The sequence below is a fragment of the Equus caballus genome, chromosome 1 (assembly GCF_041296265.1).
Source record: "Equus caballus isolate H_3958 breed thoroughbred chromosome 1, TB-T2T, whole genome shotgun sequence".
Lineage (NCBI taxonomy): Eukaryota > Metazoa > Chordata > Mammalia > Perissodactyla > Equidae > Equus > Equus caballus.
In genome coordinates, this window is record NC_091684.1 from 177548813 (window position 1) to 177620901 (window position 72089).

Below are 72089 nucleotides of genomic sequence, written 5' to 3' on the forward strand. Positions count from 1 at the left end.
TCTTTCCACCTTTGAATAAATTGGCGTTTCCCTCATGAAATATTCTTCCTGCTGGTTGGTGATTAAACAGACCAGTCTTAGTCTTGACTCATGAAGAAGATAGAAAAAACAATCTATTCCTGCTTAGAGAGAGCACTTCTAAGTATTCCATCAAAAGGGCCCACTGCGTTCCCCAGTTCCGAGCAGGAATGGAACTTTTAGGAGCATCTCTAAAGATACAATATTTATCTTTCATCCAGTCTGCGCTCGGACACATGCTGGCATTCACCTGACAGATGTATCACTGATTTAAATATTTCAGAATCACTCTATATCTGTTAGCTAAACTCTTCATGAAAATCCTTCTCAGAAAACATCCTGTAAAACAAAGCCATTTTCAGGAAGAGTTGGTCTAAAGTAAAGATATGTCTATTTCTCCTGCCATTCTGCTCATCCCTGAACATGGCCAACATCCTGATTATCTTCAATCACCCCCCCAAACTTAACACAAAAGCTAGTCCAGCAAATGAACCCCTTGAGCGCTGAGTACATGTGACCCTCATTTATAAATGACATTGATCATTTATACGCGAAGCAAGTCCTATTTGTCAGACCACTGTCGCAAGATTATTTCCTTAGTTTCACATCAGCTATTTCATTTTCTTACAGAAATTCCATATGAGAGAGTTCCATAGTAGACTTGACGGAGCTTAAACCAGGAGGGTCTGGGGGGATGAAGTGCTGGGGTGAGGGGCCAGAGGACAACTTGAAGATGCTGGGTCCCAGGTGTGGGGGCTGGTCTTCTTACTGAGCGCCTATTTGCCCCAACTGATTGTGGTGAAGTCTTGCTTTTTATCTTCCTCAGAGTTGAGACTTGATTTTTTTTTTTTTTTGTATTTTGTGATTTCGGACTTCTCACTTGCAGTGTATTGTGAGCATCAGAGGAGATACTACGAAACAGGCAAATCCTACATATGTGTGATAAATTCTGCTAGCTATGGGCACTCTCAAGATGTTGTCTCAGGAAGGCCTGGGCCAGTCCCTTTTCCTAAATCTAGGAAACCCATGCCTGTTGACAGAGTTAATTTGATTGGACTAACTTTTTGAGTCCCCTGCCATCCTGATGAGGCATGTTCAGACGCTTCTGTAACGTGTCTTGGACACGTCCATCATAGAAATGTTAGGTCATTGAGAGTGAATAAAAGTTAGTAGATATAGAAAAAGTATGGCCTTTGGAATCTTGGTGATAAATGGACATCTTTTCATTTTCTTAAGGTTACCTATATTGCCTGAGAAGTAAGAGATACTTTTGTATGGAAGATTAAGGATTTGGCCGAATGCCTCGATTTTTCACTGTACTAGGTCTTGAACAGCCATTTAATTCAGTTTCTGTCAGCATTGGTTAAAACACACACACACACACCCCTAAAAATATAAAGCCTGCAGAGCATTGTTTCTAAGTAAAATGATCTCTTTAAAAACTGAGCTAAAGGCTCAATAACGAATCAGTTTTCAAACAACTGCATTAATCCGAGAAAGAAGTCGTTTCATCCCTGACGTCCCCAAAGGACAAGAGATGTTCAACATTCTGCCACCATCTTGCAGACCTTTGCCTTGGAAGTCACTTTCACAGTATTGCTCAATGTGTTTGGAGAAAATTCAGAAAGAGGCTTAGACATCAAAGTGCAGGAAAGCCAACTTAAGCTTTAGAATAAATACCCAAATCTCTTATCTTTTTATATGAGTTATTTGCTCTAATCCTTGCAAAGCAACCTCTAATAGCGAGAGGAGGGGCTGGGAAATGAGGAGGAAGGGAAATTACTGGGTTTGAATAACTGATTAAAAACAAACAAATATGAAAATTCCAACATTCTTAAACTGTGGATTCGAGAGTGATAGGAGGTAGAAGGAGAAGGAAAGAGAGTCCAAAATCTGTATACTCTTCTTATAATAAAAACACATCCCTCAGTGAGAATAATTTTTCACAAAGATGTACTGTAACCTAACTGATGCATTCTGATTACCATCCGGGAGAAATGGAGACTGAATCCTTGTCATCACACCCGCATGTTTGTGAGGGAGAGATACAAATAGTATCTACCACATAGTTGGGGATTTTTTTGGTATGGATTAAATTTGGTTAATACATGCAAAGTGATTAGAATAGTACCTGGTACATTGTAAGTATTGTAGAAGAGTTTGCTATTATGATTGTTATTTCCAGCAATAATTGTAGCTAACATTTAATGATCCCTTAATACAGTGTTTCTCAACCTCAGCACTACTGACATTTTGGGATGGATAATTCTTCACTGTGTGGGGCTGCCATGTGCATCGCAGGATATTTAACAGCATCCCTGAATTCTACCCACTGTATGTCAGTAGCCTCCCCCTGCCATCCTGTTGTGACAACCAAGGATGTCTCCCGTCATTACCAAATGTCCCCTTGAGGGGCAAAGTCACACTCAGTTGAGAAACACTGCATTAGTATATCCCTGACACTATTCCCAGGGACTTACATATGATATTCAGTTACTAGGTACTATTTCAATCCCCATTTTCTAGATGAAGTAACTGAGTAGAGAAAGGTTAGGCATTTGCCAGAGTCACACAGCTAAATATGGTAGCACCAGGATTCAGATTTCATAGTGTGACCTTATCCGCTACATTATAATGTGTGTGAAGCTCTTAGCAGAGCACACAAAGATAATTATTTATTGTTATGTCCAATGTAGTTTCTCATTTTTATTTGGGATGTTGATGAGGCAGCTAATTGAGTTCTAGAAACAGAGAATCCTTTTCATGCCCTGCCACTTGGTACTAAGAGGCCCAACCAAAATACTTCACTAGTAAAATAACACTATGAATATGTTAGAGTTCCTTGAGTTTTCTGTTTACTTCAGCTGTCAAATAACATCTTTTTGTCACAATTAAACAAACACTTATTAAGCATCTAAAGATATGAGACACTGTGATATAAAGATTAAAGAAAACTAAGACTGGTTCCTGCAGTGTATACCTGTGAGTTTTCTAGCACTTGTCTTTCAAAACCCCTCCCTTCCCCCACCTTTGTCTTTAACACGGGAGCCTGCATGTTAGTATAGCGTGCCCCTGCCTCCCGGGAGCACCTGTCCCAGGCCAGGGCAGTGAGTCAGTCACCTGGGAATTTAAATCTTAGGATACAGGAGAGCCTGTGCTCTCCTTCTTCTGGGTATGAAGGTATGAGACAGAAGCGTTGGGAGTTAGTGGTGGTAAGGTTTCCACCATGTGGAGAGAGGCTGTCTGCAGTGACAGAACTAACTCTGATAGCCAGAGAGGAGCAAAAATGAGAGACAGAGTCTTGGAAGTTTTTAAATACCTGGCTTCTGTTGTATCTGAGGCTGGGCTGCGCTTCTAGCCTCACATAGCTGGATTGTGCATCCTATCCTTAGATACCCTGCGCCAATGAAGTCCCTTTGGGCTGCCAGCCAAAAGTAGCCTGGCCTTTGCAACTGAAAGAGTCTTAATTAATACTGCACCAATTATCAAGAAGCTTATGGGGCTCGAGAGGTATTTGGGGGTGCAGTTCATGGAGACCTTTGCAGGCATACCATAGACAAGACCTGCAGAATCCTTTCACGGAGATTTGATAACTCTTGGAGTATTAGGAAGGCTGGATTGGTGAGGCAATAGACTGGATAGTGGGAGACCTCTTGGGAGCTACTGCGGAAGTTCAGGAAGAAAGAAATGAAGTCTCGAAGTACAGGGAAGATCAAGAAGACTGAGATAAACTGGAGAAGAGCAAGAGATGTTGAATAAGATTTACTAAGTACATAATGTGATACAGGAATCAGAGAGTCAATGTTAATAGCTGTGTTCTTTTGGGAACTTGGAGGTAACTCAGAAGCCAGCAAATCTTAGCCTGGCTGTAAGTAACTCGGGAGATTTTATTATCCTTGGGCAGCCAGAGAACCGCATTAGAGATGAGCAATGTGTTTGTTCATTCAACAAATGTTTATTAAGAACTTACCCCATGTAGACAATTTCTAAGTGCTTGGATAGATCAAAGGACCCCAAAGACAAAAATCTACATCTCCCGGACCTAAGATTCTAACAGGAGGAGAGATGGACCACATGTGCAAACTTGAAAGTGTCAAGGGACGAGGTCAGGGGAAATTTGCAATTTAAAATCAGATAAGTCTCTTTGAAAAGCTAACTTTTGTCTGTCTCAAAGTTGCATTTTAAACCAAGACTTGGGTAGACATCAAAAAACCTATCCTCAGCATAGTACTTACAGTTTTCTCACAATTTCATCCCTCTTTAAACATAGCATAAGCACTTATGTTTATGGTTAAAAGAGACGGAGACGCAGGATGGGTACAGATGGGATGTATGAGCTCACTGCTGCACTCTTTGCCCTTTGTCCTGGAAGTTATCTCGATCTTTTTGGTGTGACTTCCTGCCATCTGTCATAAGCACTGAAGATAGCTGTCTTTATCACCTATCCTAGAACATGAGATTGCTCCCAGATTTAGCGTCAGTAGGTACAAATAACCAGAACTACATAGATCTCATGTAACTAGCAGGGGAAAGGGAAAAGATATTAAAAGACAATGCTGGAACTCAGGCTGTTACCCAGTACCTTGGTTGAATACGTATCAAATGCAAGCAGGAGCTCAGATGTTGCTGTAGACCAGTACTGTCCAACAGAACCTTCTGCCATGATGGAAATGTTTTCAATCTGTGCTTTCCAATCCAGTAGCTACCATTTACAGGTGGCCTGTTGAGCACTTGAAACGTGCATAGACCAGGGAACTACACTTTAATTTAATTTTAATGAATTAAAATTTAAATAGCCACATGTGGCCAGTGGCTGCTGGATTGGCCCGTGCAGCCTACCTAGGCCCTTGATTTTTACCTGCAGAGTCCAGAAGAGTCTCCTAATCCTAACTGAATCTGTGAAAATTAATACACAGAAACCTCATTTAAAATGGCATTGGGGGCCAGAAGAGAACTCCCACACACGTGCCACTCAATGAAGGCTACAGACCCCAAAGGAAAGAGACCCGGCTGGCTTCACCGACAGGAAGCGAGCTACAGCACTTGCTGCCCCAGCAGAAGGAAGAAATTCCTCCTCGCCCAGCAACAGCTCAGCCAATGAGAGACTGCTGTAACTCAGCCAATGAAAAGGCACTATACTTAGAACTCCCAGTTTCCTCCAATGGACTCTTCTTTAGTAACAGCCCCTCCCACCTTCATAAAAGAACGTACCTCTGCTTTATGTCTTCGAACTTGCCTGTCGTGCCATAGGCTGCGTGTCCCTAATGGTAATTTCTTGTTCTTCCCACATAAACCCATTTTGGTGGTAAAGTAGCTGGTGGTTCTTTTGTTTTATTATAAAAACTCCACTGTAGCATCATTTGCCATGCATTTTAAGATGAAAACTTCTGGAAGCTGAATTATACTTTTAGGCAACCAGAAGCATCTTTCAGCAGAAAGAAGCTGTACAGTTAGCCTGCTGGATTGAGTGCCAAAAGAATAGGCTCAATTGTGTCCCCCAGGTTATGCAGCTGCTAGAAAAGGAGCCGTGTTTAGCAGTTTTACTAACAGCAAAAGCGCACTCTCCAGAATCCACTCCAAAAAGCAAGTAGGTTCTTGGTTCTGCTTCTGGTGAGGCCAATCTATGCTCCTTCTGAGGGTTTCCACCTGGGAGTCACCAAGCGTGAGGGATTTGCGTGGATGGCTGAAAAGCGGGGTCTGTTTTTTCTTCTCTTGTTAAGTTGCCAAAGGCATCTCCTTGTGCTTACAATAGATTCCCCTACCTCCTCTCTCCTCTCTCCTCTTCCCCTAGGAGAGATAATTGGGCTGTGTGATTTCCATTAAATGTAATGTACCACATGCAGATGAAACACAATAGCAAAATGCATTAAGATAGAATCCCTTGGAAAAAAATGGGCTGGGTGTTTTTCCATTTGTTAAAATTAGCTCCCAAATTATTTTTGTTTTTGCACAATTAAATGCAAAGCTTTCATTTACTCTTTTTAAAGGTTATTTGCATTTCATACTCTTGTGAACAAATGATCTTGTTTTTATAAGAGAAATGTTGCAATTATTTTTTGTTGTTATTTTATCTCATATATGTATGTATACGTATATATATATATGTATATATATATATATATATTTGAAAAATATACACAGGTTTTTACATACTCACCAACAGACCACAAAGTGGTGCTCTAAACCTGCCAAAATCACACCGTGGAGCTCTGCAATTGTTAGATGAAAATGCAGTGAGGCTGATTGCAGTTAGAATTCTCTCTGAAATAGACTACTGATAAGTTTCCTTTAAAAATATGTCTTCCAGCGTTCATCATTTTGTGAGATAGGTCCTTTGTACACCCTCCAAAATGATGAGTTGAACAAACAGCACTAAAAGAGAAGAAGCTATTTGAGAAAGCCCTGCCTCATCCATAAACCTGAAATCACCATTTCTTTTCCCTTCCATAATTATCATATTATTAGGTTTTAATTAAGTTCATGCCACAGCTCAGTGGTCAGGTTTAGGAATCACATGCTCTGGACAAAAGGCAAAATGAGTTCAACGGTGTCTATTTCAGGCTCCTTATTTAATCAGTCTCCTTGTCCCAGCCTCAAACTGTTTCGGTTGATAGTTGTACTTGCTAGGCTATGAAATGGTTCAGAATGTCAGGGTCAGAGTATGCTAGTACCAACATGTGATATCAGGAGCTAAGCAATCTGCTTTATTCTTTGAAGGTGCTTGGGTTTTACCAGTTAAAGAGAGGAAGCTTGAACAGTGAAATCTGTAACAGCACACATGTCAAAGTGGAGTGTGATTAAAAACAACACAGCTTTTTCAGCCAATCTGAATTGTCTGGGGACTACCGTATGTTCAAAGCCAACTGTCGTGTTTTTTTTTTTTTTTTTTTTTTTCATGACTGGCTTTAGCTATTCCTGCTACATCCCTATAGGGCACTATCATTCACATGTAATTTAATTTTGTTTATAATTGTGGGAGTGTATGATTGGGAATGACTGGAGTTAACACTCTCTTTGCTTTCTTCCAGTGACTCTGGAAAGGTGTGGAAATTGTATTTCAGTAGGCATTTGGAAAAGATTTTGTCTTATGCTTTGGATATTCAAATTGGAAGGTCTATATATCAGTTGTCTGTTGTCATGTTAATGCCGAGTAACAAATAACAAGACCCAGTGGCTTAAACAATAAGCATTTATTTATCTCATAAATGTGCAGCCCTGCTGGGTAGGTCTTCTGGTCTCAGCTAGGTTTGACTATTCTCAGCTGGGCTCCTTCATTGTCTGCAGTTAGATGCAGATCTGGAGGCTGGCTGTTCTAGAATGGGACAGCTGAGTTCTCCACGTGGTCTTACATCCTCCACAGATCTGGTCCAGGCTTCTTCTCAAGGCAGGAACTGAATTACTAGAGAAGGAGAGAGAAGAAGTATGCTAGGCCCTTTAAGGCATAGACATAGGCACACTGTCACTTGTGCCACATTCTGTTCATCAGAGCAAGTCAGAGGCCAGCCCAGATTCAAGGGTTGTGGAAATAGACTCCACCTCTTGATGGAAGGAGAATCAGGGCGATTTTTGTGATGTATCTACCATAACTTGTATGCCCTTACAAGGGTAATAGAAAGAACTGAACTCTAAAAATATATTGGTTCCATGCTTGTGAGAGGTATAACTTAGTTTGAGATTTAAACTCTGCCCATTGCTAAATGAAAACAGTAGTGAAATTTGACTTGCTTGTGGCATTGATCATCTCAATTACTGAACTAGAGTAATGTTTGTCCAAATCTATATTGTATTTCATAACATCCACAGGGTAGCTCAGAACTCCAGTGAAACTAATCAGAGTATTATTCATTGAAGGTAAGAATCTTCATGATCAATTAAACCTGTATGGGTTGTAATAATGGCTATTTATTGTGACTTGGACAAACCAAAACCAGAAAATCATTGAGCTGGAAAATTTACAATGAGGTCCTTCCTGGAGACATTTTTAGAATCCTGTAGCATCAAGCTTTATATGACACAGAGATTCCCATCATAACCCTAGTATACTAATTATGATAAATAGAGTTACCCTAGTAAAGAACAGGGTTAGCCTCTGTGGCAGGTGGTAGTCCTGTCAGCCAATGAATAGGATTCATTATTATATTCATTTTCCTTCTGTTCTCAACATAAAACTATCCAAATGCCAACACAGAAGCAAAAAACAAAGCAGGCAATCATGACTTCTCTAGCAAACCTTGGTTATTGTTATTGGACCATAGTTCTTCACATGCAGGTTTCTGGAGGCTGGTAGGTACATGTGTGAACTTCCATTTTCTTTGCTATAAGTTTGTGCTGTTTAAAATGAAGACAAACTCTACGATCATCTCCTTGGTCATTGTTTTTCAAAATTGGAAGCACATTAGAATCACTCAGGAATCTTTTAAAATGCTCATATCTTTTGCCTTACCCAAGATGAATTAAATCTGAATTTTTGGTGAGGAGGGGCCAGATATCAGTATTTCAAAAACTTTCCCTGACAATTCTAGTGTTTAGCTAAAGTTGAGAACCGCACTTCAAATAAGTGATAAAAAAAAATCATATTAATTTGATTCAAGATTCATGCCTACTCATGTACCCATGCCTGATTCTTATTTTCTATTTTAGTCAGTAAATGCACAGTGTTGCTTCAACATCTAGATTAAAGTTAAAAACCAAATCAGTTGTCTTTCTGCAGAGACAATTGATCATTTTACTTTTTATCTGGATGCTTAGGTCCTTAGGTCCTTGGCTTTGCTTTCTGAAAGCACCCTTTCAAGGCATAAGTAAAATCGTAAGTTATGATTTTAGGCTAGGTGAACCTTGTCTGACAGGCCTGAAGGTAGAGCAAGTTCTCCCTTATTACTACCCAATGCTCCTAAAGAAACACGAAGAGGAAGAAACTCGCAACAACAAAATCTTCTTTCTCAGCAACCAAAGACAAAAGATGAACAAAGACCAGAAAGTTGGAGGAAGTTTTCCCTTCTTTGTTTTATTTTGAAAAGCTTGCTTTAAAAGATACTCCTTTCCGTCTCAATCTACATGGGAAGGAAAGAAGGAAAAATGGATGAGTAGGGACTTTATTGTCGTTGTACAAAGTGATGAGAGAGAAAACTGTGCTTAACCACATAGCAGCTCCCTGAGGCTGGGACCAATGGCTGGACTGGCGAGATGCGTGGCCTTCCGCCTTCCAAGCAAATGGGGATAGACTAGCGTCTGTTGCTCAGGTTTGGTATTGAATGAACCAGACCGTGTCTTCTTGCAGCCTTGCTGTCTAACAGATTTATTCTTCAGACCCTTCAGTCTCATAACCAGATACAGTCCCAGGATTGCTGCTCCTTCCCAACTACTGGTCATTTCTGACTAGTTCAGGGTATTGATGCATATCAATGGAAATAGAAACTGGAGAGATTATTGTGAGCCCTGGACTAGGACTGCATAGGTACTTTTTCATGCATTATCTTATTTCATTCTTACAGCAGCCCTACAAAATAGGTTACTGTCATTATCCACCTTTTTGAGATATAGAAATCAATAATTAGGGAGATCAAATAACTTTTCCAAGGTTATTTAACAACTTATCTAGCTGGTGAATATATTGGGTGCCTGAACGTCTATTATTTTAAATCATTATACAGTGTATCAGTTATGCAAATAGAAATTCAACTCTAGAGCCAGCCATGATGGCATCGTGTTTTAAGTTCACTGCTCACTGCTTTGTTGCCCTGGGATCATTTCCGGGTTGCCGAACCACACCACTTGTCTGTCAGTTGCCACGCTGTGGCAGCAGCTCACATGGAAGAACTCACATGACTTACAGCTAGGATATACAACCATGTACTGGGGCTTTGGGGAAGGGAAAAAGAAAAAAAAAAAAGAAATTCGACTCTATTTAAAATCCAAGAAAACTTTGGCTGGTGGTGTGACTTTTTAAATGTGTTCTTTGGTGGTGAATGTGGTATAGATCTATAACACACAAATGCACACACACACACACACACACACACACAATTACACCACTTCTGTCTTTCAGTTTATTACGTCCCTCCCGAGGACCAGAAAAGTTAAGTGAAACTCATTTTTACACATTTTCAACCTCTCCATTATCTTTGTTCTCTCCAACAACAAGATGTATTTTTCTTCAGGTAGATTCTGTCCCTTTTACTGTCTCTGCTTTTTGGAACTCAGAAGTTTGAGAAAAGTTGCTTTCGATATATACTATAAAACTTCAAAGTCTATTTCTAGACTTAAGAGCACTACAGAAGTTTGGGTTGTTAATTTGGTTTGGTATCCTCTTTGTCTCTGTAAGCAAAACTAGTCTCCAGTGGAATGACCTTGCTCTGTTTTCCCTGTAGTTCTAATACACTGAGGAATTCCTTTCAGTGATCATACTTTTTCTTAATTCCAAGGAAGCCTCTCGTTTTTGGATCTCCCTTGTGGTTTCACTTAGGCCAGATTGGATGGGCCACCATGCTAAGTTGAACCTCATGGAACAGAATTGGCTCACTGAGCTCTCATCTCTCTGAAAATTTGGATGTGTTTTCAAAATAGCAAATGTGTGTTTTGGGGAGCCAATTTTTGAAAGGTCAAAACATTGCATTTTCAAAATTTGGATTCGATTTTTGTTTCTACACACTTGTGCTGGCACATTTAGTTATCTATAAGGGTGGGCAAAGAGTTTAGCCTTCTCTCTTGTTAAATTTTTTTTTATATATGAAGACATATATATACATACACACACACATGCATATATATGCCAAGATATGTATAAAGTGCAGTACATATACTCTTTAGAAGGAAAAATATCAAACCAAATTGTGCAATAGCCAATCTTTATTTACAGTTGGAATACAACTAGCCTCTGCTAGTGAGAAATCAGTGATACATATAGCTTGGCGGAGCAGGAATTAAGCTTGTTATCTATGAACAGCTGTTGGAATGGCTGCATGTCTTGCCAAGTTCGGTTCTCTTCAATCAGAATGTAGTTGCTCTGTTGTACTGTAAGCTACTTTAACTTGACTACACTAAGATCTATTAAAGAAAATGATTACATCAACATGCATCATTTGGTCCAACAGAAATGAAGCTACTGTATTAGAACATTTTCTTACAATCAATGTTTCTCAATTTTCCTTGACATTTACTTCAATAAATGTCTAACTTTACCTTGGCATTTATGTAGCAACAGGGAACTATTATCTTGTGACAGTGTTCCAGTCCAATGACATTCTCCCTCATATGTATATTTTGAAAAGTATGTGCAGTAATGAGGAGCATATTAGGAAGAGCAAAAAAAATAAATAAATAAATAAATAGCCAAGTAAATGACAGTATTATTAAGGTTAATTATTCAGTAGGATAAAAACAAAGTAAAAACGTGAAATATACTTTGATATTTACATTGATAAATTTGCTCAAATGGCCCCCAATATCTCTTGTTGAGATCAAGTATTTTCTTATATTTCTCCTTCCTTTTGCCTTTCTCTTGGCCACCAACAATGAGAGCTGTGCAAATTTTGATGAAAATTCTTAAACATTTTATGATGAGATCATGAGAACTTATGCTTCATCTCGTACTAAATATGTCTGAGAGGAGTGTATATACATGTAACTATTTATTTATTCTTGAGGAAAAGGCCAAAAGTTGGCTTGTTTCAAAAGGGCACATCTGTAATAGCTTTGGGGGTCAGTTAACTGGAAAGGGGATTCCAGGCTCTGCTCATGGACGGAGAAGCTCAGAGGCTGTGGATTGTAGGATTGCTGTTACTTATTTCATTCCTCTGGCCAATTTTGTCTTTTTTTTCTTATTCTAGTTGCTTCTGTCACTTTGTTTGAGGGTGAGAGTTTTAATTTCACATAAACATAGTATATGCACAGTGGATGTGTGATGTTTGTGTTTCCAAATCAGCAACCCAACTTAGAGGAATAGTCAATAGATTCTAAGGAGCTTGGGTTCTCATCCACACTCTACTACTGCTGATTAACTGTGAAATTTTGGACAAGACACTGAAACTCTTTGGTCTTATTTTCCTCATCTATAAAATGGAGCTCCATAGTCTACTTGATATCTTAAGTCTTTCCAGTGTTATCACTCTGTGAGTGCATGGTATGCTTCTATCAGGCGTTTTTAAAACATGGAAGTCATAATGAGTCAACAACACTGACATTCTGATAAACTAAATTGTTATTTTAGTGACTTTTCTTGCATCCTTATCATCTTTCAAAATATAAATCTGTGCATTTACTTATCCAATGCTGCTACTGGAGTCGGACCAAAGTATTGTTGCTATCCCAAGCTTTCATTTTCCAGCAGTATATGTACAGCTTTGTTTTGCTCTGAGGGTCATATCCTATGTCTTAGTGGTTAGGTTGCTGTATTCTCTATCTTGTGAATTGATAGCTAAGTGTGTCTCCTCCTGAGCAGTAGTAACACATTTTCATAGATAAGTGGCACTCCATATTTAAGGAATAGAATGAAGCCCAGGATTTTTGAAACTTTCTCATTTTTCATGTAGATGCTCCATCATTGCTGTGGGATGAGATAATCTGCCAAGTTGAAATAACAGCGCAGGTAATATTGATGGAGCTATGATATGATTAATATCACCCAAGATATCAGGACATCATAAAATAAAGAGAAGGAAGCATGCTGACTTAGGTAACACTTCTCATATGTATTCCTTTTAGGGAGTAACACTTTGAACCTTGAGCTGCTTTTATTGGAGGGGAGTTTTTTACAGGATAACTTGATCATGACTCATTAACACACAACTTTGGAGGAAATGTTACTGGAGCCAGTGAAATTAATATGAGTAGAAGTTTTGTTTTCTTAAATGGAGGTCGTTTGTTACATGAGAAGCATTTCTGGAGGGTTCTACTGTTTTAGAATTAAAAAAGAAAAGATTCTTAAGTAATGAAGATAACTTACACTGGGTAAATAGAATCAATTAATTCTCATTTTATTAAGACAAAATAATGCATCACTTCTGTACTCCTGTCTCTAGCACATATAATTCCATTGTATTTATGTTTTCAAACACATTTATGGAATTGCATACCTTTATAGTTTCACAACTTATTATCCCAGAGATAAAAACAATTAGAGTATATTAAATACAGGTAGAGACGAAGGTAGGGTTTAATTTTGAAAGAAAATTGAATTACGCTGATTTCAAATCTCCGATTTCTTTATCATCACCAACAGAACAATTCTGGAAAATAATTCTGTGGCTAATGACTTTGGGGGAAATTTCAGGTGAATCATCTAATAGACTCATTAGCTCAAATCACTGGCTAAAGGTGTCCCCCATCAGATCCTAAGGCTTTCAGTGCCTTACACACTGATCTGAAAAGCAGTCAGTTTCCCATAAATATGAATCCAGTCTTAAATATGATTTGGTTCATTACTTTAGGTAACTTGTTAACCATAGACATCAAGAATTATGTCTTTTGATTGAGCAGTGTTGTTAAAATCAAAGAAAGAAACTAACCCGTTGCCTTGACCCACTAACTGGTCCATGATGATCATCCAGGATCTCAGGCTATTGAGAGAAGAGCATAGGAAACCTGCTGGAAAACAGTTCAGTTCTATTTGACTCAATTTTGCAAATATTTATGATAAGTTTCTACTTGTTTCCAGGCCTGTAAGAGATAGAAATATATATAAATTCTAGAACCTATTCTCTAAGACTCCATACACAGTTTGAGGGGATATGATGAGTGTGCGTATGTGTGTATATATATTATTATATATATTATATATTTAGGGATATATATATATACACACACACACAACACGCATATGTATTATAGAATGATAATTCAAAGTAAAATTATAAATGCTATAAGAGTGATAAAAAATGGAACTAGAATTCAAAGGAAGAAATTATGTCTTTTAGTTGGACAGGTCAAAAAATTTCCAGGACTGATAGGATAGGACAGGCAAAAATGGGGGAATAGCATCAACAATGACAAAAGTGGTGTGGATCATATGTGGGGAGCAGATTGTGTATGATCTCTGTCATAACTATTCAACTCTGCCTGTGTCGCATGAAAGCAGCCGTAGACAATACATAGACATAAGACCATACGTGTTAGTAGTAGATGTAAACAATAGTATACAAGGGTGAGTTTGGAGCTAACAATACATAAATGAATGAGTTTGGCTGTGTTCCAATAGAACTTTATTTACAAAAATGGTGGCATTCTGGATTTGGCCTGTGGGGTGGGCTGTAGTTGGCCCATGCCTAGTTTAGAGGCTCAAAGTATGTGTCAGTGGGAAATACAATAGTTTGGGCCATATTGCTAAGTGTCTTGAATATCCTGGTGAGGATTTTGTGCTTAACTCTGGTAAATAGAGTGCCGTTGTTAGTTATTGAGTAAGCAGAATTTAAAAAAAAACAAAACATGCTAACATTTTATTTCATGCTTATTATGTACTAGGTACTATGGTATGTGCTTTCTTAAGATAGAATTTGAGGCAAAATTGACTGGCTATTCGGGGGATTTTCCTTGAGTTGGCATCTTTCTAAGTACCCCTGATATCATAGAGCATGAGCAAAAACCTTATATGTTGGTACTAAACACTATTTTTAAATCTGCCCAGAAAACCTTATAGTTCATTAGCACAAAAAAAAATCGATTAAATGAGCATTTGTGATACTCTTATTATGTGCCAGAGAATGTGCTGAATTCTATGAATGCAGAGATGAATAAGGCATTATGCCATGCTTCCGTGGAGCTCAAAGTCTAGTACAGCATAAAGATATGTAAATTAATAATGATAGTGTTAACTGGCGTGTAGCAGGATGTACAAACTGAAATTGTATTAATCATAGGGAGTGATTCCGTTTAAGGAGGTTAAGAAAAGAATCAGAGGAGAAGTAAAGTTTAACATGGGCATTGAAGAACGTTTAAGCATACGTCTCCAGAGAAAAAATGAGAGTATTCCAGGAGAGTGTACGAAAACACCAAGGCATCAAAGCAGATTAAATGTGGCTACTAATTCAGTGTATCAGTCTGCATTTAATGTAGAATTTTAACTAGGCATAAAGTTGTTAACCAGGTAACGAAAAGGCAAAACAATGACAAAAACAACAGTAACTAATTACTGAGGCAGTAATTGCAGGAATCAAGGCTAGCGGAACAATGGGAAGAAATTGGAACCATTAAAACCTAGAAGTCTGGAGAAGAGGCCGTGTGGGGCTGGGGCTCAGACATCTGGGGAGCGGGAGCTAGGTGGCTGGTACTGGTCTTTGAGGGGCCCACTGTGAGGCTGGTTCTGCCAATGACAGAAAAATGGCAAACAGAATTCAGCTACTATTATGGGGAGAAACTGTCATTTCTGGGGCAAAGAAGCAGTGCTAGGGTGATGCTCACAGCAACAGGAAGCAAACAGGAAACAAAGAGGAAGGAGTAATTCCTTTCTTCCTTCTCTAGTCTTGCAGCCTCCATCTATCAACCCCTATTGGCAGGACTTCACAGGGAGACTCTCGCCATACAGCCATACAGAAATGCTGTTTGCAAAGTCCCAGCCTTAGCATCGCAAAGCTGAGTATATAGAAGGGTGGGTTTGGAGCTGAGAGACAAAAGTGTATAATTGGCACCTTCGGTATATCTAGCAATCTAGCATATGAAGTATGTATTTGAAAATTAGGCAGGATGTGTAGATTCATACCAGGTGAGGGGTCTAGACTTTGTCCTATAGGCAATGGGAAACCATCCAACAATGGATGGAAGAATGAATATACAGCATCGTTCCTGGTTTCTCAGTACACTGTATTCTCCATCCTGGCAGAAGCTTGTGTAGTGTTCTGTCTTCAAAATGATTTGATAATAGTAACAAGTGTTCTGTATTTTCTTAAATAGTTACCACTAATAAGTGATGCCAAAGCCTTGCAAAACAATGGCCTACTCATACAGTTTGGGGCTGTTAGTGACTATAGTATTAAATTTGTTTTTACTGAGCGGAGATGCACTGCTGACTCACTGATATATATACAGAAAGTTTCTTCCCAATTCAGCACTTGTCCTTCTGTTTGTAAATTGAAGCTATTTTTAGTTTAACCGTTTGGAAAATTGAGCTGCGCATTGTCCGCGCAGGGTGCTAAATGCTCAGGTTAGGCTGTGCATTTTCTATCCCAGGCAGATGACTTACGAGAATGAAGGAAAGAAGAGGCGAGAAACTCGTGGCGGGAGAGCTGGGCAGAACAGAGATGTGTGGTCAGTGTGTCCAAAAGGATTAACACCTTTGTTTGTCTTCTCCAGAAATGTTATGCTGGGTGGAGAAAGACTAAGAAACATTTAAAAGAAGCAGGAATTGAGCAAGGCTGAAAGAAAGACTAAAAAAGACTTAAAAGAGTTAAGAATGGGGAAGGGGAACTTGAAGGAGAACTACATAATTCAGTGGGTGGGGCTAAATCCTGTTCTTGCTCATTAACTTGATTGTTTAATACCTTTAGGTCTTCATATAATTTTAATAGGGACATTTAGAATGTGATGGGCTTAGAGGAAGATTGAAACTAATAAGTAAATTCAGAATTGTTAACATAGACATATTGATGGTCTTTGTTAGACTCAAATGTTTGCCCTATTCTTTTCTGTGACAAATCTTCTAAAATAATTATTAATGCTCCCAAATAGTTTTAAAAGAACTAAAAAACTCTGAACCAAAATTAGTTCTTCAGTAGAGAATATTTTTCTATGCCTACTGTGTCATCATTTAATGGACTTGATATTAATAAATTATTGCAATAGAATCTAATAACAGTGGATTCCTATGTGACAAGAACAAATTTTCATTGAAAGCAAGAACATATATTATGGTCAGAGACGGGAGGCTTGAATTGAAGATCACCACTCTATTAAAATAAAAAATAATGAAATGATATTTGAAAAGAAAAACATGTCAAGTAGAAGCATGCTATAAAGTATAGATTAATTAAATTTTCTTTTAAATTAACTCTTCATGCTACTGGGGATTTAATATGTCAACATTTACCCCTAAAATATGTGTCCTAGCTTGTTAGGTGACCTGTCTTGGAATTACAAGTAATTTGGCTTCCTTTGATTTAAAGCCTTTGATAAGAAGCTTATTGATTTCTTATAAACAAATAAATACCCCAAACTACAAACCCTAATTAAAATGCACAGGTAATAACCACAATATTAAGCTACAGAGGTGGGTGGATGAGATACCACTGCTTTCGGGAATTGAGTGAACAAATAAAAAGGAGTGCAGCCTGAACCCAGGAGGCATTTGTCCATACTGTTTGGGAACTCCAGGAGGCACTGGGTGACAAGACTGGAACATCTGTGACTTAGTGGGCCTGCGTCTCCATGGGGCTTCTCAGCTGTTTTCAGCGCAAGCATTCTCATTCCTGATGCGGCTTTCTTGGTGCTCTGGTCTGAATGTTTGTGTTCCCCCAAAATTCTTATGCTGAAATCTTAATGCCCAATGTGATAGAATCCTCATGAATGGGATTAATAACCTTATAAAAGAGACCCCACAGAGATCCCTCACTCCTTCTACCATGTGAGGATACGTCTGTGATCTGGTAGAGGGCCTTCACCCTATCATTCTGGCTTACTGATCTCAGACTTCCAGCCTCCAGAACTGTGAGAAATATATTTCCATTGTCTCTAAGCTGTGCAGTCTGTGGTATTTGTTATAGCAGTCTGAATGGAATGAGAGACTTGGGTTTACTGCTGTATAGAGTGTGAGGCTGATGGTCACCCGGTATTATTCACTTACCCTGAGAAGCAAGACTGGCTAAATAATTGATAGACCCAGTACAAAATGAAAATGTGGGCCCCTTGTTCAGAAATGATGAAGAATTTCAAGATGATGACCACAGAGCATTAAACCAAGCATGAGGTCCTTGTAAGTGTGGAGCTCTGAGCAACTACAGGGGTCACACGCCCATGAAGCTGGCTCTACTAGTGATGACATCATGGTTTGTTCATTTATTTCATTAATTCACTCATTTTGCTAGCATGTATTTAGCACCTACTATGTTATGGCTTTGTGATCAGTGCTAGAGTTATGGCAGGGAGCAAAACAGACAAGTGCTCTGTTCTAAGGAGATCTGTGTTTTGTGTATGTGGTTGTAGATACTGGGAGAGTTTGATGATGGAGTTATGGTCTTTCTCTAAACACTTCCAAATCATGTTTCAGAAGTCTTGAGATCACCAGCTTCAACAGAGGGTCAAATACTTATAGCATTGTTATGTATGCAAATAATACTGTCTGCTCCAGCATTTATTCCTCTACAGTCATTCTAGAAATCTGTCATCCTAGGAGCAAAAGAAAAATCCCAACCCATTTCTAGTCTCTTGGGCCCATCCGCCTTTACTTACTTACCCATTGGATGTATGAGCATAGGTTCTTCTCTTTCATTCAAGAATCCGTTCTGCAGCAGAGAATAAGAAATAGAACTCATTCGTTTGAGTTTTAGTTCTCAGGTCCCTAAGAGTTTTAACATAATTGATCAATCAACAGGGATTTTCTGAGTACCTGCTCTGTGTCAGGCAATGTACGGGCTACTGTAGGGGCCACTGAGCTGGTGTAAAGTCCTTTAGGAGATCAGGCACAGAGGAAAAAATCAGAACCTCAAAAGGAGCAACATTCAGTAATGTAAGTGAAGGCAATAATGCCCTTATTGAGCATTTACCCTGTGCCAAGCTCAGTCACAAATAGTGTCACCTATATTCACATATTCAATCTTCAATTTAGTGAGGTAGTTCGTATTACTAAAAATTAGGAAAAATAACTTTCTTCAGGTCATACAGCTAACGTGTCAAAGTAAGTGGCGTATATTTAAGTGCTGAGTGAAACATCTTTGTGAACTAGTTTAATTGGGAAAGTCATCATGAACGAGGTGCCACTGGCAGTGAGCGATGTTTCCTTCCCCTCGTCTGAGAACTGCCTCTGCCCCTCCCACCCGACGTCTGGGACCATGTTTGTAGAAGGAGACTCCCTGGACCCTCTCTAAGCTCAGTTGTTTGAACTAAATGTTACACCTGATCCGACCTGGACCCATTAGATTCTCTCTCTGAGGAGCCCAAAATCTGAAGTCAGTTTAATTATCCTGTGTTCTCTGGGAAGTAATGTAAATAAGGCCTATGGCTTTCTTGTTTGCTTTTGTGCATTTGGAAGCAGAAAAGTCAGTCTGAAGTAGGGTCAGATAAGAAGGGGAGAGATAGAACCTTGCTAAGACAGAAAGAAAGAGAGAAGGAAAGAAAGAGCAAGAGACAGACAAACAGACACACACACACACAGAAAGGCAGAAAAGAACAGAAAGAGACATGTGCAGACTCACATGCACACAGGCACAGAGAGAGAGACAAAGAAAAAGGCACAGAGAAAGAAAAAAGAGAGAGAGGGAGAGAGCTAAGTGCAAGTGGGCTTTTCGCTGATACAGACCCCATGTGACTCTATTTGTCAACCATCTGTGTGATGAGCAGGACAAGATTCCAGTATGGAACTGAGGGGTCATTTGTTTCTATCTCCTCTTAACTCCACAACCCGCCTCCCTACTTTATAATCTTTTAGATTTATTTTACACTAATGATGTAGCAGGGCGTTCTTTTCTTTCTTTCCATGTTTTTTCTGTTATAGATAAACCTGCACAGCTGGTATTTATTTAGGTTTCCTTTTATAGCTTGAAAAATATTTAGGCATGTTTACCACAAGTGGGAATCTGGAGGCAGTTTATGTATACATACATATTGGCACATTTCTTTTTTAACTTGGTTTATAATAAGCACATTAATTTAATTTTTAAAATATCAGTTGATTAATATACTATAGTGGTTTACAGCAGCTCATTTCTTTCCATGGGGCTCTTCCTGTTTCCAGTTCCCAGTCTTTGAAAACCAGTGCTGTTTTCTGAAAGTGACATTTAGGAAGATTTGATTAAGAAATCAAATGCTGAATATCTCTGCAAACTCTTTAGTTTCGATGGAAATAACTATGTAAAATTTAATTCCCTTATCAGGCACTAAAAGCTTAAAATGATTTATATTAAATTGACAAATGCAGTAGTGGGTGCCTCTTATCAGAGGAGAGCATCGTCTTGCTTGTCGTTTCATTGTCATAATGGCTCTGCTTTGCTTTATGAGTGCATTCCCTGTAATATGGGATGGAGCTCTTTACCAGTTGGAGTGGCACAGTCTTCACAGCCCGGAGTATGGGGAAGCATTTGCACGGCTCTTTCTCTAGTAGAATGTTGCCGGTACAGCTTCCTTTAAGACTGAGAGATGGAGCAACGCATGTCTCAGACCAGTGGTGTGCAAGTTCAGACTGTACTTTTGCATCATCGTGTGTCATTTGTGGGGACATCATCTTCCCCATTGCTTGGTAAATATCTTGTTTGTCATGTTAGGGTTGGAAATGCTCTGCTCTGGTCTATGGGTCTACTTTAAACTAAAAGTACCATCAAAACTTTTCGGAGGGATCCGTTTAAAGGACCAAGTGTTTATGGAACAGCAGACAGGTTCCCAGCTCTACAGGGAACCAAACAATACTGTTGTGGCTGAGAGAAAACCCTCATGGTGTCACATCTTGAAACAGACGGAAATTGCTGACTGTTGGTAGTAACTCCAAAGTCTGCTGAACTGTCTCTAAGTAGGTAATCAAAGGATGAATCCAAATGTCTCCAAAGAGACATGGAGAACAGAGATGGTATATATGGCTTCGTTCTGAAGTTTCAAGAGTCTCTGAAGAGTTCTTCACACATCATCCCAAACAGCCCTTCTATCTTCGTTACTGTCTGTTGTGCTGTCGTCTGTGTATTTCAAGAGTGAGTAATGCTCTTTGGGTAACCTTGAACACGCTGTGTGTTTGGGATCTGTTGTACTTCTGCCTAGTGTCATGTTTCTAGAATTTATCTTTCCCTCTTTTTAATAATTAGAACCAGTATATTTTAGAATAAAAGCCAGTTTGCCAAATTATTTCTCCCTTCCCAAATGATATAAAATATTTGCTTAAAATATTCAGAATCTACCTGTTCCTGGTGATTTTTTCTTCTTTTTGACATCATGGTCTCTCTTCCCTAACCAGATAACATGGTCACACTCGAAGGAACGAGAAGCATAAATGAAACCTCTGTTTATCAAATCAGATGTGGTGAAGAAAGGAAGCGGGGCTCTGATCAGAGAAAGACTGGTCATACCACTTTTGCAGGTGTCTGTAATTAGTATTACAATTAATAATTTCTTTTTTTTAAGATTGGCACATCTTTAAGAACTAACATCTGTTGCCAATCTTCTTGTTTTTTTTCCTCTTCTCCCTAAAGCCCCGTGGTACATAGTTGTATATTCTAATTGTGAGTGCCTCTGTCTGTGCTATGTAGGATGCCGCCTCAGCATGGCCTGATGAGTGGCGCCATGTCCACTCCCAGGATCCGAACTGGTGAAACCCTGGCTGCCGAAGTGGAGCGCACAAACTTAACCACTTGGCCACGGGGCCGGCCTCTATAATTAATAATTTTTTAAAATTGAAGAGCACTTATATCTCATGTGGCGACACCATCATTACTTCCTGTCTCCATACCTTTATATGTGCCCTTCCCTCTGCCTAAAATTCTCATTCCCATTTGGTTGCCCTGTCAAATTCTATTCATTCTACAAAACCCATATCCATCATTATTTCCTCTGTGAAGCCTTTCCTGAACTCACTAGAAAGTGGTAGTCACTCTCCTCTGGGACCAGCAACCAACTGCATACAGTGTGATACAAATTATTAAGGTATCATAGTGATCACTTTACTCCTTGAGGTCAGGAATATTCCTTAATCATCTTCGCCACATTAGCACCTATAATATGTCACGTGGTGGTTGCTCAAGATATATTTGTTGAATGAATACACAAGGGATTCACTGAATAAATTATGGTTTGGCCATTAATAGAAAACTTCACAGGTATTAGGAATCATGTGGGGAAATATTTCTAATATAATATGAAGTGATGACTGCAGGTTGTAAAGTAGTATTTGCAGTGGGTCCCAAATTTGGTCATATATACACTTATATGGACAGAAAAGGACTCTAGAAACATATAATTACAGTAAAATATTGATTTATTTTTTTGATAGTAGTGTTACAGATGATTTCTTTATTTTCTGAATTTCTACACTGATCATGCCTTTTGTAATCTAGGAAAAAATTAATCATAGAAATGTGAGCCATTTAATAGCTTCTCCTGTCTTGTCAGAAAGTTCCTTCCATGCTCTTTCTTGGTGGTCAGCTTTAATCCCTGTAGGCTTTTTCTTTTCTCGATGAGCTAGTATTTGGTATGGTGAGCGCCACTACTGGCCTAAAAATCAGTTGTACAAATGGATATCCACTCTGCGTTCTCTCTAGTTTACAGATGATTCTGGAAGTAAACATAAATTAGAATACAACTTACGGATTTCCCACCTAAGGGGGCAGTTTAAACTGGGAGATAAAACAAGTGAGGTCACAGAAGAGATGGGGATGGGGGCTCGTAGCATCACTCAAGTATTTAATGCTCCTTTGATGTTTCAATTTTCAATTTTCCAATGGAAAAGATCCTAAAATAAATAGCAACAGTCTCCACCTTTCTATTGTGTGCTATTGTTTTGACTGTGATTGTTGTTATAAAAATTGCATTCTCGCCATTTCAGGGAAGGATTAATACCCCCAAATCTCATTATTGTGCAATTGTTCCCTGGTGGTTTCTTTGTTTGCACATTGTAATTATGGATAGCATTAATTGTTCACGAAACTACCATTTCTCCTCTTTATTTTTGCATATATTTCAAATACCCATTATAACTTTTCCATCTTCTGTATAGTGAATCTGTTTCATTGCGGTATGACAGTGCATTTGTCTTTTGCACTGCCCTGCACAGGGTTAGAACAATTTGTAAAGAACCCACATTATTATTTTGGAGCAAACCTGAGTGTCGGTTTCAATGTAAATCTCCTCAAAGTACTTCTTGCCATAATAGCAACGGCTTTTTTTTCAGAGACGCCATAATTCTGGGTTGCATTTGTTGTTTCCTTTCGCAACCAAATGTCCCATCATTGCAAATTGATGGCAGTAAAATTGACCTTTATTATGGCCTTTTTATTCGCTTAACTCAGAAGGATTTACAGCATTATATTTTGTTGCCACATTGACTGTTAATGGGAACTATAAAAGAAGGACTGAGTTCTACATACTTTTTATTTTCTAATGGCCTTGGCATTATTTACCAACTAGACTTTTAGATTTTAAGATTTCTCTCTTGGACAATTCAGGAAGGGTTTTGTAAGACCCATGTGTCTTCCGTATGTGAGATGTACATTTCGCAATATACTGTCAAAATAATTAAATGCGTGTTATAAATTTGGGCACTTAAAATGACAAAACCATCGCATGTAGAATAATGGAAGAAACAAAAAATTCTCAAAAAAAAACCCTACAAGGTAATTCAAACTGCTTCATGTGTAAATAATGAGAATTTAATGAGGCTCAGATTCCAAAATCTCTCTTTTCTAAGTGCATAATGCGTTTATTTTCATATTAATTGTCTTTCTTGTTGCATTCTTCGGATGGTGTTCACAGAGGAAAGGTTACGTTCTTCAGGCTGGCAGTGATGGCCTGTGGAGGCCCAGCCTGGAGCTGCTCAGAACTACTTTGAAAATGGAAGAAGGACACTCTGGATTTGAAAACCTGGGCTGTAGGTCTGCGTGTGTGGTTGTCAGAGAAAGCAGAATAATGGTGCTTGGAAGCATGGGAGCATGTAAACTGGAGGGTGGCGCGGTGAGGGACTGGCTAGGTTTTGGTGTCTCAGCTCCTTGCAGCTGCTTAGAGATGGCTAGAGAGTACTGACTGTGAGACGCCCATGACCATAGGGGAGAAAAACACTGCAGATTTAGTCCACAGGCTCTGTCTTTGCTAATAAATCTGAGTTTCTCTGTCAACTTTCTGCCATTTTAACCAGTAGCATTGCACTAACTATGGCAAATGTCTCCAGTTTCTACAGAGGCAGGATTTTTAAAACTGTGTACTTTCTCTCTCCACAATGGCATTTCATTTTCTAAATCTCTTAGCTTTTAAATAGAATCTGAAATACCACTAGATTAATACCTCTTTATAATTTTGAATTGGTCTTTAGATATTTCATGTTGTACACTTGACTTTTTAATTTAATTTTTTAGTTTTGAAAAAGTAACACATTTGCATAGTGAAAAAATGAAACAACAAACTGGCCTGAACCCTTCAAAAAGTCATGTTATGAAAAAAATCTGCAAAAGTCTCAAAACTCTCAGACAAAAACAAAAATAAAAATCGAAGTACACAATACTAAAAGAATTATCAAAACAATGCCACGAGATGTACTGAGAGGTGTCCCTCTCATCTCTACACCTTCTGTCTCATTTTCCAGCCCCACATACCCTAGAAGTGGCTTGGATTTGTTTGTGTGTATGCACCATAGTTAATTTAAGTAGCTTCCTACTGAAAACCACTTGGGTAATTTCCAAATGTTTATGATTACAACCAATTTGCATCAAATAGGGTTGTGTATACATTATTTGTCATGTGTGCTGTTATACCCGTAGGATAAATTCCCAGGATTAGAATTGCCGGGTCAAATGCTAAATACATCTATTATTTTGTTAAATATACCAAAAAATTGCCCTCCTAGAGCCCTCCCACCAGCAATGCATGAAAGTACCCTCTTCCCTACAGCCTTGCCAATGGAGCATCTTGTCAAAATGTTGGTTTTGCAAAGTCAGTAGGTAAAAAGGACATGTCAGGATAGTGTAAACTTGTATCTTCTTATTATGAATGAAGTTGGGCATCTTTTCATATATATAAGTTTCACTTATATTGTCGTTTTTTTGTTAACTGTCTGTTCATGGCCTTTGCCTATATTTCTCTTGAGTGGATGGTCTTTTTGTTATTGATTTCTAGAATCTCTTTAAATACTGAGAATATTACCCGTTTTGCTGTGATACGAGTTGTTAGCATTTTTCCACATTTATCATTTGACGCCTGTCTTTGCTTATAGTGTTTTTTGTGTGCTTGTAGTTTTTAATTTCTATGTGTTCGAATTTACCAATCTTTTCTTTTATGGTTTCTGGATTTTTAGATACATTTAACAAATTTTGCTTGTGGTCCTTGTAATTTATTCTTAATTTCTTAGTTGGTCTTTTTTTTTTCTTTCTATTTTTGTCGTTAGGCCTGTTTGTTTATTTCATATCCTCCTGTTAGCAGGAGGTTTATTTCCTGATCTCTTCACACTTCCAATGACTTCCTGAAGAGTTGTCTTAATTCATGTTAACAGCTTTCATCTTCTCTTTGGCAACGTTTTTCTAGTGGGTTTTCATCTGTAGGACTATTGCTTGCTCTTTTCCATATTTTTATTTATATGGAATATATTCCTTCCTTAATACTCATTGTTTTCCTGCATTACCAAGAGAAGGATTCTGTGGTGTGGGACTGTCCAGGTGCTTTGAGGGTTTACACCTCAAAGACTCCACTCTGTTGCTCCAGAAGGAAGGACAGAGCTCTCCTTAATGTATGCACAGGCACTCACCGCCTTCTCCCCGCTTCTGGAGGCTGTACGGGATGGGAGGTCAGAGCACAGACGCAGGACCCAGACTTCCTGGGTTGAATACTGGCCCTGTCCATTATGAGTGGATGATCTTGGGCAAATGTATGCCTCAGTCTCCTCTTCAGTAAAATGAGGATAAGAAGAGAACCTCTGTCTTAGGCTTGTTGAGATTAAATGAGCCAATATGTGTAAGTACTTAGAACAGTGGCCGGCACATAGAGAGACTTTGCTCTTGCTCTGCAATGGTGAGCAAATGCGAATGAGCCCAGCAGTTTCCATCCGCCCCGCGTTTGCTCTCATGAACTGCAGCACCTCTGCCCAATTTGGGAGAACGCTGAGCTTCCTTCTTGACACTGCCACAGGAGACGGTGCTTGCTCACCAAAGAAAGCACACGCTTCTAGGTTTTTCTGAAGATTCTGTCAGAGATTTGGCCCTAGTGGGTCCCCCTGGACATTTTCTGGATCTTCTCTCTCTGGTTCCCTCAGTGACAGTGCTCTGCGCAACTTCAGTTCTGCTCACAGCAGCCCCTTCTCAAGGGAGACCCGTTCCTTCTGGCAGCTGTCATTTGCTGGAACTTTCTGAATTCTACCATCACCAGACCTCCTCCAAACTCCCTGTTTTTTTATGGAGCACTCATGACTTCTGACATAGGCTTGCTGGTCAGATAAAACTTGAGAAATGCCACCTCACAGCCTGGAGCTTGTGGGTGTTATCTGAACCCCAGCTTCACTGAAAATTTGTGGTTTTCTCCATTATCTTTGTTTCTCCGGATGCTTTCCAAAGAGAAGAAGTGAGAGATTCCAAACTAGCGATTCCAAACTACTGGAACTGGTGTCAGTTATTGTTTTTTTTCCCCAAGGTATTTCTTTTAAGGGCTTGGATTGGAGTTTTGATTTTTTGCATTTCCCACAGCATCCAACACGCTGTAAAACAAATGGATGGTTGAGTGAAAGAATTTCCATGAAGATTTCTGATTGGAGGCACGTCCTCTCCTGAGTTCACATCTTGTGCAGCACAGGATTCCGAGGGGCCCTGAGGGGCTTGGGCACTCTGACGCTTTGCCAGTGTTCTCTTTATGCTTCATGTTGCCGAAAGTGCTTTCCCCGTGTGGCTTCACAGAGTCCCATGACCACCACAGAGCAAGAGTTCATGACCTGGAAGTGACAAGAAATTTTCTGTCTCTGGGGTTTATTCCAATTTGGGGAAAGAGGGACTCCCAGGGCATTGACTAGTCTGGGAATTCACTGGGTTTCACACCAGTATTTGCATTTTCATTTGCCTTTTTTCCCCATCTAAGATTTTTGACCATTTACATTGTGCCAGGCACGGGGCTGCAAGGCTAAATGCTTTACGTATCTAACCCACGTGTTTTTCACAGCGCTTTACATATCTAACCCATGTGTTTTTCACAGCAATCCTCTGAGAGGCAGCTGTGATGATACCCATTTTATAGATAAGGAAACTGAGATGCAGAAAACTCATACACTGTTCACAAAGACATATGGTTAACGCATAGCAAAACTGGGATTCGAACGCAGGCAGTCTGACTCTAGAGCTCTGTGACCAACAAACGCTTTAGTCTTCTGTATCATTGTTTTGACACTTAAGGGAACCCAGGACTGCAGGAAGAGCCTCAAAATTGCACTTTAAATTAGGAAGGTGGACAGGAGGGCAAGTAGGATTCTAGAAATCTCAGGAAAGCTCTGTTTGGGTTAGGAGGAGCTGAGGCAAATGTCTCTTGGTGTGTAGTCAGGAAAGCTGGGTTGGCAGTGGATCCAGCCTCAGTGATAATTATGGCTCATAGGTTGTAAGAGCTTGCTCCATGCCTAGTACTTTTCTGAGTACTTCACGCATTTGCTAATCTGACCCTGACAGTACCTGTATGGGATGGGCAGTATTATTTTGGGCTTGTCAGATGGGAAATCTGAGGTGAGAAGGTGCAAGTATCTTGCCCAAGGGCACATGGTAGTAAATGACAGAGCTCAGAATATTTCCCAGGGCATAGGGCTCCAGAGTGCTCTTCCTTACCCACCATGCTTCAGCCTTGTCCCGTGATGGCCAGCAAACATGAATGAACCTGTGAGCCCAGTGGTTTGCATCCACTCATGGTGGATTGTCACTGGTCAAGAGATTTGATTCATAGCCTTGATTGGAATAAAACCACTCTCCTTGTCTCAAAAGAGAATAATAAATGCTTAGAAATTCACAACCCAGAAACGTTTATTTTTATAGAACATGAAGTAATTTTCAGTAAGACTGTAATTTCAACTGGAGTTGTTTAGGAACTGCTTTCATTAAAGAGCATCTTCACCTTTTAAAAAGAGTTACGTATAAAGTGGTAGGGATGCAGCCACTTATGGTACACTACATTATACAGATATTTCTGTGAGTCCCAAATGTCTGTAACCTTTACCTCTAAAGCATATTCTCAGGCTTTCAACCAGTAGTGATTTTCTGTTTCCACAGTGATCATTTCAAAAAACAATATGCTTCTAGTAGGTGAGGTCAAGGAAGATTAGTTTATTTTCACTTCAGTCTTTTATTCTTTATTGGTTCAGATTCTAGAGATTTGTCCACAATAACAACACATGTGACTTGTAGCATATCTGAGAAAAAAAGAACCAGAAGATGGTTCATTACTAAAACAACCTGTTTCGTTCTATACTGAAGAAAGAATTGTTACCTAGCGCCGGATGGCAAAGATAAAAAAAAGTGTGTGAAGGCTGAACACATCTGTTTCTTTGTTTGCTTTAAGAATGGAAGCCCCCTGCTTTTTCCTGTTGATTTCACAAGGTAAGGCAGTGAAGTGGACCCAGAGAGGCTTCAGAAAGTAATTCGGAATAACACACATCTCCTCACCATCCATTATCATCCTGCTCTCTATTTAGCTGCAACAGTTAGAGCGTTTTCAGTGATGAGCGCCCAACTTGGCCTTTATAGATTCACACAGGAAATATGGACTCTGCCCCAGAAGGTTTATAGTCCAGAGCCCATTGAAATGTAAAAAGTTCAGAATATCTCCTAGAATGTTTGTTTGCAAAGCAACCATCTTGACATGAAATCGAATTGGCTGATTTAAGTACGGCGGGCATGCATATGTAGGTATGTTTGTATGTGTACATGTTGTTATGTATTACTGAGTTTCTCATTATATGGGCATTATGTCAACGGTGGATACGGAACAAATCAGTTTTGGGAAAAATATAACAATTGCAGTCACCAAGTTCAATTTTTTAAACTATACATTAATCTAATAGTTGCAAAATTGTTGTTCTCTTTGAACTTTGGCTGACATATGGCGTGTAAGTAAGGGGATTTGTAACTGACAGTAGTTCAGATAAACTGAGGATGAAGCTAAATACTGAATTTTTTATGTATTTCATTTTCATCTCAGAAAGTTTTTTTTATAAATTATGCCTTTTTATCTACAACCCTGTTGTGATGTTTAGGTAGGCATTAATAAGCTTTCCCAATTTGTTTTAAGTGTGTAGCACATTTAGAAAATTGCTGGGTGATCCCATTTGGCTATCAACTAGAGGAGCCATCTATTTATTCACACCTCTTACTTTCAACCACATTGTTTATACGTGGACACATATAGTCCTCCCCCTCTTTCTCTTCAGTACCTTTATCATGGTCTCCATGCCGATCCAAAGCGCCCATCCAAAGACAACAACAAACAGAAAGATTTGAGAAAAATCTAACCAACAAACCAATCTTAGCTTTATTCAAATAGTAGGGTATTAGGTACAATACATAATACAGAGAAATATTATGTGTGGTCTTTTCCCCCTAAAACGTACCAAAACAGACAAATGTAGCTGGAGAAATAGCGCTCTTAGCAGATGAACAGGAACCAGCCTTTCAAGGCAATGTGTGATATAGATAAGGTGTGGGGGAGCTGCTCAGAGGAGGGCCACTGCCCTGGGACTGTGGGACGGTAAGACTAGGGGGAGCCTCTCAGAGGAAGAGGGGCTTATTTGGGTCCTGAAGGAGGAGTAGGATTTAAATGAGAATTATTTTCATTTACTGTAGGCAAAAGATTAATTTATGATTTATGCATGTAGACTATTCCATCTAAATGCAATTTCTAGTTCTCTAAAAGTTCATATTCATTCTCTGTCCAGCCACACCAGCCTCCAAACAATATTGAATCAAAAGAAAGTTTCAATCTCTCTGCTCTTGCATTATTGAACACTCTGAATATTCCCCAGGCCTACTCTTTCTGAAAACACTTTCCTACCATATGCAACTGTCTGAGAAATCTACTTGTATGCAGTAGCTTGCTGTTATTCATTATTCATTACAACATTATTTAGTTGAACAACCTACCAAAGAAAACTTGGTTCTGTAGGGGGAAATGTACAAACCCAGAGAACTAAATTATTTTACTATAAATGCTTTAAAAAGAGCAAGCTTTATAGTCCTCATTATTTGGTCTGTGCTGAGGAAAACAAGTTTTCTCCAATGGAAAATAAGCCATAAAGGACAGAAGCTCTGTGATCCAGTGTATTCAATAAAAGTTGGAGATGTAAATTCTGCCAGCAACATACTAAAGGAATAAAGAAAGATCATTAAAGGGTTTACAATCATCAATCAAACAATCACCATTTATTGAGTAGCCACTATGAACCTAGGACTTTTAATTTCAAGAAACACACATTTTATCAGCCTAGTTGCCATACTGCGATGATGCTGACATTCCCTAGCATGATGGGGTGAAGACTTCTTTGTCGTGACCATCCCTGCAAACTTGCTGTGGCTTGTTTTCCTTACTTCGGGAGGGAACCTTGGGCATGTCCTTTAGCTTCTCCAGTCACTCTCAGGTAATAACATGTCCAATTCAGTCTAACACTCAAATTCTAAGCCATCACCCAATATAGAACGTCTTCCCTCCCTCAGCTCTCTTCACTAATTTCCCGACCTCACCTCCTCTTCCATTTCCGATGGTCCCTCTGAGTTGGGTACCTTGGGACTTCACTGTTCTCTCAAGAAGACCCTGTCTGACCTTTGGGAAATTCATCATCCTTGCCTTGACAACTGAGGATGAGCAGGTCATCCCAAAGCAGCCACCTTTCTTTCTTCTAAGATCAGAGCGTCTTGAATGTGTCAGTACTAATTCCTGTGTTCCTCCAAGCCCAGAGGACTCGACTCACGTAAGTGATCTGAGTAGTTCTCTTGCCTTTGGAGCATCCCCTTTACCTTGTCCGATGGTGGGGGAGGGGGCCTCATGAAATACTGATGCTCCTTCTAAGACATCTCTCCTACCAGGCTTGTAGCCTTCCTCTAGAACTTTTTGTCGTCTATTGTATAGTCCACTTGTAGGTAATTAACTAATGGTTGTAGAGTTAGTTTCAAATCTCTGAGCATGTGAGCTAGTGAGGGTATTTGGAACAAGCTTTCTTGTTCTTGGTCTTCGAGACAGAAAAACCACAATACGAATTGCATTTTCCCTCTTAGATAAATAGATACCATCTTAACAAGTTAACTCTTTATAATTCTTTGTTAATGAGATGGGGCATGAAATATTTTGCACCAAAGTTCACTGTTTATCTTATAACAAATACTTAAGTGTAATCTGACTTAAATGTTAGGCAGTTTTCTACTACAAAGAGACAAATATACCATATTGGCAATTGTCTCTGAAAATTATCTGTCAGTAATTTATTACCTAGCAGATATTTTTGAAACAATAAGCAAACAGTGTGTCATTTCATGTTAAAAGTGAGCTGTTAACAATTATTTAGAAATTAACACTTTTGAAAGAAATTGATGCTGTGGAAAGAACACTAAATATGAATGTTTTCAGTTATATTTTATATTCCTCTTATACAATATTTTATCAAAAGCAGGATGTGCCATATATAACAATGTGCCTATCTGTTCACTTAAATATTTTAGAAATGGAGTTTTCTAACTGGTTCTGAAAAATTTCCAAAGAAATATATTTTTGGGTGTGTCTGAATACCTTTGTTTAAAATATACAAATCCTGTATCTTCCAATTAGTTTTCCAGTACAACTGAGTGACCTCAGGGAAGATGAAAATTTATAGGCTGAATTTCACAAATATGAAATTGGTGGTTAGGTTCGAAAAGTGAGCGTCATGATTCAGTACGAAAGCCAAAAGTGGCTTCTGCCTGGGCTCCGTGTCACTCTGTGTGGAGTCTTTTTCAGCTAAGAGAGCCACTGTAAAAATGTCCAAGTAGCGTGTATTCCGAATCAGACCTTTGAATCACTATCTCCCAAAACGTTAAACTAATATTTTCAAACTAATAAAATATTGAATCACATAATTTTCACTAAAAATATTATTATTAATATCATTTTTAAGTGACTGGAAAAACATTTTTGAACTGCTAGGGAAATAACTTATTTAAAATTATGATTAATTTGACTGTATATCATTATTTTATTTTGAGGAAGATTAGCCCTGAGCTAACATCTGCTGCCAATCCTCCTCTTTTTGCTGAGGAAGACTGGCCCTGAGCAAACCTTTGTGCCCTTTGTGTGTGGGACACCTGCCATAGCATGGCTTGCCAAGCGGTGCCGTGTCTGCACCTGGGATCCGAACCGGTGAACGCCGGGCCGCTGAGGCAGAATGTGCAAACTTAACTGCTGCACCACAGGGCCGGCCCCTGTATATCGTTATTTTTAAAGCTTTTTGTATGTGCTTTATATTGGTGTATTATTAGTTGAGTCATTCATAGATAAAATCAATATACTAATAAATAAATGAATATGCAAGCATTGGGGTATGTCCCCAGTTTTCCATGATGCGGCACATAAGGAGAGGTTTGGAGACCCCTGGTCTTCACTGGCTGGAGGAATTGCTCGGCAATGTATGCACGTTCTCTCCATGTCACTCTTTACTTCTGGTTCTGTTTGGCTCTCCACTGCTTCCAGGATAGATTTCACCTCCTTAGCGTGGCACACAGGGCCTTTCATGGTCTGACTTTATTTTCTCCACTGTTGTGTCTGGCTGTGTTCTCCTTGTATCCTTCCTCCTGGATACACTAAACTATTTGTAGTTCCTGAAATGGACAATACTCTCTGGTATCTTTCCCGTCTCCACGTTGTTGCAAATGTTGCTCCCTCAGCCTGGAACTCACATCTGTCCTTATCACTCCTTCGTCCCTCATACCCCTAGTCTCTTTCTGTATCTGATTAACTTTGACACATTCCTCAGATATGCCTCAACTTGTTTTCCTGACTCCATCATGGCGCCTCACCCTACATGAGGTAACACCTTTTGCTTATGTTCCTTCCTGACTAGACTGCAAGTTCCTTCTGGAAACAATACATGTGCTGTGTCTCTGTACCTCCAGAACCTTGGCTGCATAAATTAATATTTTATAATAATGATGATAATAAACATTTGTTAAGTATTTCCTATGTGCCAGGCACTTTATATATGTTGGTTCATGTAAGCCTCACAGTAGCTCTATGAAACACATATTATTAACCTCATTTTACAGATGGGGAAACTGAGGCCCAGAGAGGATTAAATAACTTACCCAGGAAACACTGATATTAAGTGGCAGAACTGGGGTTGAAATTGGGCAGTTTAACTCTCTAGAACCTTACCTTTGTTAAATCTAAGTGTAGTGCGCTGAATAGTGACCCCCAAAAGATCTAGCTAAGTCTTAACTGCTAGTACCCATGAATGTAACCTTATTTGAAAATAGGGTCTTGGAAGATAATAATTAATGTAAGGATCTGAGACCATCCTGGATTACCATTCCCATCCTGGATAACAGTGGGCCATAAACCTAATGATGGATGCCCTTATAAGAGACAGAAATGAAGACACTGAGATAGAAGGATGAGGGCCATATGAAGATGGAGGCAAAAGTTGGCATTATGCTGCCACAAGCCAAGGAGTGCCAGGAGCCACCAGAAGCTGGAAAAATCCAGAAGAGATTCTTCCCTCAATTCTTTGGAGGGAGTGTAGTCCTCCTAACACCTTGGTTTCAGAGGTCTGATCTCCATAACCATGAGAGAGTAAATTTCTGTTGTTTTAGATACCAAGTTTGTGGTAATTTGTTATGGTAACCCTAGGAAGCTAGTAGACCAATCTATTTTGCTTTTAAAGCGATTCAATAAATTTTTTGAATGGATGAGTGAATTTACTGAATGCCTCTGTATTCCAGGTGCTATGGTGGACACTGGAGATGGGAAGCTTGTTAAAACCTACTTGCTTGTCCTCAAAGATCTCACTGTGTCGTATGTTCAAAGTCTGTCTCTTACAGTGCTTCTCTGCTGTTGAGCTCTGCATTATCTTTTGCCTTGTCCAATACAAGAGCCTGCTAATATCTCTGTCTTTTTTTTCTTCTTTTCACATTACATTCTATATTTCTGCCAGAGTCATTTTTCCAAAAATATTTAAACTCTGTAGAAAAATATTTTTTCTGAAAATATTTAAACTCTTTAGTCTCTTCCCACTCTTCAGAAAGTAAAGTCTAAACTTGTTAGCAGATCATTCAAGGCCTGCTTCTCTGGATCTTTCCATGATCTGCCTTCCTACCTCTCTTCAGGCATCCTTTTTCTTTCAGGCGTTCAGTAATTACGTGAATCTTGTGCCCACCTGGTGTAAGCCACTCTCATGCTGACCTGGATCAGTACAGTTGCCTCCTAACTGGCCTCCTGCTGTGTGAAGACGTAAGTTAAAACCGTGTTACTCTGCTACTTGAGACTTGCCAGTGGTTGCTCATCTCATTCAGAGTAAAGCCCGACTCCTTTTAATGACCTCTAGGTTCCTACTCATATGTGACCCCTTAGTTCCCTCCACTTCAACACCCTGGCCTCCAGAGAGGTCATGAGACCTTCTAGACAGTCCTACCTTGCCCGTTTCACTACTTCCTGTTTCCTTGCCTACAGTGATTTTCCTGAGAAAGCGCCCTGGGAACTTCCACTTGTCCTTCGGGTATTTATTAGACTTCACCCTCTAGGAGAGATTCCCCTGGCCTCCCTGTCTAAAATTTTAACACCTCATGCCCATGGCAGTTTATGTCTTCCTTCTCTGTTTATTTTTTTCTCCTTGGGACTTACCATGGTTTAATACACTCTATATTTTACTTACTAATCTTATTTGTTGTCTGTCTCTCCCATGAAAATGTCAGCTGCATAAAGGCAGGGGTTCGTGTCTGTTTTGTTCCTGGTTATATTCCCAAAGCCCAGAAGGGGGTCTGGCACATGGCAGGGTACAATGCATATTTGTTGAATGACTTACCTACTTGATATTCTGAATAGATTAAGTTTCATCGTACCTCAGAGAAGACTTCTGCATGGCTTTGTGAACAAGAGAAGGATGGGTCTAAAGAGGAAAGGGCTGAGTCCCAGAACTAGAAGTCCCCAGTAGGGTTGGTCTAGCTCTGCGGAGATGCGCTTGTGGATGCTAAGTAGTTTGAGTCAGATGGACAGAATTCTGTCACCCAAGTATATGCCAAAAAACAACTGGGGGTAGTTCTGGCAATCAGCCACAGGAAGTCCTGAGGATATGGGCCTCCGGATGTCTGGTGAAGTATAGTAGCGGGATTCAGAGATGGAAGAGACTTATGGAGTCTGCACCAGGGAAGTCTGCCGGCAGGTGGCAGCATTCACTTCATTAGGCTGGGGCTTGGGCAGACTCTCAGGCTCCAGGTGGTGGAGGGAAAAGTAGATGACAGAATGCTAATTCTGAAGGGTCTGTCTAACTGAATGGTCTGGACTGGATGAATGGGGAATTGCAAACCTGGGGATCTGAGCATTAGGAATACATTAGAATGCTGTTCTAAAGGCTAAGTTACCTGGAGTGGGGATGGGTTCGGGGTGAAGTTCTGTTCTCACCCCTGGGAACAAGACCAGAACCCATAGAAAAGAAGTTTGAATGATGGGTCCCAATGTGGGAGACTCAATTCTTCTAAACACATTTGATATAAATCTCAGAGGTTACAGGATTGAGGAAAAGTGGGCTGAGAGAGGAAGGATGGCAGTCAGGCGACAGACAAGTCCCTGGCCCTCGCCTTGCTCTGCTTCTTTATCATGCAGTGCTTTCTTGGTCCTTCTGTTTCTAACTAAACGAAGAGCGTATGACCAAGGAAGGCCAAATCAGACCCAAAGCTATATTCTGGTTTGCCAAGAAATAGTTTGAAAATTGGCTTTGAAATCCTTTCGGAAGGGCATTGATGTTAAATTTGCTCCAGGCTCTCGCCCTCTTGTGATTCTTGTGTTTATGCTACCTGGCTGGCCCTGAAGGCATTTCTTTTTGCTACATTTAATTGTTTTTCGAACCCTCCAAGGCCCAGCCCAAGCCTTTTCTGACTTTCTTTCTCTCAAAATTAATTGCCTTCATTACTTATCAGTGCAACTTTATTTAGCACGATGCGCTGTCCTTTGCAGCACGAATACCTGTTTGCACACTTGTCTTCTGCTTAAGATCAGAAACTTGAGGCCAGGAACTAGATCTGAGTCATCTATGTGCTTCTTCAGGGTCTGCTACAGCATCTTGAACTTAGAAATGCTCAATAAATGTTTCAATTGGATGTATTACTCAGAGCAATCTTTGGTCATCCTGAAAAACAAGAATTCTTCAGAAAGTCAGCGGTTTATCCATTTTGGCATCACGTTTGTTATTTAAGTCATCATGAAAGTTAATCACAGAGAAAAAGATCAATTTGCAAATGCTCAATCCAGTCTGGCTGCATCATGATTCAAATAACTGAATCATGCTGGTTAAGGTCAAATGATGAAGCTAACTGGGTTGGATGAGCACTTTTTAAGTGAGCAGTCCCTTTCTCACCAACCATCTTTGAATAGCTGATGCAATCAGTTATGTGCACATACAAATAATAGCGGCACCACGTCACTTCAAAATTAGACAAACTGTATTTTGGGATTTGTGTAAACACAGTTCTAGATTTATTTGCTATTTTTTTAAGGGGCTTGGGGTATGGGGTAGGGATGGAAAAGAAGGGTATATTGACCGAAAAACTAGAAGCTTTGCCCTGGTCCTGGAAGTCTGCTAGCCTGGTGCTGGAACTGGAACAAAAGAGGTTTATGATTAAAAAAAAACTGCATTGATAATAAGATAAATCTACAAATCAGAAGGAACGCCCAAGGGGTGGCTTTGATCTGCTCTCTGCTGTCTGATGGGGTCCAGACCATGTGGGCTGTGCCCCTGAGTCCTGCTGCCCTGTTCTCTACGTCTAGTCTTTTTACTTACATTGTCTGGGGACAGCTAAATGAGCCACTTTATTAACTGCAGGGTTATGTGGAGGGAGAAACTGACTTCTTAGTCAATAGGATGGGGAATAATGGGATGTGTCAGCTACCTTCAGGTTTATTGAATCATTAGTGACCCCCTCCCCGACTGGTTACTTTAAGGGAAAAAAATCCACCTTTATATAAATGTGAAGTCATCCTTTCACCTCCCAAAGGGTCAGCACATAATGTTTATATGATAAACTCTCCATTATTCGTCCAAAGAATGAATATGCTTCAAATATTTTTATTTTTGGGGGAGTGAATCATGCCTTTTCTTGATAAAAGATTTTCTGCTTAAATATATTTGGCTTAGACTGGTAATAAAATAAACTAGAATTCCCAGAGCTCACTCCCACTGATGGTGGTAGAAAACAATCTGACCATGTGCTAGGTGACAGAGGACCCAGCCTGGCTTGGCATCATATGGCCATCCCATATTAAGGGATAGATCATTGGTTGTGTTTTTTCTGTTCCAACATGCCGTGATTAGCTACTATTTTTCTTTTCTGCTAACCTGTTTTATTACTGTTGTGTTTCCGTACCGTGTTTGCTGTGATAGCCTTCTTTATTCAATGAGGGCAAACTGTAGCTGCTCATTTAATTGACACCTTGAAACATAAATTTTACTTTCCTGGCTAAAGCAGAAAAGGACAGCATATTCCATTTCACTATTTCCTTTGGATTTATTGGCTCTCTTCTGCCCTCAGGGATCTGCATGAAATCTATGCCACTGTAGTTATTACAAGGCTCTGGGGAGAACTCAGCAGTTGCAATGGCGATAATCCGACAGTAAATAAAAGTACAGTTGGCCTTTTATGTAGATTTTGATTTGTTGTATGTGAATAAAGATTTGAAATAAGAGCCAGGAAGAAAATCAGTTTCAAAGGTGACAGCAGCTGCTGGGCCTTTTATTCTTCTGGGGGTTAATTCCTTTTCTTTCGTATCAAAGTGGGTCTACCGTCAATTGAGAAAATGCTACAAAAATGTACTTTTTTGGGGCGGATCCTCAGATCTAGAAGCTGTAATCCATCTGAAAGATTTTCTATTCCAACTCTTTGTTCTACAAATGAGCTTAAAAGGACGTTCGAAATAGTTTCCCAAAGTTACATAGATGAGGGAGAGTGCCAGGACTGCGCTGGATGTCTCGACTCCAAGTCCAGTTCTCTTTCCCCAGACGGTTCAGATATCCTGCTGTATTTCTCCTCAGGGAGAAGTATGTAAGGCCCCTAAGTGAGTTGCCTTTAAATAAGCAGATATCAGAAGGTTGAAATGAATCGCGTGATGCTAGGTAACAAGGGGCAACCTTCAAGTCTAATCTTGCCACACGGTCCCCATCCTTCCTTCGCTCCTGGCTCAGGATCCAACAGTGCGTATATGAGCTCTCTCTGAGAGGCTGGGTAATTTGCTTTATCAGTGCAGTAGGGAGATAGGTCCTTGTAAGCCGGGGATACCAGGAGTCTTACCTTTCCCCAGAGGGAGTGGAGATGCTGCTGGCCTTTCAAATCCCAGGATGCTATACCTACCTTCTCCGTGGATATATTTTCTGCTTTGCAATCTTCTATGCCTATGGCACTAGCATTAAAAAAAAAAAAAAAAAAAAAAAAAAATCACTTCTAAGAGTTTAAGAGATACAATCTGGAAGTTTTGCAAACCTTCTCCTTCTGGACTGCTTATTCTACCAACTTCCCTTAACTCTTTTGGCTGGTGTAGCCATTTGACTTTTCTGCTGGGCAGGTAGTAATTTGGGGGGTCCCTAATTAGATTCCAGCAGCTCAATTCCCTGGTTCATTTACCCTGAACCACCTTCAAATTGAATTGGTTTTTCCTCACCGCCAACCCAAGCCCGAGTGGATGCTGGGGAATTACAAAGAACTAACAGCCTTCTCCCCTTCCCCAGCCTCTGACTCATTCGCCTGCCCTTTTGTGCCTCTCTTTCATTATGCCTTCACAACCACATGCTCTGCGCCTTCTGCTTAAGCTGTCTGAGCTCGTTTCCTCCATGAACCATCGTGATGTACAACACGTACAGTCCCAGGGCCAGATGAATGGTTTTCCATTAGAAGTACACCATGCCATCTGGGGCACCTGGGAAGATAATGCCACAAAGACGCCCCCATCTTTCAAACACTCAGAAGGGAAGATTTGTACTGCTCTGCCTCGCTCACCTCGACTACTGCAGTATAACGTGCTGCTCCTTGGTTCTGAAACCTGCATTTTCTCCCCCTTCCTCATTCTCCGCAGGATCTCCGGGCACTGTGTGGCTTGAGGCAGGCGGTCTTAGAATGAGATTCTGTGTGCACCAAAAGGTAAAACACAACGACAATGCACACTGTCAACATGGATACAAGGATTCCCTCAATTAAAGCAATCAGGTGAAATGCTCGCCTTTAAAAAGAGCTTTAAGAACAAGAGGACTGTTTTAAAAGATCCGGGCCTTCGCGGGGCAACAAAATTAGTGTTTTCTTATTTTAGCACGTTTGTTATTTCTTCTGTGATTGAAGCTGATTGGTGAGAAATCTCGGTTGCAACATAAGCCGTCTTAACTGATTTTCTTTTGTGTGTGTGCATGCCTGCACCTCTATATCTTTTAAAGCCTGGTAAGACAATAGAGTTGCCTTAAAAAAAATCCTGATTAGTATTCTGCATAGGGTACAGTGTTCATTGCAGTGGATATATAAAATCTATCTTCACTTTCACCACCTGTCACCTGAGAATTTTAGAATGATCTAGCTTTGCGATTGCAGGAAGCAGCCTTTTTGATTCTCATCTTTTCTCGCCATCTCCCCCCCTCCCCCCTGCCAGTTTGTCATTGGCACTGCATCTACAGTGAACTCCAGTCCATTTTTATTCCTTTGTCAAAAGCTTTTATTCACGGGAAACTGAAGGCACATGTTTACTAGGGATAGAAATAGAAACACAATAAAAACCAGTTTGATAGATGATCTAGCCTATTCTTCACACGTCCCTGTTGTTTTATTGATTTACAGAACACAAAGACTAATCCGAATTTACATTGCTTGTATTTCCCCCAATCTCAAAGGACCTGTTCCCCTTTGCTCAGATCAACCAAGTCAATTCTTTCTTTGTATCCAGTAGCCTCCGTGACAGTCGAATAGCCTGTCAACTAACCAATTTATGCTGCAAAAGCTAATTTTTACTTTAAACAAACATCCTAACATTGTGTTGACACAATTAAATGATTTCTGCATTATACCATATATCTCACACACACCCCAGGGAGCAGGTAAGAGCTACAGCTGAAATCATGCACACGTGCTCCTGCATCAAATTAAATATTTTCCCCTTAATCCTACCACCAGCAGCTGTTAGGTACCGTGGCTTATTGCATATGGCCTACATAATGAGACCGATCCAGGCGGTTCCGGCTTCTCCACTGAATGCTGAGTAGCTCTCTTCCCCCCAAGGACATTAAGAGTTACTGCTATTGAAAGAAGTTCTCATGCCAACGTAGAGTCTCAGCACACATGTTTGGCGATGAGGGAAGAACGCATTTTAAGCCAGAGCATCAACCTTGATTAAAATAAAAGGGGTTGGCGCTCTGCAAGGACCTGCGCCTGGCAAACTCCCCAGAGTTAGGGTGGGATGAAGCAAGAGAAAGGGTAGGTACAGCGAGAGCGGAAATCTTCACTCTCTTCGAAACCTGTCAAAAAATTAGGTCAACATGATTTTGTATTTTAATGAAATAACTTAAGGGTAAGCCTGAGACTTTGGAGGCCGCTAATACTTTTATGCTAGAGTGGCTTGTCATGCTTGACGTAATGTCTGGCTCTGCGTGAGGAGTAGGGAAGCTAATGTTCTCCATGGCTAATCGGCCTTTAGCTGCTCCTGTCCTTTTAAATTCTCAGTAGCTGGAGCATCAATATGGATGTTCCTGTCTCTCATAGTATAAACACAGTGCAGGCTGCACATCATCATTTCAATTGTCAAAACAGATGAAAGGATTTCTGATACTCCAATTAAACTAACCTGGAAAAATCATTTTAAAATATGCTCCATAAAATAACCTGAATGTTAAAACACCAGAACCTTCCAACCGTTTCCTCCGGCTGCATCATTAGCATTTCCCCCCACACCCCCCCCCCTCCACACACACAGTCCTTATCTGATTTGATTACTTTTAGAATGAATTTGGTTTTGAACATGAAAGCTGAGGAAGCTAAATTGGAAGAATAATGGCTTGGCATTTTATGTCATTTGGTTGAAATTGCAGGTGTGGGAGTCAGGCCTGCTCCTCCAACTCGTGCTTGGCTATTTCCCCTTTAATTTGCCGAATTTGAAATGGATTGCCGGTTCCAAATTACACTACACTTAAGGGACTTGCAAAGAATGCTTGTGATTTAGGATCCTACATTATGGCCTTGATGAAAAATTATGCAGACACACTCACAGCCCTACAAGAAAACTACTTCTTGTAAAACAAGAGTATTTGACAAACACCAGGAAGCCGAAGATGATAAAACACATTCAAAGCTCCTTTACTTATTAATCAAGAGAGGGTACAGTGTTAATCACAGCCTGAGGTATTGAATGGGAAAGAAATCAGGACAAGAGGGTACATAATAGAGGATCAAGGTAGCCAGAAAGAGGAGTAATCGTGATCTCGATGCCTATAATAATATTCTCTCATTTGAAGCCACATAGATTAATGGATAGCTTCTAAATACCAGAATTGCAATGACTTTCAAGTATCCAAAGTAACTTGCATTACAACCAACAGTATTTCCAAGTAGAAGGGGCATCTTTAATGAATGAGCAATACTCCCGTTTAATTATCAGTAGCACTTGCTTAAAAGAGATACATACTTTAATTCCAAAGTTTTGCTTTTTACTCTGCCTTTAGCTCATCTATTTTAATATTAATTTATAGCTGTAAGACTGATTCACTAGGAAATATATATATTTTGATAGTTCGGTGGCAAATACGAGGTTGAATTTTTCAAGTTTCAAATTAGTCACTGAACCCTGAGCAGCCTCTTTAAGCAGCCAGGCTGACCCCAAGTGCATATCATGTGCCTGAAACACACCAAGGAGGTAGATGGGGAAATAAGAAGTGTGTTGGGGAGCCAGCCCGTGGGCGAGTGGTTAAGTTCGCTCGCTCTGCTTCGGCAGCCCAGGGTTTCACCAGTTCAGATGCTGGGTGCGGACATGGCACCGCTCATCAGGCCACGCTGAGGTGACATCCCACATGCCACAACTAGAGGGACCCACAACTAGAATATACAACTATGTACTGGGGGGATTTGGGGAGAAAAAGAAAAACTAAAAGTGTGTTGTTTAACTTCCAGTTATGGCCCAAGGGGCCGACCCGGTGGCTTGGAGGTTAAGTGTGTGCACTTAGCTTTGGCCGCCTGGGGTTCACAGACTTTGGATCCTGGGCACACACCTACACACCACTTATCAAGTCATGCTGTGGCAGGCATCCCACATATAAAATAGTAGAAGATGGGCACAGATGTTAGCTCAGGGCCAATCTTCCTCAGCAAAACGAGGAGGATTGCTGGTGGATGTTAGCTCAGACCTAATCTTCCTAAAAAAATATAACAAACACAAATGGCCTGGAATTATGGTCGATCTTACAGATATGCCAAGTGCCCCTGAAAAGAGCGCACATGCATAGAGTGTTCCATAAAGGCTAAGTTGTTTGACAGTGTTTCTCGAGTCTCCCTTATCCTTGCTGATTATTGACCCACTTGTAGTATCAGTTACCATGAGAGGAGTCCTTAGGTCTCTAATTGTGCGTGGACCTGTCTATTTTTCCTTTATTTCTATCAGTTTTTGCTACAGTATTCTGAGCTCTCTGTTGGTAGATGCATAGACATTTAGGTTTGTTATGTCTTCTTAGTGAATTGACCCATTTATCGTTAGGTAAAGTATCTTTTTATCCCTGGCAATTTTCCTCATTTTGAAATCTATATTTTCTCCTATTAATATAACTAATACAGCTTTTTTAAAATTAGTCTTTGCATGATATCTTTTCTATACCTTTAGTCACTATATTATTATACTTAAAGTGGGTTTCTGTAGATAGCGTATAGTTTGATCTTGTTTTTTAAATCCAGTCTTACAATCTGTCTTTTAATAGATGGCTTTAGATCGTTTACCTTCAAAGTAGTTATTGATATGTCAGTATTTGTCTTCCCTTTTATTATTTTGCTGTTTCTTCCCTCTGATTTTTTTTGTTTTTCTGTTCTCTCTTCTTGCCCTCTTTTAGATTACTTGAATAGTTTTGGTATTGTTTAATTCATCCATTAACATTTTGACTATGTCGTTTTGTATTAAGTTTTAGTTGTTGCTCTAGAGATTATAATAGACACACCTTGCTTCCTAGCCTGTGTATAATTCATATTTTGCCACTTCAATAAAATGTAGACAAAGTCTTACAACCACATATGCCCCATTTTATCCTTTTTTTATGTTATAGTTTTCGTACATGTTACATCTGCTCACCTAAACATTTCCCCCCAGATAATATTAAAATGTTTTCTTTGACGAGTCACGTGTATTACAAAAAACATAATAGGAGAAAAATAATCTGTCCTATGTACCCAAACATTCACCATTTCTGTTGCTCTTCCTTCATTCCTAAAGTTCCAAGTTTTCCCTCTGATGCCATTTCTCTTCATCCTGATGAATTTCCCCTAGCTTTTCTTTTATAGCAGGTCTGATGGTGACAAATTCTCTTGAGTTTTCCCTCATCTGAGAATGTTTTTATTCCACCTTCATTCCTGAAGGATATCTTCACTGGATATAGACTTCTGGATTAACAGTTTTTGTCTGGTTGGTGTTTTTTCGTTTCTAGTACTTAAAAGGTGTTTCCACTGTTTTCTAGCCCTCATGATTTCTGATGAGAAATTTACAGTTATTTCCATTGTTTCTCTGTGTGTAATGTTTCAGTTTCCTATGGCCACTTTCAGGATTTTTTCTTTATATTTGGTTTTCCTCAGTTTGATGATGATGTGTCTGAGCGTGATTTTCTTTGTGTTTACACTGTTTGGGGTTCATTGAATTTCTTGCATCTGTAAGTTTGTGTCAGCAGTTCACTCTCATGTAATTCACTAGGAAACACTACCTTCACATAGACTTCCTAATCAGGGAGGGAAATTGATAGTACACTGCTGATATTAAATTTTAAAAATTGGCACAGATGAAAGATATACTGAAGATGAGAAAGTATAGTTTTCAACTTTTAAAAGATAAAGAGGGATAGAAAAAGTACACAAACAAACCAAAGAATTTGTCTGTAATCTTCTATGAGTTTAAAAAACATGTTATTATGAAGATGTTAGGTACACAGTTAAAAGGATTATTGGGAGCCAGAATGAATTCACTTTGGAAAAATCATATCAGATAAACCCAATTTCCTTTTTAGATAGACTTATTAGGCTGTAAAATTGGAGAATTGATTACAAGTAACACATTTCTCAGCAGTAGGGCAATAGGTCAGATCTTCCATGCTATTCCTTTGAGCACAAGGGAGAAATCTGGAGAGAATATTACCACCAGTAATGTGTTATAACTGGTTTGGCAACCATACAAAGGGGTGCTGGTTAGTCAATCAATTTCAGCCTTGGAGAGCTTTTTCTTATGCATCCATCACGATTTCTACTTTAAATCTGTGATTGGGTAAAACTATTAGAAGCTGGAAGATGTAACAAATATTTTGGGTGACTGAGTCAAGATCTAAAATAATAACATTTACCACTTAATTGGGGTCTAAATTACATCAGGTAGCTTTCTAGGAGCTGGAGATTGCAGCTCATGTGTGAATCCTCCAGTGACCCAACCTCTCAGCAGGATTCAACAGAGTACAGTGGTAATCAATTTCTCTTTCTTGAAATTCTCTCTTCCCTTCCAGGGTATCACTCTCCCATGTTTCCCCTCCTATCACATTGATGTATCTTTTTTGGTCTCCATTGCTGTTTCTTCAGAATATTAGAGGGTCCATGGATACTCTTTGTTTTTCTCCACTTTGTTTTTTTTAAATTTTTTTCTATGCTTTCTTTTTTGGTGAGGAAGATTGGCCCTGAGCTAACATCTGTTGCCAACCTTCCTCTTTTTTTTTTTTCCTCCCCAAATCCCCAGTACATAGTTGTATATCCTAGTTGTAGGTCATTCCAGTTCTTCTTTGTGGGATGCTGCCGCAGCATGGCTTGATGAGTGATGGTTAGGTCTGCACCCAGAATCTGAACCGGCAAACCCCGGGCCACCAAAGCAGAGCATGCAAACTTAACCACTTAGCCACAGGGCCGGCCCAGACATTCTTCTTTATTCTTATTCTCTAGAAAACTTATGAAGTCCCATGACTTATAAACACATCTATACCTTTGAACTTCCACATTTATATCTCCAGTCTAGACCTTTCTCCTGAACTCCTGTCATGTGTGTTTTCTACTGCCTACTTGATATCACCATTTCATTGTCTAACAGGCACTCCGACTTAATACATCTAAAACAGAACCTGAATGTGAAGCCTCCAGTTACCATCAAATTTGTCCTCCTGCAGTCTTCCTAGTTCATGAAATGGCGCCTCCATTCTTCCAATTGTCCTTCAAAAGATAATTCCTAAGTAATAGACATTTCATCCCCTATAACAAAAGAAAATGAGACTCCAGGGCTGGCCTGGTAGTGTAGTGGTTGGGTTCGTGCACTCTGCTTTGGCGGCCTGGGGTTCACAGGTTCAGATCCTGGGCAGGGATCCACATACCACTCATCAAGCCATGCTGTGCTGGTGTCCCACATACAAAAAAAAAAAAAAAAAAAAAATAGAGGAGAATTGGCACAGATGTTAGCTCAGAGACAATCTTTCTTAAGTAAAAGGAGGAAGACTGGCAGTAGATGTTAGCTCAAGGCCAATCTTCCTCATCAAAAAGAAAAAAAAGGAAGAAGAAAAAAATGAGACTCAGAGGAGTGAAAGGTCTTTGGCAAGATCACACAGCCATTACTGAGTAGTGTCAGGGTCAAACCTGAGCTGACCTGATGCCCCCTGTCTCCAGAGGTTTCCAATCTTTAATGAAGTTACATTGAAGTTTTAAGGTTATATCAGCAAAATAATTTTTTTTAAAAAAAATCTATTAATATAATTCAGGAAACATAGTTCTGCAGCAGCAGCCCCTGGTAAAGGACTTGATTTTATATCAATGTCCTTCTCTAGGAGGTAGCTGCCAACATGAGATACTTTAATTCTGGGCTGCACTATTTGGAGAGTAGTCTCCAGGTAGATGAACTTGCTAGTTTACTATACTCTGTTAGTTGCAAGAACACTTACAGTATTCTGTTTTCTTCTGGAGACAACATAATTAGAAAGAGATGACAAATTGAAGTCATTCAGTGAGAAGGCAACAGGATGATAAGGAAGTTCAAAGTCATGACTAAAGAGGAATTTTTGAAGGCCTGGAGAGAAGATGGTCTGGGAGACACTATTTTTCAGTGCATTTCAGTTCTATTCAGTAAACACTGAATGGATTCCTACTATGTGCCAGTCACGCACCGCCATAAGCACTAGAGATACAAAGATTGAAAAGCATGGTTCTTGCCTTCCATTATCAAAGAATAGTTATAGAAGTTACAGAGGGATAGAAAGATTTGTCCTTTAGATTGAGCCAAAATCTAATGGAATTATTCAAGGATGAAATGAGCTAGCCTTTTGCCTTCACTAAAGATATTCAAGCACATGCTGGAAGTCTACTTGGTAGAGGAAGAAGGCTATGGAATTAAATTAACCATCGTATGAGTGATTGAACTACAGCACCTTTAAGCACGTCCAACCCTGAGATGCTATGATTCTTTCATCTGTGCTATCCCTGCCCCTTAGTACCATAAATAATTGAGACATAACTGCAAAAAATTGCATTTACATGGCAAGTGTAAATCATCCGCTTGCTTGGGTAAAACTTGTCCTTCCTATTTTAAGCTCAAATCGCTTAGTGTGTCTTTCTTCTGTCCTAGAGAAAATAACAGGAACATAAGCTAAAACAGGCACACCTACCAAAGTTGCGAATGAAAGGAGCTCAAACTTATGAACGTCTGTACGTGTTTATTTTTCTGTACTCTAATTGCATCTGATAGAACCAAATGAAAATTATATAAATAAAAGATAAAGCTAAGGTGCTTGGAAAATATATCTTTTTGGCTATAGGATAAGGCTAAGGTACTTGGAAAAAATATCTTTTTTTAAAGTTTATGTGACAATAAACCAGGGACCAGTATAATTTTACCACTTAATTCTATGCCACTGAAAGATCGCTTGGCTCAGATTACAATAACTTCACTCTTTCTGATCACGGCCATCTCTAGTATTCTCATCATTTTAGCAGCGGGTGAGTCCATTCTTTTCTATGAATTTTACAAGTCAAGACATTCCATAAGTTGATTTGATCAGGTGGGAAAAAAGCATAACAGTGAACTGACAGAAGAGTTTCGGACAGAGTGGCAGAATTTGATCAGTTCCTATGGTTTCATAAGAACAAAGGAAAATGCTCAGATGTGAAGTTTTGAGAAAAATGAAAAAGGCAAAAAGAGAAGGGCAAGGAAACTTTTTAATTCAAGATACATCTTGAACTCTTTTGAATATGATCATTCTAATCAGCCGCATACATAGTTTCAGATCCTAGTCTGCATTATTTCACAAGGCATTTTACAATGGCTGCATTACTTTTTAAAAGGTCTGTGTGTCGTGGGAGGTAACAGAACTGCAGTATAAATTGTGCCGTGCTATTTGGACAATGATTTGAAACTGACCAATAGCCAAGTGGAAATAAATGTGCATTATTGAGCAACTTCTATATGTTGCTTTATGCAGTTTCATAGAACCCTAAGAATAATTCTTGGAAATTGGTATTGCTATTGCAGTTTTAGACATGAAAATGTGTAACCTTAAATAGCATGCCAAGGTCTAAATCCATGTCTGCTACTCATTCCACAGAATCCAGGATGGCGAATTGTGACAAATGTCAGCAAATTACCACAATTATCTTAGCCTGCTGGTGCATTTCAGCAGGCCCTACGTTATCTTCTATGAGCAGACAATGCAAAGAACCTGAGTAATCTTGGAAATCCATAGATAATGCACAATCTTTATTTTCCCTTTAACTTTAGGATTTTTTTCAACTCATTTCCCATTTTACTGGTTAACAGGAAACAAAAAAGAAATTGTTGAATTTTATTCACTTCCCTTCTCATTCATAATACAAATAGCGAGAGAGATATGAAGGATGTATGAATGCATTCAAGAAAATTTATTATGCATCTTCTACATAGTAGACACAAGGCTGAGAAATGCTTCACAGAGATGAAAGAAGAGTGTCTGTGTTACAGGAGTTCATAGCCTGGGAGGATGGGGCCCTGAACGCAAGAAAATGCAACATAGATATTGAGAGAAGAGTATTTTCAGTGCTGTGAGGACCTGTGAAGAACATTTAAAGCTACTTGAAGGAGAAGAGGGCTTAGGGAAACCTGAGAGATGATGATGCCTATGCTGAGTCATTTAAGGATTAGAAAGGATTGACCAGATGTAGGAAGGTGTTGATTTCAGACAGAGAGAACAACACTGACAAGGGTTGGAGGCAAGAAAGACCAAGGACGATGCTGAGATTGCAGGAAATTTGATGTGTCTGGAGCATGGGGAATGCAGAAATCTAGAAAAGGAGTGAGGGTGGGAAGCAGAGGCTGGGGCTACATCATGGGGACTTCACATGCCTTCCTAAGGAATCTGAGCTGTAGCTGAAGGGCTGGGAAGCCACTGATGGAATTTAAGCAGGAGAAGGGTATTATGATATTCATTCTTTTGAAGAGAATTTTGACTCCAGTGTGGCTGATGGTTTGGAAAGGTGCAAGTCTGGAGGCAGGAAGATGATTATTTAATTCATACAGGGAAGAGTTAGAAGGGTCTGAACGAAGGCAGAAGCAATGAAAATTGAAAGAAGAAATCTGAAAGAGATTAAGGGGTAGAGTCGACAGAATTTGGTCCCAGTCTGCTTGTGTGAGGGTGACAGAGATGGAGACACATAAAATAATTCCCAGATTTATCTTTTTCTGCTTAAGTAACTGGATGGAATTCATAATAATAAAGGAATTGTGTTGTAAAATATTGCTGACATTTATTGAGCACTTTCTATGCACTAAGTAGTTTAAGTATATCGCCTTACTTTATCTTTAAAATAACACGTAGGAGGAGACACTATTGAACACTTGTCGTAAGTAGGAAAATGTAGGCATGGGAAAGGCAAGCATCTTTCCCAGGACCACACAATAACTGGCTTTGAAGTTGATGTGGGATTTGGATACACAAGTAGGCGCCCCCAGAATTTGGTGTTTAAACACTGTCTTATTTTGTCCAGAGGAGATGCTTTCAGTTTAGGGAAGAGATGATGGATTCAGTTCAGGGATGTGCAGTGGTTTCTGGAAGGCTGTTAAGGGTTTGAAGGTCAAGTGAATGATCTGATCTGGTGACAAGTATCTACGGAAGGAGCCAGATAGACAACCAGGCGTCCACTGAATTATCCAAAATGTGACCTTCTGTGCTCCTGAGTTACTTTCTCACCTTTTGTTACTCCGCAAAAGAAGGAAGACATAATCATCTTCAGCAGGGTCAGGCCAAGCTGCTCCATCCCTGTCCCTTAGCCCCAACCCATCTCATCGCCATGCCTCTGTGACAAGAGTGGGTTAAATTTGCTCCACTTTCTCTTTTCCTTATGATGATTCTTATCATGAGAACACATTAATCTTGCGCTATTTTCTGTTTTCATTACAATCTTTGTCACACAAGTGGAGCATCAGAATGTTAATGCCTCATATCTTCTGTGAAGGATAGCAGAATTCTCCATCGCTTTGACCTTTCCAATGTTCTGTATTTCGATTGGGTCTGGAAGTTGATGATTAATGATAATTACAATAATTACACCAAGGAACTCGAAATATAAATTACCAAACGTTCAAAGGAAGCCACTTGAAACCTTTAATAGAATCTTGAACAATCTCTGTCCAAATGTTCCCACTTCCTCCATCAGACATCCCTTGGTGAGTAGGTTGGGAGAGATTCAGACTACGTTGCAGCCAGAAGAATAAAAGAGCTGTGATTTGTGAGCCATGTTTTAGTTATATGAAGGGGGAAAAAAAGAAATCAATTTTTAAATCAATAGAATGGTCCTTTGCCCAAACAGCTTTGCTTAACAAAGAGTGAGCATTCCATAAAACAAGGCTTCGCTTTCGATTCAGATCATTAACTACGATTCCCATTAGGAGGGAGGTGCCACGGGGAAAGGGGATATTTACTTGTCTCCTCTGCTCTGGTTTCATGGCTTTAATTTTAGAGAGGTATAGCTTTCCAGTATGGAGGGGTTAGGACTCTGTGTAGCCTTTGCACCTTTGCCCACAGACCACACCCAAACCCAGCACCAACATTAATGCAGTCATATTCCGTGTGAGTCTTCGCAGTGGGCAAGATGCAGATTTCCTGAGGGTTTCTTTTCTTTTCTTTTTTTTTTAAGTAATACGTAGTAAGAATCACTGGAATGAGGGTTTCATTTTGAGACCCCTGGTTATTTTCTTCCTGCTGCAGTAAATTCTATCTTATGTTGTGGTACCAGTGCAGCAGACAGAGTATCCTAATCTTTATCCAGAAGGTTGGAGAAGTTGCCATGATGCCAGGCTTCCAAAGGGAAGAATTTATGGTGACACAACATCTGAAGACATCTGTGGGTGGGTTGCTATGGAGCGTATTTTGACATGATGATAGAATGGGAAGAACCGCATCTTGCTGCAATTTTCCCTCACTTGAATACAGGCACTGTATCTACTTTTCGCTGTGTTAGTTTATGTTACGGTATACACTAATTCTAATTAACATTAACCAGGCTCTGAACATTTAGAAGCCTGTGTATTGAGAATGTTGTGGGAGAGTAGATGTCTAGGGGAGAGTGATGGGAAGTCCTCATGGTGTTGTTCTCCAGACATATGTAGGACACTGAGTTTCCATTGAGGCCAGGATTGACTGAAACCAAGTGCTACATGTGAGAGCCTTTGCACCAGGCAGGATGCGGATTTCATGAGTTTTGTTTTGTTTTGTTTCGAATAATAAGTAATAAGAGGTAAGCAGCTAAGTGTGGCCTTCTGGCCAGTAGACAGTGGTCCTCCCTCTTGCTTTTGCTCAGGGGTCTGCAGGGGCCTGAGAGCACCCTCAGTATTCTCAGAGGCATGCCCTGATGTTGACTCTGAGGATTCTTTAGCCCAGGTAGGCTGACCCCTAGTTGTGGTACTTTAGGAGGTGTTTCCTTTTCCCAGAAGATCCCATTGGATCTAGGAGGTTTCAAGTGAATCAGTCTGGACCACACCTAGACTGTTTCAAGCAGTATATAACTTTTAAGAGTATTTTATATTCATGAAGAACATGGTGCTAAGTGTGTACATGCCTGTGTGTGTGTTGCGTGCATGCATATTTCTACTCATCTTAAAATTTGCCCCTTTGAGGGGTGCCACACCTCCTTTTGGCCTTAGAGGATATAGGTATGGGATGGAGTTTTAGGCCATGATGTTAACTGGAGCATGACCATTTGAGTCAAGTTTTGTCATCGTTGTTACACTTCTGGCCTGTGCTTTGCTTTGGTAGCAGAAACAAAGCCTTGGAAGGATGAACTTGAACTCATCCTGAATGCCTGATCAGTTAATAAATCAATCCAGAAACGTTTAGTCACTTCCTCTCTTCAAGTGGAGGTATGTTTTTTTGAGCTTTTTATTCTGTAGAGATATTCAGAGCTTGTAAACAGGAGCTGAAGACAAATCAGACTATGACAGTTGATCTTATAACCTGAGCAGTTATGGCCATATGAAATTGTATCCTGATTATTTGGAAAGCACGATGCTTTTGATCAGCTATTGAGGTCATGTTTGTGGGGTCAAGTCTCTCATTACACTCGTATTTTCTTCCAAGTGGATTCATACCTTTATTTTATTCTGCTGGTTGTTTTCTGACCTATTATAATAGCCTATTATTGCAGCCTTAAAAATAACTCTTACTCCCACTCCCAGAAGTTAAGAGCAACATTCCTGAAAAAATAAGTGGATCTAATGAAAAAGTTAAGGTATTAGCTTTCCCTTTTGTGTGGATGTGGTGTGCGTGAGTGTGTTGAGAGAGAAAAAGAGAGGTGGTTAATGCATATTTGTACCTGAACTGAGATTCTCGTGTTGTGTTAGCAGAGAAGAAAGAGGGTTTAGATGCACAAGAAAAGAAAAGTGTTTGTGCCAGAAGGAATATATGGCCATTCTGGGGGAGATGCAAGGCACTGATGCAAGTACTACAAGCCAGTTGTCCTCTGGAGGCTGCCTAATGAGTTTGGAAAACTACCCAACTTCTAAGTTTCTAGAACTGCCTCGCTTCGCTTTGATTTTTATAAATAGTCGCATTTGTTCCAATCCCTGTCTCCACTCCTGTTACTAATATTGGTCAATTTATATATGTCAAGTGGGAAGTACATTAATTTAGATTCCCTGAACATCTGCTGGTCTCTAGATGGACTTGAACCATAATTAAAATCATTGAGTCATTCACCCCGCAAATATTTATTGAGCATACTGGGGCCTATGCTGGCTGTCAGAAGTCTCCCTCAGCAACTAAAGGCACTCTGTGAGAGGAAACACCCAGAAAAATGGTGAAAAGGAAGGAAGAGCCAGTTGGAGCGGGCCCTGGAGAATTCACTTCTCTCTTCCTTTGTGACAATGACTGTTTCCAAGATTTTGATCTGCTGTGGCATCTAGATCCCTGATTTGTATTTGACTTTTCTGGGTTTGCCTTTCCTTTGCTTGTCCACCTCTTGTTTCTGAATTCACTCCTCCTTCTTCAGTTACTGCATGTGCCTATTTAGACCCATCTGATTTCCTGACTCTGTACTCCAGCCATACTAGCTTCAAACCCTACCTTCCATCTCTTCATCTTAATATGTGGAAGTGTGACCTGGGATTCAGGAGGAATAAAACCAAGTCCCAGCTGTCAAGGATCTGTGGATCAGGTGCTTTTATCACGCAACAGAACAGGCTCATATTCTAAATGAGGGAGAAACAGCACGGCCCCTTCTCAGTACAGCCTGGATGTCCTTGGCTTATTCTGAGGTCCTGTCAGTTTGGGTATGACTGAAAGATCCAGTGGCTCCTTCTGCCTTGCCTACCTCTGCATCTTAAAGTCAGTGCTGATAGTCCTTGGGCGTGAGCACAGTCCATTGCTGGGCATAAACTAAGCTAAATGGGGCAAGAGGATGAACTCGTTTCCAATACCGGCTCTCTGCAACCCTGCTCTTACTCTTTCCTGCTCATCTCCTGCGGGGTGTGATAATCACTTGCTCATCGATTCAACATCTTCTGGTGCTGAGTTGGAAGCTACTGTAATCAATTAAGGTCATGAGGCTTCTATTTGTGTTCCATGCAGCAGCCTCAGAATGGGACCCTCCCACCATGCAAATACTAGTTAATTCAGCTGTCGAACTGGCCCTTCTTAAAACTGACATAAATGGACTCGTGTTTCCTGGTCTTTTCTTTCACATGCAGTGTTGTATCAATCACCCTGAGGTCCCTTTTTAAATGATCACCATACGTCAGCACCAGTGTCATATTGGTACATATGACATACACATTTACCAGCAATGCAGCCTTTAAAATTTACAGAAGTTATGCCATGTGTACATATTGTGTGACAATAGTAGTCTGTGGATCCATAATATGAAATCAGCACCATCACTAAGTGAATCCTCCAGACCAGAGTCACTCAATTCAGGGAATACCTTCCAGCATCCTAGTTCTTTCCTGCTGCCCTCTGTAGTTCGTAAATGTGACATTGACCTTCCAGATTCATGCATTTTTCTCATTTATCGGGCTCCTGATAGCTTACTTCTTCCCTGGCTTTCTTTAGCAACAACACTCACATTGTGATTTCTCTGAAGGCTGAAAACTCAAAACATTGAGCAAACTGAAAAGTCAAAGCAAAAGCCCCTCGTACTCTTGATCATTAATCACGGGCTGGGGGTGGGTGTCAGAGCTCTGTGCCGCTCTGATTTCACTCCCATGCCCTTTGGGCAGAAACCTCGTCTTATTTGTGTCTTCCGGAGCACCCAGCACACTGCCGGAGCTCCATAAATAATTAATCTCACCAATAATAATGGGAAGCACAGGCTTCCAAGAGCCTTCCTCTCCCCTGTTCTGTGAAACTGGTGTTATGGTATTTTGACTATCAAAACAATGATTAAGCAGCTTTGGCACACTGTATGTTTGGGCTAAATGCGATTTTGCTAATGCACCATCTCATTCCTCCCTCCCCCAACACTCGTATTTTAATGATTTCTAATTAATATTGTAATATTTCTTGAATAATTCATGTTTTTAAACAAGAAAGGCTGGCATAAATTTATGTCAATCTGTTTGTGTATTGCAGTGCTGTGCATAACAAACAAACACAGTCTGCTTCCCTTGGAGCCTGGGGGAAGGGGTAACAGAAAAGAGGAGCATCGGAGTATGGGGCTGGGATTCACAGTCCACCGAAGAGAGAGGCCCCCCCAGGTTGCCTTCTGTGGTTCTGAGGCAGACACCTTTGTCTTTGCTCTCACCCTGTTATCATTTCTGCTTTTCTCCTGGCTGCCACCTGAGGCCCTCAAGCTGCCCTTCATTCCCCTTAAACCCTCCACCCCTCCCGCCCCAGCTGTTCCCGAATTCTACATTGGTCTCCTCACCCCCAGCCCCATCACAAACTTATCTTTTTGCCTTTGGGACATTGCTCAGGGATAGCTGCAAATCGTCTGATAAACTAGTCAGGGCTAAGTGGCTAACCTTCGGGGTAGGGTTAGTCATTTAGTCTACAAGTATTTAATGAGCACCTGCTGCCTGCTTGGAGCCCCACAAAACCTGAGGGCACTAGATGACTCCTTGCTGGGTAATCCTGGCGGAGTAACACATCTGCTCCTTTACAGCGCCCCCTGGAGGATCCACTTGGGACTCTGGAAGGCTAGAGGGGGAATTCTTTCAAGGAAGGCTTGTAAGCCCCATTCTGGACAGCTGCTGATTCGCCCTTCCCCCAGCTCAGGCAACAGTCTTGCTGTGGTGGAAAGCCACGGGTAGGTTTTTCAATTTAATTTTTTTTTTTTTTTTGGCAGGTGAGGGGAGCCAACCTACGGACTGGAGGAAAGGTTTCAGAGTAAAATTTTGGCCCCATCCTGATGCTTCCATCCCTTCTCCTAACTCCACGGGGTGGTGGTCTCCTCTACTGTATTCAGGAATAAGTTCACATTCTATTGAACGTAAGATTACTCAGCGACCCAGAAGCAGGGAGTTGTTTTCATACAGCACTTTCTCCTTTCAGGTTTGGAAGCCTGCTGCTTTAGAGAGCGGTTTCCACAGGATATCTACTGTCAAGGGGCTTTCATTTTCCCTCTTCTTCCTTGGGGCTGGAGGGAAGACTTGAACATCTATCATTTCTGCCTGCATTAAGGCACTCCTAATGCTATGTTGACCCTGCTGCTGGGGCCATTAATGTGTGTCACTGTTAATTAGTAGCCAATGGAATACCCAAGCCAGTGACATGGTTCACTGAGATGGATGTGGTTGTTTTGATTGCATTGCTATTGCTGGGCTAACTATCACTTGTACTAATGAGTTCCAAGTAGGTAGCAAGAGTGTATGAGGGAAATGACTTAATTTGATTTTTCTCCCCACTATCTCTAGGAGACATTTTAGTGGTGAAAACACTCTGTGAGGCAACAGCTCTTGAATTTGTCATGCTCTTTGGAAGGATAGATTGTTGTTAACTGACCATATCAAGATAGGGAGCGTCGGTGATTATATATATTGTATAATCTCCCCCAAATGAAGATAACATACCTGCCCTCAGATGGACTGCAAATGGCCTCCATGGACACAGTCATCTTGCACACTGAAGGGCTGCTCATTGCTGTTGCTCATCCTAATGACACTGAAAAGTGGAGAGTGGCCTTGAATGTGAACACAACGTACAAAGTAGTAGGAGTATGCTTCGGGTAAGAAAAGGAGAAATTCGGCTTATCTACTCCCAAAGGGCATAGGAAGTCAGGATGGAATTTAGAAAAGATGATTAAATCTTCATGAGGGAAGTTGAGCCTCTTTGAAAGTTTTCAGAATGCACAATTTCCTTCCTGTCTGCTCCCTTAATACGTATAATGTTTCTGTATCTCACAATACTATTGCCGCATTTCCTAACCCCTAGGGCTAGGATTAAGAGTGGACATCGGCCTTGAACTAGATTGGAATCAGAAACTCACGTCTCTAAGCTCAGTTCAACATTTATGTCTCTAAGCTCATATTTGAACGTTTATGGGCAACTTTTGTGTATGTCCCTATCAGTATGTTTCCTATCCTCAGCCGTTGCATTCAGGGACTCTTCCAAACTTCTCTCTGTCCTTAAACAATGTCCTCTCACCACCTCTCTCACTTCTAGCACTTGGCTCTCTGGGAAGAACCCTTTCAGATTCTACTCCACTCTTGAGAAACATCTCAATTTGCACGCATCTGTTCCAGACTCTAACTGCCTCCAGGGTTTGAGAATCCTCTCTTAGCTCCTTTGCACTGTGCTCCCATTTTTTCTCTCTCCATTCCTGTCTCTCCTGGACCTTCAACCTTTCCAGCATCATTAGTATCTCTCAAGTTTCTCTCTTGATAAAAGAAAAACCTTGATATTACCTCCTATTTTCCTTGGGCTAAAAACCCGCATTTCCCCTTCCCTTCCTAGGAAAGTTCTTGAAATAACAAGCTACAATGAATATCTGTACTTCTCACTTTACATTCGTTCCTCAGACAACTAGAGCTAGGCTTTAGCCTGTGTCTCTGTCACTTCACTAAACTGCCCTGCAGAGACCACAAACAACCTCCTTGTCACCGACCGCAACCAGTGATATTCAGTTCTCATCTGACCTGGCTTCTCTGTCGAATTGGACCCAGTTGGCCACTCCCTGTCCTGTGAGGTGCTTTCCTCATTTAGATGGGTTTCCATGACACCTCTCTCTAGGATCATTCTCTTCCACCTCTGGCAGCCCCTTCTCAGCCGTGTTTGTGGGATGTTCATTCTATACGCAGCACTTAGATGTTGGAGTCCTTGAGAGCTCTCTCCTCTGCTCTCGTCTTTTTCACACTTGTGCTGTCTTGGAGAAATCTTATTCAGGGCTTTGGTTACCACATATAAGCTGGCATTGCCCTCTGGCCTCCTCCACCCCCTTTATAAAATCTTTGGCTCTCTTCTTAGCATTTTATCTAAAAGCACAAGACTTTTTCATCAGGACCCCAGATCTCCTCTTCCAATTCATTGTATTCAAAACCAAAACAATCCTCCTTTACTCTGAGCCTAAAATCTAATCTCCTTTCTATGTACCTCGTCCAGGGACTGACAACCATCTACCCAATTTCTCAAACTAGAAACCTGGCCCTATCTTATCTCTCACCCTCATTCATCACATCCTGTGTATAACTAAGTCCTCTCGCTTCTGTATTTCACTGTCACCTTCACTGTCACAGCCTAATTTGCATCCTCCTCATTGTAAAATAAATTTTTTAACTTGCGTGTCATTTTCCTGTTCAGAATCCTTGAATTCTTGCCAGTTTCTCCCAAGATAAATAGCTCTTTGGTCCTTTCTACCTCTCTGACCTCATTGCTCCCATTCCTCCTCCCGCATTGTATGCTCTACCAAACTCCTTGTGGTTCCTGGATGATGCTAGACCCTTTCACTCCTCCAGACCTTCATACAAGCTGGATCCTCTGCCCGAATGTCCTTTTCTGGACCAGCTCCCGTTCTTCCATGCCCAGGCTAAAAATCGACCTCATCGATCAAGATTTCCATGACTCCACAGGAAAGGGTAAAAGCTCTTTCTGTGTTTTGTTCTCCTTAAACTACGGGGTTATTGTTTTGTTTTGTTTTGTTTTATGCATCTTTCCACTTACTGGACACAAAGCATCTTGAAGGAATGAATCTTTCTTTTCATATTTGTAACACCTGCTCACTGCCTAGCGCTTTATAAATGCTAAATAAGTGTTTATTAAAGTTACATAACTATTCCACCCCTCACTCAAGGTCACTCTGTGTTTTCATCAGCACTGAATTCACATTTTATTAAAATAAGAACAAAATCAACTTCAATTCCCAGATACAGAAAGCTAGGTTGTAGTTGTGTCCTTGTAACTTAAAAGGCATGTTACCTGGAATAAAATATTTGATCTTCCTGGTCCTCACATAGGGGATAGCAGGAGATCAAGGGTTTTAAATTGTTTCCTGAGGAGACCGGGATTTCTTGAAGGCAAGAAGGAGGATGAGGATGAGGGACTCTATGTCCTCCTTACTTCTTTGTTTCAAAGAGCAATTCCACTTTCATCAATTTTATGTATTGTGATCCCTTGTAGAATTTTCTTTAAACCAAAGATCCCACTGCTAAAGTATAATTTGGAAACCACTTCACAGGGTTATCTCTACTTCTCTTCTAACTGGAAAATGTTGTTCTGTGAGCTGCCTAGTAATATCGGACCGCTAAAGCCCCTCTCCCAGCAGCACAATGGAAACGGATCACATCATCTTTGCATAACATTCAATTTTACACTTTCTGCGTAAAAGAGAGAGGGAAAAAGAGGGGGCTGAGGACAGAGAGGGGAGCAAAGAGGGGGAAAGGAAAATCAGGAGGTTGGTGGAAGGAGGGCAAAGAGAACAAAACGGTGAATTAACAGCAGGCAGAGGATTCCATTACTCTCCTCCTCCATGAGTGCATGTCATGGGGGGAGTGTGCGCCTCAGAGTGCAGAAGGCCTGGAGACGAGAACTCGCTGTTCCAGGAAGCCTTCCAGAGTGTGAGCATCTCACACTGCTGAGTGTAAGTCTAGTATTCAAAGATACACATTTTTCATGCAACACAGACCCCAAGAGCAAGCCAACAACTTCGTTTCAAAGAAAAGTGGTTCTGTTCCAAAGCAGAGGACAAACTGTGTTGGACTTTGAAAGGCACTACTGGTCTCTGAAATGATGTCATGTGATCTGGGTTTTATGTACAGTTTAAGGGGTGTTCAATTTTCCATAGAGAATCAAACATAGCGTACAACTCCATTATATGACATGTCTGAAAATCTGGAGTCGGGGTTTTTCTGTGTTGTGAATCATCCTGAATCTTTTCTATGCAGAAACTGTTTTACATGTAAACTAGAACAGTACTTATTCAGTTGGTATAATAGTGATTAGGATAAACAATGTAGAATGTGCTGGAATCTGTGGAGGAGGTGCATAAATATCAGGACCATGCAAAAGCTGCAGACAGCACTCTAGTGTCAGCTCTGATTTACATCATCACATTTAAATGCAAGAAGGAATGTTGACTCCAAAGAAAATCAAATACATTAAAACAAAGCTCTTTGCATTTTTAGAGCCGTAGACAAAACAAGCCTGAAATCTACATCCTGTTTAAATGTCCTTGATAGAAAATACAGACATTCTGCCTAATCATGGAATTGAGGAAAAGAGAAATAAATACAGATACCAGATATCGAAGGACAGAAAAGGAAATGCTAAATAATGATTTAATTATACAGAAATATTTTTACTCAAGAAGTACATTTTAAAATCCCATTGAAAATGCAGTGCAAAGTTGAATTGCCCTTAGCCTTTGAAAAATAATATGGAGATTGGCTGGAATTTCAATATGGGAAATAGCCTGGTTTTCAGCAACCCAATTTTGTAGCCAAACTCCACTGACACTTTTCTGAGCTTTCTACCATCCTCGAAGGGACTTACGTGTTATTGTCTGTTCTAGTCAAGGCACGTACTTATTAACACTGCTCTTGAAAATCTAGCATGGTTAAACAATAACAGATTTGAAATTTATTATTTTGCTCTGTAAAAAAAGGTTGCCAACTGAGAAAGTGATTGGGTATAAAGTTTCATTAGAGCAGTTTATGTTTATCATTCTGAAGTCTTTAGAATGTTAACATGCCCCAAGCCGTAAGTTAAATCAAAGTAGGACCTTTCGGAAGCAACAAACCAATGTATTCTTTGCAAAGCATAATTCCAATTTCCCTTGAAAACGTGATAGTATATTAGAAAACCGTTTCCCTTATTTGTTTAATTGACGAAAGCCACATTTCAGAACCTTGCTTTGTTCAGACAAATGTCTGATAAAGGATCTGATTTGGAGAGCACAGAAGAACTCGTATATGTGAGGTGGAGTTCACATTGTAGTCGGCACTTACAGTCTGTTACACCTGGTTTCTCGTAATGAAGAAGGTGAGTCAGTTTCTCGTGGGCACACGCACCCTGTGCTGAGGTGGGTGTAATTTCTTCTGGGAGCTCAGGGTCAGGACAGATCCTTTCTCTCTCCTTCCTCTGAGGCATTGCATATGCCATCACTCCATTTGGAACATCATCTATCTTCCTTTTTCTCAAACCTCACCTTTGCTTCCTTCAATATCCTAATAATGACCCAGGCTGCTGGAAGCCTTTCCAAATTACATTTCAAGTTACATTTCTTCTCCTTTCCAGTCCTTTGCATCTCTCTGATTTCTCAGCACATGAGTTTCCTTTTAAAACAATCACGGTTGGATTGTTTTCTCTCTAAAGGGTATACATGGATGTTAGACCCCTAATTTTATATGTTTATTATTATTTTTGTGCTGGAAATTGCATCATATGGCAGTCTTTTCCAGGGCAGGTGTCTTCACTTTCTTTTAGCAATGCAGAATGTATAATGGATAGAACATGAGGTTTGGGTTGCAGCCATCCTAGCTCAACTTCTTAGTCATCACTCAGATCGCGAATCTCTACCTCCTCAGAGATTACTCCCTAGTCTATAAGAGGTCCTTTTTCTGCTCTCTCAAAGTACTTGGTATTTTCCTTCAAATCGCTTATCACTGGTGTGACTTAATATTTACTTACACGATGATTTGAGCAATGTCTGTCTTTCCTGCTAGACTCTCAGCACCACAAAAGCAAAGATCGTGATTGTTTTGTTTGCCATTTTAGTCCATTCTTCAACACAGACTCTGGCACATAGTAAGTATAAAATAAAATAAAATAAAGATGAAAAAAGTAAAATAAAATATATGAAGGTTTCTATTACCATCCATACCTTCCTATAATTTGCAGGGTAGTATGCAGTAAAGACTGTTTGGTAAAACATTTTTGAACAAACATCAGTGGCTATTGATTCTTTTAGATATTTTCAAGGTTGAGGATTATTACAAAGAAACAAATTTACAGATTTCTGTTTCAAGTTTTCAGAAAGTTCACAATATATGGAGCCGTTAGAGATGGGCCAGGTCCGAGGAGCAGGGTGCAGTGGTAAGAGTCATTGGGAATTGGTGGGGTGAAAGATGGGGTGTGACATGCAGCACATCCCTCTTGCTCAAGAGAGATGGCAATCTCAGATCACACACACAATGCTGTGTTTAACTGGGGGCGTTAAGCTTTAAAAGGGATGTTGACAAACGAGAGCATGATATGGGGACACCAAAATCTGGTAATGTCATTGAGGAATATTTGGAAAAAAATATTTTAAAAGATTTAGGGTTGGGAAACAGGTATAATTGTCTCCAACTATTAAGAGTTGTGATAGCAAAGAAGGATTAGCCTTTTCTGTGGTCCCTCAAGCAGAATCAGGAACAATCTAAGACAGTCGAACATAGTAGCTAATACTGTCTGAGGATGGAAGAGAAGTTTTGTGAACCTGTTCCGCTGGTGTTTACCCAGGGTCTGGGGAACCATCTGCCATTGCTTTGGGAGTGATGCTGGCCTGGGTGAGAGGCTGGGTTCCAGGGCCCTGTGGCACCTGGGCAGAGTCTTGCCCTTTGCTTTAGACACCTTGGATGGCAACCACTCAACTTGCCAATGCTCAGCTCATACTCATCTGTAAAACGGAAAAAGGACCACCTATGTCTCAAGGCTCTGTGAAGTTACAATGTGATAGTTAAAGGGAATTTGAGAGCACATTCTGACTTTAAAAAACTGTACTGAGCTAAATAAATATGACATTATTAAATGAAGAGAAAATTGTAATTTTTTCTTGATTTCAAATTTTGACTGTTATGCATATACTAACCAGGGATGTCATTTTCTCCTTTCAACTGCTTTTAATTCAGTCCCCTCCATTTATTATCTAACCCACTGTCCATATCCAGACACGTGGGAAGAATACTTTTTTAAAATACTGCATTCTGTACACCAAATGCACAAAACATCAAGCTGTGCCAAAAACAGCATTACGTGTTTTCCAAATTCTGTTTCATAGTCCCCTTTCTGGGCCTGGAGGCAGACTTGTGCTTCGGTTGTGGTTATTTGATTATGTTTTAGTCAATGGAATATGATGGAAACAATGCAGGCCATTTCCAGGTCCGTGTGAACCTTGCTCAGTTACCCAGGATTTGTGTCTCTCTTTTTAAGAAGTCTTGGAGGCCAGGTGTTTAAGATATGAGTCAAACAATAGAAAATAGACTATATCCCTGAGTCACCATTTGGACGGCAATCACCCTGGAGATCCACTTGACACACATCAGTGACTTGAATGCAAAATAAACCTTTGTTGTATTAAATCCCTGATATTTCAATTTTATTTATTGATTTATTTTTAACCACAACATAACCTACTTTATCTTGACTAATATGGAAAGTTGAACCAAAAAAAGAGAGTGGTGGCTAAAACAAAAACCTAGAACATGAGGCACTGGTTTAGTGTTGGGAGGTAGGCAGCCCTAACTTGAGCGTTTATCATTCTTATAATCTTTTCCATGTCTAGGGCCCAATTCTAGGTCACTTTACTATTTTTAGTCCCTTGGCTATTATTGAGGTTAAAGGGCGACTAAAAATAATGATGAATAGCACTTATTGAGCCCTCATATGTGCCAGGCACTGGACTACAGTGCATGCATTACCCTGTTGACCCTCGCAACAACTTTGCAATGGAGACGCTGTTATTTTCCCTTTTTATAGATAAAGAAATTGAGAATCATAGAAACCAAGCTTTCATGTTATCAAATCCACAGTGGAGTAGGTGGAAAGTTGAGTTTTCCTCATTCTAAATTGTCTAGGGATAAGAAAGGAGAATATCCTAATACAAAGTACTTACTAACCTAATTTACCATCCTCGGTTACAACTTAACTTAGTAAGCTAGACAGGAGCAGAACTCACTGGGACTAGTTAGTATCCTAGTAAAGCCATGGGTACATTACTTGGGCATGCTTCAAATTGGAGAAAAAGAAATCACACACAAACACAAATGAGCAACAAATTAAAACATAACAGAATCTCCAAATTATGCACCAAAACACAAGTAATTAAAAAAACTATGGGCCCTAAACAGAACACATAGGATTTAGGGAGGATGGCCTTAGTTATAATTCTGGTCTTTGGGCTAGAACTGTGCATTTCAATACAATACCCACTGCTATGTGTGTCTACCGAGCACTTGAAATGTATCTAGTTCTAATTGAGAGGTGCTGTAAGTGTGAAATACACACAAGATTTTGAAGATGACTTAGTACAAAAATGTGAACTATCTCATTAATATTTTCTATATTGATTAAATGTTGAATGGTATTTTGGATATATTGGGTTAAATAAAATGTATTATTAATTTTACCTGTTTATTTTTCTCCCTTTAATGTGGCTAGTAGAAAATTTAAAATTACACCTGTGGCTCACTTTGTGGCTCACGTTCTGTTTCTGTTGGACAGTGCTGGGCTAGAGTGTCAGGAACTGGGCAAGCCAAAGTAAGCTGCAAGAGTGTTTCTGTTCCAGAAACAGTTCAGATTCTAGTGAAGGTGATGCTTTGAGTCAGTTTGGGGGAGATTTTACTGAAATCCTCATTTGGTCTCTTGGTCTGTTCTTCTTGAGCAGGTCTCCTGGTCTCCAGCTCTACAGACTATCTCAGATCTTCTTAGATACAATGCACTTGCTTAATATTGAGGGCTCCATCAAGGCCCAAGGTAGCTATGGGCAGACCAGTGCTTCTTAAATTTAAAGAGTGTAGAAATCATGGCGGTGGAGGAGGTCTTGTTAAATGCAGAGTCTGAGTTATTAGGTCTGGAAAGGAACCTGAGATGATGCCAAGGCTGTGGGTCCAGGGACCACACATGAAGAAGGAAGAGGCTAGAACACGTTAGACCCACCAGACATCAATATTTGGGAACAAAGAAGAGAAATGAGGTGATTGTCATCCATCGTCAGAGAGAGCCCTCAATTCTCAATTAACTTACTCTTCTTTCTCCTCTCAGATTGAGCTGTATCTATAGAAGGTGAAATGAACAGGCCACAGCACAACTAATCTGCTCAATTCTCCTGTAGCAAAGATTGATGGAGACCGCTGTGTGATCAATTTGGTCATGACACTGGGTATCAGTCATGAGCATGACTGAAATGAATGGAATCACTTTACTCCAATCTGGTTTGCTTTCATTGTGTAAACTTAGCTGACCCTGAGGGCTTGGGGTCAGGGAAACCAGCGCTACACCAAAGTCTACTAACCTTCTTGAGATAATTTGTTAATGAAAAATATGCATATTCATGCAGATCAGTTATTATGAGGGGCAATCAATCAATTTGCCTGCCTTACTCATCTTCTCGTCTCAGAGGATGTACTTACTTTCTGTTGAAGCTGGAAAGTGTCAAAATTTAATATTTATAAAAATGAAATTTTGTTATGAGATGAATCCTCAAATTAATTCATGAAAGCAGCTCAAAGATATAATTTCTAAAGGAGGATTAAGGAAAATGTTTGGAGCAGTTATACAGTATTAGGTATTAGTTTATAATCTCCCAAAATGGCTACTTTAAAGAAAAAGCCTTAGATGATTTCGTAACTTTTTAAATATTTAAAAATAATCTCATTACTTAAGTCTCAATTTATACTTCATTGGAACATCATTGCAGTGTGGATTTAGAGGCATAGTCAATCATGTCATATCTAAAAAATAAATTTTTCATGACACTTTGTGGTTTTTGAGGCCCTCTGGATGGAAACTTTAAATTCCTGTGACCTTGAGTCTCATTTTCCGTCGCTCATAACGTCAAATTACTTTACTGTTGATCCCTTTTCTTGTTATTCCTGCAGTGGCCTCCTTATTTGAATTCAGATCTGGTTCAAAACATTGGCTGCTACTTTGACCTACACTGACATTTCAAAGGCTGAAGAATAATTAGTGAAATAAAAACCTCATAATTACTTTCTAACACACACCCACACAAAGCCTTTTGTTGAGCTGGCAGAATGGATTGGGATTTTTGTTGTGTTGCGTTTTGTTCTAAATGATTGAACATGGAACTAAAGGGAAGTGACAGACGTTTCTTGAATGCACAAAATGATCTGAAAGCTAAGATACTCAATGTTTCACCTAACGGTATTGAAATCTTACTTAAGAATCAACTTCATTTAATATCTGATTTTAAACATAAAGCTCTAACAAAAAGAAGTCCTTTTTTGGAAATAACTTTAAAATAGCGTATGACACCACATTAAGAACAACAGCCTGGTTAATTTTTTTGTTGGCTTTTGGCTCCGTTGGAGATGACCAAGCAGTGACTTCTTCTGATTCAGTATTAAGATGGCTCCAACTACTAGTTCAACAAGCCTGGGAAAATGTTTCCTACAATATAGACATGATGAATGTGTTTGTATTGCACCTGCTTTCTCTTTAATCTGATTTGTTGGTTGGGCTTATGCTTGTGCGTGTGGATCTTTTTTAAACACTGGCACCTGAGCTAACAACTGTTGCCAATCTTTTAAATTTTTCCTGCTTTTTCTCACCAGATCACCCCAGTACATAGTTGTATACTTTAGTTGTGGGTCCTTCTAGTTGTGGCATGTGGGACCCCACCTTAGCATGACCTGATAAGTGGTGCCATGCCCGTGCCCAGGATCCGAACTGGCGAAATCCAGGCCGCTGAAGCGGAGTGTGCGAATTTAACCACTTCGCCACGGGGCTGGCCCCTGTGCATGTGGATCTATTCATATTTCTTGTAACTGAGTAAGATCTTGCTTGTACCTTGCTTCCTTAGTCAAAAGAAGAAAAATCAGATAGGTACCGCCTATTGTGGGTTGGGTCCAGTGTGAAAGATACATCATTGGGTCTTTGTGGTTCCATGTTGTTTCCATAGGAAAAATACAATTTTGAATGCTGGACAATTTCTTACAAAAAACCCTTCTAGCGTTCTACTCTCCAATAAGTCAGACAGTCTGTCCTAATATGTCTTTGCAGTACAGATTTTGTTTTGGTTGTTTTGTTTTGGATAGATTTTATTTATTTTTTTTTTGAGGAAGGTTAGCCCTGAGCTAACATCTGCTGCCAATCCTCCTCTTTTTGCTGAGGAAGACTGGCCCTGAGCTCACATCTGTGCCCATCTTCCTCTGCTTTATATGTGGGACGCCTCCCACAGCATGGCTTGCCAAGCAGTGCCATGTCCGCACCCAGGATCCGAACCTACAAACCCCAGGCCACCGAAGTGGAATGTGCGTACCTAACTGCTGTGCCACCGGGCTGGCCTCTTGGATTAACTTTTATTGTTGTTGTTTGTACTATCTGCAGAAAGTCTTCATAATAATAGCTAATGTAACCAACGTGTTAAACAAAGAAGCCCTTTTGTAAACACAACATGATCTAAGGTGGCATTTCTTGAATTTTTTGATCTCAGCGCCCCTTTACACTGTTACAATGGCTGAGGACCCTGAGATGCTTTTTGTATGTGTGTTATGTCTGCTGACTTTAGAAATTAAAGTTGAGAAATTTCAAAAAATAGCACATATTATATGTTAAAAAATCTATTTTTATAAAAAATAATATTATTCAAAACAAAAAATTGAGAAGAGTGTCATTGTTTTACATGTTTGCAAATTTCTTTAATACCTAATTTGATAGAAGACAGCTATAAGATATCATAGTTCACTATAAAATATCATAGTTCACATAGCCACTGGAAAATTCTACTATGTGGGATAATAAGACAGAAAAAGACAAATCATGTCTAAGTGTTATCAAGAAAATAGTTTTGACCTCATGAACTCTCTGAAAGTATCTCGGGGAACTTCTAAGTGTTCTCGGACCACATTTTGAGAACTCCTGGTCTGAAGATGAAACTAAGGGTATGACTGAAAAACTCTTTAGTAAAATTTCAGGAAAATTTGAAGTGGTGCCTCAAACACAAAACAGTTCCTTTAGGAATCTTAAGGATGTGCTTCACAGATCCTCTCAGCAAACAATAGGGCTCCCATGAATATCAAAAGTGTTGGCCCACAGGAGCTTTCCAAGAATCTTAAGGTAAAGAAGGACTTATTTGTGGGTGTGGATTTAGTCTAGTGCAATGAAGCCAGTAGCTTCATAGGAAGCCCATAGGTTTTTAAGAGAATTATACTACGGTAAACGCTGTCAACTTGAATTAAAAGGGTTGAGAAATACAAAATAAAAAGAGGCCTTTGGATCTCTGAACTGCTATAGCCTGGAAGCAGGCTAAGAAAACTATTCATCTGCAAACACTGGCTATTTATCATGGAAAAAGAAGGATGACTCAGAGGGTGGAATAAAGAGTCCCAATGGCAGAGTCAGGAACTGTGAAGAACATTCCCAGAGAATAGGGCCCAGCCCTAATCAAGATACTGCCGACACATGCCTGACTGGATTTCAGAAATTTTAACTACCAGTGATTCCTATGTACCTCCTGTTTACTCCCTTTTTGAATGGATCCACAGCAGTCATCTTCTGTCTCTCCCCACTGTATAGTGTGTGTGTGTATGTTTGTTTGCGTGCACACATATCTTGTCTCTACAGGGCTTGAGACTGAGATGGACTCTACTCAGTAGTAAAGGAACTACAGCCAAGGAGCCTTATTTGTGTCTGGACCTTATTTATGTAATGAGAACCTTAGCTAGCTTTGCTCTAGTGGAATAAGACTTCTGTAGGCCTTGGGAGTAGGTGAGTATATTTTGTATATGGGAGTGACATGAATCATTTGAGACCATGGGGCAGACTTGGGCATCAGCCTCCAAGTTTGGTCTCAATAATCCTTGCCTATTGGTCTTCATATCCGTGTGTAGTCTTCTCTCACATTTAATTAGGACTGGTCCTGTGTGACCAATGGAACATGGTGGAAGAGACAGTATATTTTCTGAGGCTAGGTTATAAAACTGAAGCATCAGCCTTGGTCTCTTGGATTTCTCACTTTGGTTGTAGCCAGCCACCTTCTGGACAGGTCTATGTGGAGACGAACTGAGGTTCTGGACACTAGCCCGCAGCAACCTATCAGTCCTGAGAGCAAAGTAGATCTGGGAAGTGGATCATCCAGCTCAAGGCTTCAGTTGACTGCAGCTCAAGCCAACATCTGACCGAACCTCACAGGAGAGCCTAAGCCAGAACCCCCGAGCTGAGCTACTTCAAAATTTCTGAAAGATAAGAAATATTATTTTAATACATTAAATTTTGGCATGATTTTTAAATGTATCAACAGGTAGTTTATACAGAGGTCAGACACAAAGTCTTTCTGTGTAACATGGAACATGAAGTAGGAATACTGACAATGATGGCTGTGATTCAGGCAGAGGAGCACAGGACTTTGAAGGGAGTGCTTTGTATTTTTTTGCCCAAAGAATCAAAGCTCTGGTTCTACTTATATAAATATCCAGGGGTGTAGATCTTGCCAAGCCCTTTGAACTTTCTGGGACTTTATTAATCTTAAAAACAAAGACATTAATTGATTTCAAAGGATCCTTCATAATTTGAAAGTACTAGATTTTGTAAATTTACTTCAGCATATCAAAAAAAAAAAAGACCCTCTTAGAGTGTTTCTGACATTTCTTTCCTGGGAGATTTGGTATAAATTCTACTAATTTGGATGAGCCACCATATCTTAGGTCATTTCTTCATCTGTGATCAGTTGAGACCTTCCACCCATATCCAATATAAGTATAGATTTTTCCACATTTAAATTGAAAATACAGCAAATTGCCAATTTATTTTTAATTTAAAAAATACCACTTGCCATTTCAGTTTCACATCACCAATAGCCTTGGATTTTGATTGTTATTGTTTGAAAATATCTTATAAACCAACTAAATGTTGTGGAGTAACAAATAATGGTATCAGTGATAAATGGGATAAGAACTTTTGGTTGAAAAGATATATAGTTAATTCCAACAGCATCATCATATTAATATTTATAACTTGAACCAGCAGATTAATTTCAAATTATTCATAGTGTGTATTATATGTCTTATGTTTTTTATTCAATGATTGGTAAATTCTGATGGTAGTTTGGACGTTTACAAAATTTCTGCCTTTATATAGCGAGGAATGGCAATGGAGAGGAACTAGTGTCCTTTCATATTAGAATCTCATTAATTCAGCAATAAATATTCACCAAAGTGCATGCTATCTTGAGATAAGGTCACTTTGACCATCTATTCCATTAAAAATATGTTTATTTTACTTACAGGTGTCATCCATTAGGACAGGCAATTGACATTTCAGCTAGTGGCCTTTGTCAAGGAAATAAACCTTACTTTTAATGGAATGGAAGTTTCTAAATGACCCAATCTCAAGAAGTATGCACTTTGGTGAATATTTATTTATAATAAACTAGTCAGCTGAAAATGCAATTTGTGCTTCAGAAAGTGATCTGGTTATTTATGAATAGCATTATATCAATTGTGTTCATCTGATTAGAAAAACTTTTGAGGTACTTAGAATACCATGCAGGCATTCAACAGTCTCTTTAATTATCTCTATTTAGCTTTTTTTTCCCCAATGATCTTTTTATGCTTGCATCTTTCCCTCCTCCCATTTATTGCATCTTTTGCCTTTTTCTCCATCTTCTTTTTCTTCATTAAATTTAAATGATTCTTCTTTCTTATGGGAAAAATTCAAGAGTTTACAGTGTGCACACATTTCCTTTATATGTCTGTCTTTCCTTTTCCCTTTTCTCCTGCCTCCCCCAGCATCTTTCTCATTTGCATCTTCATGTCAGACCTTTTCAAGAGAAGTGTGGCCTTCAGTCCAAAGAAATATAGAGGCAACATCTCAGCAAAAGAACAAGGAAAAAAATTATTTTTTCACAGTCCTCAGATCATTGAGTAATACATTAATCTTAACATTTCATAGCCCATTTGATTTTGATGACAATGTGGTAATATAATAGGTAGAGTTAGATTTTTCCATACTATTTAAAATCAAATTAACAGCTGACTTTACCAACTTTTTCTTGCTTGATAGCAGTTGGATAGCAATCTTTTTTTTATTTTTAAAGATTAGCACCTGAGCTAACATCTGTTGCCAATCTTTTTTTCTTCTTCATCTTCTTCTTCTCCCCAAAGGCCTCCAGTACATACTTGTATATTCTAGTTGTAGGTCCTTCTGGTTGTTCTATGTGGGATGCCACCTCAGCGTGGCCTGAGTGGTGCCATGTCTGCACCCAGGATCTGAACCAGTGAAACCCTAGGCCACTGAAGCGGAGCACACAAACTTAACCACTCGGCCATGGGTCCAGCCCCTGGGTAGCAATCTTATCACAGGTTTGCACTGGCTAATGCATTAGTGGCCAACAGCTACTTCTAGTTCTATAAAAAACCTAGAATGGACTTTCTCTACTCAGATTCCAAAATCTCAATGGCATAAGAAAACTAGAACCTATTTCTTTGTTTTTTATTTTTTTGAGGAAGATTAGCCATGAGCTAACTGCTGCCAATCTCCCTCTGTTTGCTGAGGAAGACCGGCCCTGAGCTAACATCATGCCCATCTTCCTCTACTTTATATGTGGGACGCCTGCCACAGCATGGCTTGCCAAGAGGTGCCTTGTCCGCACCCGGGATCCGAACCGGTGAACCCCAGGGTGCGGAAGTGGAATGTGCGCACCTAATCGCTGTGCCACCTGGCTGGCCCCTACAACCTATTTCTTTATTAACACAATACATATCTGTTTCTTCCTCACTCTGGGTTGGCTGGGGGCTTGGCCATTATAGTTACTTAGGGACTCAGGTGAATGAAAGCTCCTTTTCAACGCGGGCTTCCATTATTTCTGGGGTGAAGTGGTACATAATGCACCAGCTCGTGTGTCTTTCCTGCTGGGGTGACACATACTTACTTCTGTTTATATTTCATTGGCCAAAGAGAGTCACATGCCCTCACCTAAGCTGCAGTGTGTTGGGAAGTACAATCCTACTATGAGCCTCAAAAGAGCTGAGAACAGAGACATTTATGCATGGCCCCATTCACTACATGGGAGTCTAACAAACTCGTAGGGTCACTAGAGTTGGGGATTATGGGTTCAAATGTCACCACGCAATCAGAGGAACAGTACTTTTACTAGCCTGCACTTTGGGTTATCGATGCTGGATCATATAACTTTATGTAGAAGTGTCTAAATGGGAACATTGACAGTCTATGAAGTCACTGCAAGCTGAGACCTGCCTTTGCTTACATAAGTAACATGCCTTTTATGCTGTAATCTTCATGACCCGGATCCAGTTAATAGAGCCCCTCTTGTTTGAGTGCCAGGCCCTTGGGTTATCTGTTTTATTTTTGGCAGTCTCATGAGAAGAAGAGCAAATTCATATCCTCTGAGAGGAGTAAATAGATAAGAAGTCCAATCGCCTAGCTGCTTTATAAGCAGCTGATACAAAAGCACTTCACATTTCCTGTTAAACTTTTTTTTCCAATACTTTATATTTTAAACTATCATAGAAAATGGATTTTTTGGTATTATTTATTTGGATTGGATAATGCTGATAGCCAGCGAACTTATTTATTTTTGCATATATATTTATACTGTAGCAGTCCAATTATGAGACACAGTTTTATCTCTTAGATTTTCAACACAGAAAATTATATCATTTGAAAATAATAATATTTAACATCTACTTTCTGATATTTATACTTACATATTTATACTTATATTGTACTTATGATTATAATATACTTATAAGTATTATATTATACTTTTGATGATTGTATACTACATTGGCCAAAATTTCCAAAACTATGTTAAATAAAGATCAACTGCTAAACATGTTTACCTTATTCTTGATTTTAATGGAAATGCCAATAGTATTTCTCCCAAATGAGTGTTGTAGCTTTTTTCTGTTTTCGTCCATTTTGAAATTTTTAAAAATATCATTAATGTGTACTATATTTTATCAAATGCTGTTATAATGCATTTGATTTGTCTTATTTTGACCATGGATTTGATGTATACTATTAATTTTTTTATTCCTTATCAGATCTTTTTGTTTTC